General features: G+C 56.6%; 4 protein-coding genes and 1 pseudogene across 6 annotated transcripts in view; 1 reads left to right on the top strand and 4 right to left on the bottom strand.

Annotated features, from left to right (window-relative positions):
• Window positions 1-6,826: 6,826 nt before the first annotated feature.
• Window positions 6,827-15,728, bottom strand: LOC141997110 (mast cell protease 3-like; annotated as a pseudogene).
• A 4,706-nt stretch (window positions 15,729-20,434) lies between these two features.
• On the top strand, window positions 20,435-43,094 carry ADCY4 (adenylate cyclase 4). 2 transcript variants are annotated; one of them, XM_074969918.1, is made up of 25 exons: window positions 20,435-20,613; window positions 21,512-21,709; window positions 22,299-22,460; window positions 22,885-23,034; window positions 24,257-24,399; window positions 24,613-24,724; window positions 26,351-26,478; window positions 26,615-26,773; window positions 27,302-27,434; window positions 27,757-27,939; window positions 28,545-28,588; window positions 32,046-32,132; window positions 32,510-32,579; window positions 32,819-32,916; window positions 33,315-33,399; window positions 33,580-33,714; window positions 33,942-34,046; window positions 34,176-34,360; window positions 35,179-35,263; window positions 35,814-35,972; window positions 38,499-38,645; window positions 38,847-38,954; window positions 39,218-39,332; window positions 39,879-40,003; window positions 42,326-43,094. In XM_074969918.1, exons 1-25 carry the CDS (start codon window positions 20,461-20,463, stop codon window positions 42,476-42,478), a joined length of 3,222 nt encoding a protein of 1,073 aa, XP_074826019.1. In that variant the 5' UTR covers window positions 20,435-20,460; the 3' UTR covers window positions 42,479-43,094. The 2 variants fall into 2 exon arrangements, with proteins under 2 accessions (XP_074826019.1, XP_074826018.1); XM_074969917.1 differs by having other exon boundaries at window positions 33,577-33,714; window positions 42,326-43,093.
• A 3,318-nt stretch (window positions 43,095-46,412) lies between these two features.
• On the bottom strand, window positions 46,413-49,103 carry LTB4R (leukotriene B4 receptor). Its single transcript, XM_074969919.1, has 2 exons — window positions 49,002-49,103; window positions 46,413-47,476 (listed from the first exon to the last, which is right to left on the bottom strand). The coding sequence occupies exon 2, from the start codon at window positions 47,457-47,459 to the stop codon at window positions 46,413-46,415; it is 1,047 nt and encodes a 348-aa protein (XP_074826020.1). The 5' UTR covers window positions 47,460-47,476; window positions 49,002-49,103.
• Window positions 49,104-52,199: 3,096 nt separating this feature from the next.
• Window positions 52,200-55,074, bottom strand: LOC141997540 (leukotriene B4 receptor 2-like). The gene is given in 2 exon segments (XM_074969920.1): window positions 52,200-53,512; window positions 54,962-55,074. Coding segments are annotated over 2 exon segments (1,263 nt in total). The 3' UTR covers window positions 52,200-52,362.
• Window positions 55,075-63,740: 8,666 nt separating this feature from the next.
• LOC141997541 (uncharacterized) overlaps window positions 63,741-68,518 on the bottom strand; it is a 7,551-nt gene continuing 2,773 nt past the window's right edge. The window contains exons 2-5 of one of the 2 annotated variants that reach the window (XM_074969922.1): window positions 68,284-68,322; window positions 67,382-67,695; window positions 65,022-65,123; window positions 63,741-64,231 (exon numbers count right to left, since the gene is read on the bottom strand). In XM_074969922.1, coding sequence (XP_074826023.1) covers window positions 64,065-64,231; window positions 65,022-65,123; window positions 67,382-67,695; window positions 68,284-68,322 — 622 coding nt within the window. In that variant the 3' untranslated portion in view covers window positions 63,741-64,064. The remainder of the gene's footprint in view (window positions 64,232-65,021; window positions 65,124-67,381; window positions 67,696-68,283; window positions 68,323-68,518) is intronic. The other variant, XM_074969921.1, reaches the window with a different exon arrangement.

Raw genomic sequence — 68,518 nt, forward strand, 5'->3', positions numbered from 1 at the left:
TTGTAGGCCCTGTTAGCGCAATACAACCCCTCTCTTTTATGAACCCGTTCCCCCTAGGATCGGACATTTGTTCATAAAACCACAATTACAAAAGCCAAAATCTGATTTCAGTTGAAGTATTTAGAGGAAGGTGAGAAAAATACTTGACTATATTTTAAGGGTGGCAAATTCCTTATCCTAAAATTGGGATTTACAAATCTTAACTTGATCCAACATTACAGAAAAATGACAGTTAAACCTTTCAAATGTGAACAAAGTTTACGAACTTACAACTCACTTCCCTTGTAGCTAAAATGAAATGGAAAACTGCAGCTTTTCTATAGTTGTAAGAGATTTAAGAACAAACCAGCTGTTATCCCTGCCTTGGCTGTATGCCCAGAATGGGCAAAGATGGAAAAACTCCCCCCGCCCCCCCTTTACCACTGACACAATTAAAGTGGGGCATTCACACAGAGGATGGAAGTTGAACCCATTAGTGGGTAAGCTTGCTGACTTGGAGAAAACTGTCTGCCCTGGGAGCATTCTTCCTCAAGCGTGTGGTCGCTGTTCAAAGAGAAGCAACAAGCCAGTGATCTTTTGAAATCGCTTTTGCTGGCGTGAACCAGTTGCAACACCCAAAGATGGTAAAACATCCCAGATGTTTTTAGTCTATGGTAGACCCTGCCCAGCTGTTTCACCACCACCATTTGTAAAGACAACTCGGCCACTGTGACAACTTGGCCCATCACGGGATCTCACCTGCGTCCCTAGCACTGTTAGACTTGCCGACTTTCTAATTGCACAAAACTGAACACCCTTGCCCCGCCCCTTCCCCAAGGCCCTGCCCCTTCCATGACCCTTCTCTGCGGCCCTGCCCCCCCCTCATTCCAGCCCCCGTGCCTCCATCGCTCACTCTCCCCCAACCTCACTTACTTTCACTGGGCTGGGGCAGGGGGTTGGGATGCGGAAGGGGGTGAGGGCTCCAGCTGGGGGTACGGGCTCTAGGGTGAGGCCAGAAATGGGGTTTCAGGGTACAGGAGGGGGCTCTGGGTTGGCATAGGGGGTTGGTATGTGGGGGTGGGTGCAAGCTCCAGGAGGGAGTTTGAGTGTGGGAGGGGTATCAGAGACGGAGCAGGGGGTTGGGGTGCAGGAGGGGGTGTGGATGCAGGCTCCAGGAGGGAGTCTGGGTGTGGGAGGGGGCTCAGGGATGGGGCAGGGGGTTGGGGTGCAGGAGGGGGTGCGAGCTCTGGGAGAGAGTTAAGGTGCAGAAGGGGGTTCTGACCTGGTGCAGGGGGTTCTGAGTGTGGGCTCCCGCCAGGTGGCACTTACCTCAGGCAGCTCCTGGGTGGCGGCACAGCAGGGCTAAGGCAGGCTCCCTGCCTGCCCTGGCTCCGTGCTCCTTCCAGAAGCGGCCAGCATGTCCGGCCAATGGGAGCTGCGGAGGTGGCGCTTGGGGCAGGGGCAGCACGCAGAGCTTCCCTTATCACACACGTGCCTAGGATCTGCAGGGACATGCCAGTAGCTTCCGGGAGATGCACGGAGCCAGGGCAGGCAGGGAGCCTGCCTGAGCCCCGCTGTGCCGCCAACTGGACTTTTAACGGCCCGGTCAGCGGTGCTGACCAGAGCCGCCAGGGTCCCTTTTCGACTGGGCATTCCGGTCAAAAACCAGACACTTGGCCACCCCAAGCACTGTGCCTTCCGACACGCAGAGAACAACTACAGAAACTATTGGATACTATCACAAAAAGCCAGGTGTTGCAACAGCCCTTGGTTCTGTTGATTTGAGATTCAGCCTGAATTCAGCTGATATTCTATTAACAAGAGGCGGTTACCGAAGAAGTCATTTCAGTGGAAGTCTGTTTCAGCCACTTAACCTTCAACAATTTAAAACACTTGGTTTTTACAAGTTTTTTTCCCTTAAAAATACCCTGTCATTGAACCGCCAATTCTATTACCAATCGCAGAAACCACCTGTTCTATGTTATTGTGACGTCTTACGAACTTCCACTGACTTTTCACAGCTAAGCTCACAATTGGGGTACATTTGTAGGCCCTGTTATCACAAAGCACCCTGTGAATAAGCCGAAGGGAGCTGTAAATTGCTGTCGCATGGTTCTTCCATCGTCCACCTCTGGTAGTCGTTCTGCAGAGCTGGCTCAATGTGCGAATGTAAGCCAGGCTCTCCAGCCTCCGGGATCTTCTAGCTATGGCCGAGCAAGTAGGAGGCACCTCATCCACAGCACGTTCTTGCTCAGAAGCCACCAAGTGACCAGAGGTGGATCCGGCGACCGGCTGTCCCAGGGCCACCAGCTTAGGCTGGAGACACATGGATCGCCCCTGGCAAAGGGATGCAAGGAGCGGCAGAACCTCTGCTGAACCTCCACCCCATGCTCCACCCTAACCCTTCAACCATTCCTGTACCAAACAGCTCCCGGCCTGCCATAAAACCTCCCCCGGTTTCCATTTTCTGTCCCCAGCCAGGCAGCCTCTCAATTTGTGGCACTTTTTGAGGCATGACCCATCAATAAGGCTTCAATTTTGTCATGGAGGTCACAGACTCCATGACTTCCAAAGATCTCCATGACTTCAGCCCCAGTGGCTGGGAGCTGCAGGGTCCCACCACCTCCTGCAGTGACAGGGGGCTATAAGGTACCCCCGCTGCCTGACGCAGCAGGCCCCCAAGCTCTCAGCCGCCATGGGCAGCAGGGGTACCCGTCAGCTCCCCGGTCACCCCCATGGGGTAGGGAGATCCTAGCAGCCCCTGGCCACCGTCGTGGGGCAGAGGGAACCCCACAGCTCCCTGGTCACCACAGCGGGGCAGGGGGAGCCCCGCAGCTCACTGCGGCCGCAGCCGGGCAGGGGAATGCCTGCAGCTCCACACCGCAGTGGCGGCAGGCAGATCCCTGCAGCTGCCCACTGCCACGGGGGAAGGGCAGGGTGATCCCCTCAGCTCCCCTCTGCTGTGGAGAAGCACAGAGACCCCCAGAGCCCTGGGCACCATGAGGGTTCAGGGGGACCCCCACAGCTCCCCAGTGCGGCGGCAGCAGAGGGCTCCCGCAACTCGCCACGGCTGGGGAGGGGTCAGGGGGATTCTTCAGCTCCCCTCCGCTGCGGGTGCCAGGAGGACCCTGGAGCTCTGAGCCCCCATGCATGGTGTGGGCCCCAGAGCTCCCAGCCACCCCGCAGCTGCCCAGTTCCTTCCCATTTGATCACGGATATTTTTAGTAAAAGTCACGGGCAATAAAGAAAAATTCACAGAGGTCCGTGACCTGTTCCTGCCTTTTACTAAAAATATCCATGACAAAATCTTAGCCTTACCCATCAATATAAATCTCTCTTCACAAAGTTTTTTTATCGGATCCACGTCGTGGCCTCGGTTTTCTCGGGTGCTACGCATGACTTCCTCTGTGCAGCTCTGGAGTCTGCAGATGTGGGGAGAGCCCGTGGCATTGTTTTAGCTTTTTGCCAGTCATGGTAGGAAAATAATCATATTTTGTATGTTTAAAAACATTTGCAATGTTGTATGGATGCAAAACCATTAACAGCCTTTCATTGATAACGGTTTTGCTTTGTTGCTTTTCAGAATACGATGCTTTTGGTGTTAATTTGGGCTGAAAGCCTTGCTCATGTAATGGATCGAGTACTTCTGGTGCTCGCTTCTGTTGAAAGGCTTGGTCATGTTCCCGCAACATCGCTGGCCGGCTCATGAATCTTAAAAGTTTCCTGGCATCCCTGCGCAGGGAGGGGGAGGATCTGGGGAAATAAGGGAGCACACTAAGAATGGGGTGACACCCCCCAGAGCCAGAATTTTGGGGAGGGATCTGAGAATGGAGGGAGAGGGTCTGAAATTGGGGTGACTCCTCCCAGAGTGGGGCTAGGGAACCTGGGGGTATAGCTGGGGAGCGAAGTAAGCATGGGATGATGACCCCTAGGGAGGAGTTGGGGGTGTCAAGGGAGAGGAGGATTTGGAGGACTCAGAAGGGAACCCTCCGAATTCAAGCTAAGAGAGCCAGGAGGCTCAGCATTGGGTGATCTTACCCCCAAAGATGGGCTGCGGGAGCCAGAGATGGGGGCCCCCAATGGTGTGACCCCTAAAACAAGAAGATCTCTGGAGGGGGGAGGCTTTCAGTGGGATGACCCCCAAAATGGAAGATCTCGGGGGGGGAGGCTCTCAATGGGGTGACCCCAGAACAGCAAGACCTCTGGGGTGCAGCCAGGGGTTCAAAGGGGTCCAGCCCCCCTGGCCCAGACCCTCAGGATGGGACATCCCTCAGGGACATGGGCAGGTTGGGGCAGCCGTTCTCCAGGGTTTGTTTTGGCGCAGCTGCTGGCCCTCTGGCAGCAGGACGACCCGCTCAGCCCCAAGGACACCCTGCACCGCCCAAACGTCAAAGGTGCTGGGTAAGGCAGCAGAGACCCCACTGAGCACCTCACAGATGCCCTCCTCACTTCCAGCCTTGGCCCCATGTCCCATTCTCCACCCCCCTGAGCCAGCCAGTCCCCTGCCCTGGGGCCAGCTGGGAGCCAGTGCCCCCTGGAGGGCCAAGGCCCCGGGCCCCATCATTTAAAATTCCCACATAGCCTGATTTGCACCAGCCTCATTGTTTCATGCTGGTTCCTCATGGAAATCTTGTTCCCATGGGCCACATACTGCTTGGAATGCAATAACACACCTGATGCAGCAGCCTCTGCTTGCTTGTGGGCGTAAGAAGTCTGGATTGGCCTGTGACCACCCTGCCTGGAGCTCTCTCCCCGTCTGCCCCCTCAGTGCTGGAAAGGGGAGGAGATACTGCCCCATCCCAGCCCCCATCCTATGGGTGCAGCAGGGATTGAGACCTTTCTGCTCTAACCCACTGGACCCTCCTCCCCTCCTAGAGCTGGCTTAGAACCAGGAGACCTGGCTGCCAGCCCTCCTGCTTTAAGCACTAGACCTCACTCCCCTCCTAGAGCTGGGGTAGAACCCAGGAGTCCTGGCTCCCAGCCCCCCTGCTCCAAGCACTAGCCCAGGGGTGGCCAACCTGTGGCTCCGGAGCCAGATGCGGCTCTTCAGAAGTTAATCTGCGGCTCCTTGTCTAGGCACCGACTCCGGGGCTGGAGCTACAGGAGCCAACTTCCCAGCTTGTCGGGGGGTGCTCACTGCTCAACCCCTGGCTCTGCCACAGGCCCCGCCCCCACTCCACCCCTTCCCGCCCCCTCCCCTGAGCCTGTCGTGCCCTTGCTCCTCCCCCTCGCCCCACAGCCTCCTGCACGCCAGGAAACAGCTGATCAGGAGGTGCGGGGAGGGAGGGGGAGGTGCTGATCGGCAGAGCTGCCGGCACCGGGGAGCTGATGGGGGGCTGCTGACGTATTACTGTGGCACTTTGGCAATGTACATTGGTAAATTCTGGCCCCTTCTTAGGCTCAGGTTGGCCACGCCGGCACTAGACCCTGCTCCCCTCCCAGATCTGGAATATAACCCAGGAGTCCTGGCTCCCAGCCCCCCTCCTCTAACCTACTAGACCGAATTCCCCTCCCAGATCTGGGATAGAACCCAGGAGTCCTGGCTCCCAGCCACCATTGTTTAGGGCACTCCAACTTGGCTGTGATACTTCTCAATCTCCTTTCACTCTCAGCTACACAGAGGAATCTCACAGAGTTCAGAGGGATCTTGGTTTGACCCAGCAGCGCAGACCAGCATCCTGGACATAAGGAAAAGCCATTGACAATCAAGAGAAAAATGTTGTCCCGTACTGAGAAGAAAACACAGGAATCCTGGCTCCCAGCCTCCCCTGCTCTAACCACTAGACCCCACTTCCCTCCCCAAGCTGGGATAGAACCCAGGAGCCCTGTACAGTTGATATTTTCAACGTTAATTTTCCTGTTTCATTTCGATCTCTGGTTCTGTCACTTCCAGGGCACCAGAGCCACCTAGTGGAGGTTATGGTTATTTTTATTAGCCATATTTTCAACACAGAGCACCTACAGGCCCTAACTAAGATTGGAGCTGGGCACTGCCCAGCCCCGACCGAGATCAGGGCCCCATTGTGCTGATGCGGCAGTCACTTTGTGAGAGCCAGTCCCTAGCCCCAAGAGCTCACACAATTCATAGCCGAGACAAACGCACAGTAGAGTCTTATCCCCATTGTACTGATGGGGAAACAAGCCCAGTGGAAGCTGGATTTTCACAGACACCCAAGGGATTTGGGCACTTCACTCAATCCAATGGGATTTAGGCATCTAACGCTTCAACCTCTTTGCAAAGCCCAGGCCAAGTGACAGAGCTGGGGCTGGAACACAGGGGTACTGTGCCCCATTGCCAGTGCCTTATGCACAAGCCCACCCATCCTCTCTCACTTGGTTCAGCCTGGTCGCCACAGCAACAGCTCCCAGTTTCAAGGCTTGGCAAGTTCATTCCATGCCTGGGAAGGTGACACATTAATTGTGTAACTTTCTGTGAGGTCATACAAAGCAGGGCATGGAATGAACCAGCAAACACGGCGGGGCAGACAGGTGATGGGACAAGGACAGTTTTGACCGGGGGGGCGGGAGATCTCACAGCAGGCTCAACTTGCTGTTTGTTCATTTCTCTGGAAAATCAGTAGCTCTCTGTCCGTCTTTCGTCTGCAATATCCAGCTGTCTGTCTTCTTATCTGCCACATCCATCCCTCCATCCACACTTCTTCAATGTCCATCCATCTCTCCGTCCACCCTTCTGCAATGTCCATCCCTCCACCCTTCTGCAATGTCCATCCTCCATCCCTCCACCCCTCCACCCTTCTGCAATGTCCACCCCTCCACCCTTCTGCAATGTCCACCCCTCCACCCCTCCACCCTTCTGCAATGTCCATCCCTCCATCCATCCATCCACAATACCAAAAGCCAGCCAGTCAGCCATCCCTCTGCAATACCCAATCACGCTAGAGGAGATGGATACTCCCCTCTAAGGCCTCAGCTTTTGCAGAGTTTTCTTGACCAAGCACACATATTTGGAGACTCTGGTGAACACCCTGGGTGCTGACCCATCAGCGCTGCCATGGGAGACAATGTCCTGGGCCTTCCCATCATGGACCAGGGGGGCTCTGGAGTAGCCCTGAGATGCAAACAGCAAGTGTGGGGTTACACATGTCCAAGCAAAGGGAAGGCTGCTTTCTGTATTCACGTTCCTGAAATACACCTCTGTACCCCACTTCCTGGGGACTCACGGTCAAGTCACACTCGGGATGTGCCCAGGGCTCCCACCCCACAGTCCAGGGACTCAGCTGGCCCCTATCCCTGATTTCTAGGATCTGGCCAGTTCCAGTCCCTCATTTCTAACCTTCATCCTTGGGTCCTAGGATCTAGTCAGTTCTGGTTCCTGGTTCCCAGGATCTGCCTGGCTTACCATGAATCCTTGCTCTCCCCATTCTGCCCAGCCCTGTCGGTCTCCTGTTCAAGCAGCACCTTGTCCCGGGCACCATATGCCCCTGTCCCACACTCACCCAGAATGATGCCTTCCTCTCCTGGGGGCCCCCATGCACAGCATCCTGGATGGGGCATAGGGCGGATACGACCGAGACAGACACACACCCTTCCCCATTACCTTCAGTTTCACCTCCTGCAGGGTGGTGGAGGTCCGGGCATTTGCCTCGGTACTAGTCAGCCCCAGCAGGCCATGCAGCACACAGCCCCCTCCTCGCCTTCGCTGGGGCAGGGGGATGGTGCCCACAACCTGTGTCAGCTCGGCCTTGTGCCTCAGCTTTGATAGGGGAGAGAGAGAAGGGAAATCAAACTCCTCTTGGGGGATGGATCTGCCCCAAGGGGATGGGGCCAGATGGGACTAGATGGGGCATCCCCATGACAACTGTGCAACACTGTGATGCCTCGTGCTCACTGGGATGGGGTGATGGGAGGGGGGAGGTACCTGCAGCAGTGTGAGGTCACAGGGGGCGGGGTGATGGGAGGGGGGCGGTACCTGCAGCAGTGTGAGGTCACAGGGGGCGGGGTGATGGGAGGGGGGAGGTACCTGCAGCAGTGTGAGGTCACAGGGGGCGGGGTGATGGGATGGGGGCGGTACCTGCAGCAGTGTGAGGTCATTTTGAAATGTCTCATCATTGTATTCTGGGTGGGGGACTCAGCGACATACCCAGATCTTCTGCCTCCCCAGTTCATCTATTGCAATGTTGTGGGGGCCCCGCAGCACGGTGATGGTGCTGTGAAACACAAGGGGGATGCAGGTGCTGCAGACTCGCCAATGGATTCAGTCATGAGTCGTGTCACGGACTCACGCTCCTCGGCTCCGCACGGTCCCTGGGAGGAAATCCCCTTTAGAGGGACAGCCTTCCATGAAGGTTTCACTCTCTCACAGGGGTTAGGCCTTTGTTCCTCCACAGGCTGGAACCGGCTGCTCAGGTCATTGGGGTCCTCTCTCTTCAGCCTTTTGTCCTTCCACTGGCCAGAACCGGCTGCCTTCCAAGCTGGGCTGGGCCTCCCGGTCACCAGTTGCTGAGGTACCCCATCTCCAGGCCATTGTCTGGGGTCTCGACTGCTAGGCAAGGTCACCCTTGGTGTGCCACAACAACGCCCCCCCTTCTCCCACCTCATTAAACACACAGAACACAGGGAAACTGAGGCACACACAGTGTTCATGCAAAACACTAAGAAAATTCCCCACTTCGTCACAGTCCCCCCTTCAAGTCTGAACTGAGCGGGGTCACTCCAGCCTGTGACCTGGGGAAATTCAGGTAACCCTCTCCAGTACAAGGCATTGCCTGTAACATTTGAACTCCCATCAACATGGAGCACTTCCATGTCATAACCCTGGAGGATCAGACTCCATCTCAGGGCTTGGAATTAGCCCCTTTCACTTGGTGCAGCCCTGCCCTGCATCTGAGGCCTCGCTGGATACCCTGAAGGCATGTCCAAGTCTGGGTTTACCTGCACCAGCCCAAGCATTAGTGCCTCCTTTACCACACAGAGCGCCCTCTGGCACTGCTTGGTCCAGACTTCCTTGTCTGGCTCGACCTCCTTACAGAGCTCTATGATGGGAGCTGAAGTGGGGCCCTGCCACCCCATCAGCGCCTGTTCCTTGTGTGAGGAATGGGCCACTCTCTTCTCACCTCCACCTTGGCCAGCTCTGGCTTTAGACGGCCACTTCCCACCTTGCGGCCCATGTACGGCACCTCTGCCATCACCACCTTACTATTTCCGGCTTCTATCATCCGTCCTGCATCCTGGAGGTGTCCCAGCCCCCTCCTCACCTGGTCACATGATCTTTTCAGGTCAGACTGAAGACACAGATATCATCAATATACGCTAGAGCAAAGTCCTCCATCCCCCTTAGTAATTGATCCACCAGGCGCTGGAAGGTGTCAGGTGCCCCACTGAGGCCGACAGGTAGGACCAGGAATCCAAAGAGCCTATAGGGGTGATGAGAGCAGATTCTAACCCGGCATCCAGGTCCAAAGGCACCTGCCAGTAGCCCTTGGTGAGATCCATGATAGCGAGGTCATGCCCCCCGCCCCAACTTGTCTAGGATCTCGTCAGTCCTAGGCATGGGGTAGGCATCAAACGTGGTGACGGCACTGAGCTTCCGATAGTCCACACAGAGTCAGATCGACCAGTCTTTCTGGGGGACCAGCACCAGGGGTGAGGCCCAGGGCTGGTGGATGGCTGGATTGCCCCTAAAGCCAGCATGTCTCTGACCTCTCTCTCTCTGGGTCCTGGGCTGTTTTCCCGGTGACTGTGAATGGGGAACATCTCCCCTCCCCCCATGGACAGCGCGATTAGTGAGCCCAGGCTGGCTGGCTGGCACCTGGCTGTGGGGACGAACACAGCCCCTCTGATCTCTGCCTGCGGACAGGGGTTAGCTGGTCAGAGAGGGGGGTTGATTCCAGCAGGAGGCCAGGTCCTGGCTTAGGGCAGAGGTTCACTTTCCCCTTCTCCTTCCCCTGCCCACGCACATGGCCGCACCAACGTCTCCCTGTCAAAGCATGACCTGGTGCACTCGCCCGATCGGGCGGCTCCAGCACACGACTCACCCCCTTGCGCTGGCTGATGATTTCACAGGGCCCCTCCCAGGCACCCTTGGCACTGAGCCAAGATCCCCTCTCCTGCTCCCCAGTGCCATAGGAGCCAGCAGGCTGTTGTACCAGCTCTTTGGCTTTTCCTGGGCCCTGGCTAGGTTCTTCCTGGCCAAACCCAGGAGTTCAGTGAGCTTTCCCCAGAACGTCCTCCACCACCGGTTTCCATTCATCTTCCCCTTCCATTCGTCTCTCGTCGAGTCCGGGGGTCATAGAACTGTAGGACTGGAAAGGACCTCGAGAGGTCATCTAGTCCAGTCCCCTGCACTCATGGCAGGACTGAGTATTATCTAGACCATCCCCGACAGGTATTTGTCTCACCTGCTCTTAAAAACCTCCAATGATGGAGATTCCACAACCTCCCTAAGCAATTTATTCCAGTGCTTAACCACCCTGACAGTTAGGAAGTTTTTACTAATGTCCAACCTAAACCTCCCTGGCTGAAATTTAAGCCCATTGCTTCTTGTCTTGTCCTCAAAGGTTAAGAAGAACAATTCTTCTCCCTCCTCCTTGTAACAGTCTTTGATGTACTTGAAAACTGTTATCATGGCCCCTCTCAGTCTTGTCTTCTCCAGACTAAACAAACCCAATTTTTTCAACCTTCCCTCATAGGCCATGTTTTCTAGACCTTTCATCATTTTTGTTGCTCTTCTCTGGACTTTCTCCAGTTTGTCCACATCTTTCCTGAAATAAGGTGCCCAGAACTGGACACAATACTCCAGCTGAAGCCATATCAGCGCGTAGTAGAGCAGAATTACTTCTCGTGTCTTGCTTACAACACTCATAGAATCATAGAATATCAGGCTTGGAAGGGACCTCAGGAGGTCATCTAGTCCAACCTCCTGCTCAAGGCAGGACTAATCCCCAATTTTTGCCCCAGATCCCAAATGGCCCCCTCCAGGGTTGAACTCACAACCCTGGGTTTAGCAGGCCAATGCTCAAACCACTGAGCTATCCCTCCCCCGCAAAACTTCTTCTGGCAGCAGTAGGATTCAAACCCATACCCCCAGAGAGACTGGAACCTAAATCCAGTGCCTTAGACCACTCAGCCATGCTACCACTGGCTACTCCTTCTAGTACATCCCAGAATGATGTTTGCCTTTTTAACAACAGTGTTACACTGTTGACTCATATTTAGCTTGTGGTCCACTATGATCCCCAGATCCCTTTCTGCAGTACTCCTTCCTCAGCAGTCCCCTCACCCTCCTTCCACACAACAACTCAAAAGGGTGGACCCCGGTGAATTCCTGGGACAGTAAAAGTTCTGCAGAAGACCTCGCCTGGTGTGCTTGACCCCTCTAGGGTGACCAGATAGCAAGTGTGAAAAATTGGGACAAGGGGTGAGGGGTACTAGGTGCCTATATAAGGAAAAGCCCCAAATATTGGGACTGTCCCTATAAAAGCAGGACATCTGGCCACCCTCGGGACTTCTGGGGAACCACCAGCTGCCCTCTAAAACCACAAGGTTCAATTTTCCCTCAGGGAGCCCTTTCCTGATACTGGGTCCCTTCTCTCACATGGATCTTTCCCTGCAATCCTTCCCCAGGATCTTGCAACACTGTGGCCCACAAGGGCCCTCAGCTTCTTCCAGGAGGGATCCTTCTGCTGCTCGGTCTGGAATTCAGCTGCTGGGTTCGGGGCTCAGCCCTCTTGGCTGTGCCTTAGTCTCCCCCCCTTGGGACAGGGCCTTGGTCTGAGCCCTGTTAAGCCCTGTCTCTGCTAACTCACTCCCCCCGTTGGAGGTGTTACATCCCCTGTAGGGTAGATCGCTGGTGCCACTGAGGGGATGCCGTCCGGTCCAGTTCTCCAACCCATCCCCCATCAGCACCTCCGCTGATCGGGCACCCAACCTCTTCGGGACCCCCATCTTAGCTGTATCCTCACTACAGGCACTTTAATCCGGGGTATCCGAGCACCCCCGTCAGGGTTAGGTTTGCACTGGGCACTCCCTGGTCCGGGCCCACCACTTCGGCCATGCCATCACCACCTCAGGGCCCATATCCCAGTGCCCCTGGACTTCCCTCCCATCTACTTCTGGGGGGGGATGAGGTGGCAATTGCCCCATCGGGCTCCTCCCTGCGCTCCTCCTGCCAGCGGAGACCTCCCCGATCCTGTCTGTGTCTGCACAGGGATCTGAGCCAAAGGCAGGGTGAATGGCTTTATATTTGGGAGTCTTCCCCCAAGTTACACGGCCCCTCAGCAGCCAGTGGGGTTGCCCCACACCAACAAGGGTCTCTTGCTCCCAGAATCTCTCCACCCCATGACTGTCTCCCCGTTGACTCCCACCTTCCGCTCCCACTGGGGATCAGAGGGGCCTGCACCCAGGAGAGCACAAGAAGACATATCTGCTGGGCTTGGGGTGGACGCCCATCTGGCATGCCTCCCCTCCCCGGCCAGCCTGCCACCAGGCCCTGCTTCTCCCAGGGGATAAACACACAGCTCCCTCTCTGGCCTGCCTTACAGGCTGTCTTCCCCTGGCCACGTTAACCCTTTGAGGGGTCTCCTGGGTGAAGATTCCCTGTGTCTTTGGGTATGGCACCGCAGTAATTACATCTCAGGCCCCATGGAGGTGGTCTGCCTGTTCTGGCATTCATGGGCACCCCCTGCATGGGGCTTGCTAGTCCCCCCTTGCAGAGATATTTCCCCCAGCCGGGTGGTGACCTCTTTGTACGTGATGCCTGGGGGCTTCTCGTACACCCCGGGATCTTTTCCTATCTGCCTCAGGAGTCCATTCAAACTTAAGCGGAAAAGCCTGTTTGAACATTCATAGTCCCCAGCCTCTGCACCGCCCATTTGGCTGAACTCCCCTCCATCATAGAATATCAGGGGTGGAAGAGACCTCAGGAGGTCATCTAGTCCAACCCCTGCTCAAAGCAGGACCAGTCCCCAACTAAATCATCCCAGACAGGGCTTTGTCAAGCCTGACCTTAAAAACCTTGAAGGAAGGAGATTCCACCACCTCCCTCAGTAACCCATCCCAGTGCTTCACTACCCTCCTAGTGAAATAGTGTTTCCTAATATCCCACCTAGACCTCCCCCCACTGCAACTTGAGACCATTACTCCTTGTTCGGTCATCAGCTACCACTGAGAACAGTCTAGATCCATCCTCTTTGTAACCCCCTTTCAGATAGTTGAAAGCAGCTATCAAATCCCCCCTCATTCTTCTCTTCCGCAGACTAAACAATCCCAGTTCCCTCAGCCTCTCCTCATAAGTCATGTGTTCCAGACCCCTAATCATTTTTGTTGCCCTCCGCTGGGCTCTCTCCAATTTGTACACATCCCTTCTGTAGTGGAGGGACCAAAACTGGACACAGTACTCCAGGTGTGGCCTCACCAGTGCTGAATAGAGGGGAATAATCACGTCCCTCGATTTGCTGGCAATGCCCCTACTAATGCAGCTCAATATGCCGTTGGCCTTCTTGGCATAAGGGCACGCTGCTGACTCATATCCAGCTTCTCGTCCACCGTAATCCCCAGGTCCTTTTCTGCAGAACTGCCGCTTAGCCATTCGGTCCCTAGTCTGTAGCGGTGCATGGGATTCTTCCGTCCTAAGTGCAGGACTCTGCACTTGTCCTTGTTGAACCTCATCAGATTTCTTTTGACCCAATCCTCCAATTTGTCTAGGTCGCTCTGGACCCTATCCCTACCCTCCAGCATATCTACCTCTCCCCCCAGCTTAGTGTCATCTGTGACGTTTAGTTGGCAGCTGGTATCAAGCAGGGTGCCCCAGGGCTGGGTCCTGTGCCCGGTTTTGTTCAACATCTTCATTAATGATCTGGAGGATGGGACGGATTGCACCTCTCCTCCAACTCCAGTTCGTGTTATCGCTGCTCCAGGCGGTCTGCTAGCCTCCATTGCTCCAGCTCCATCACTCTTAGCTCCAGTTCCCATCTCTTCACCTCCACCGGGGGGGCAGGCAGAGGGGACTCAGCTTGGGAAGTCGGCCTCCTGGCTGGGGAACCGGGTCCAGTGGCTCCCCTACTACTCCCAGTCTGTCCAGGTGCCCTGCTGGGATCTGGATCTTGCTCCTCGGACTGGTCACTCTCCAGCAGCCGGGTAATCAGCTGCCCCTGAGTGAGCCCCCCAATGCGGCTCAGCCTTCTCTCCCTGCACAGGGGTGCAAGGTGCCTGTTAGGGAACTGGTTATAGGCCATTTCCTTGCTGGTTCCTTTAATTCCCTTGTTTTATCGCTGGCAGCCACTCACTGCAAGCCCCTCCTCTCGCAGCCAACTGTCTACAAGGTGCATCCACCAACCATCTTCTGCTGCCAAGTTGTCCTAGACTCACAGGATTCATGCTTCCCAGCTCCGCACAGCTCCTGGGAGTAACCCTCCTTTGGCGTGACAGCCTTCCATGAAGGGTGCACTCTCTCTTGCTGGGGTTAGGCCCTTTGGCCCCACCGCCTCCTGGGGCCGGACCTCTGAGCCTTAGCACGCCTGTCTCTCGCCATGGGCCCCCTCAGAGAGTCCACACACCCTGGCCCCCGCAGGGACTCCACGCCCAGGGGGAATAATGCCACCCTGATCTCGAGACTGGAGTGACTCTCAGCCAGCAGAAAACAGGAGGTTTAGTGAAAGTCTGAACCCAGCACAGGAAACTCTCCGGGCCCTCAGGCCTAGCAACCCTCAGCCCAGTTCATCTAGCTCTCCCCCGCATCCAGATGGGCTCTGGCTGCTCTCTCTCTCCCCAGTCCAGCTGCCCCCTCCTTCCTGCCTATATTAGTGTTCTCAACTAGGGGTTCACATGCCGTTGGGGGTACGCAGAGCTCTTCCGGGGGGGACATCGGCTCATCTAGATATTTGCCTCGTTTTACAACAGGCTGCATATGAGGCATTAGCAAAGTCACTGGCTGGAACCGGCTACTCTGGTCACTGGGGTCCTCTCTCCTCCACCCACTGTCCTCCCACTGTCCAGGACCGGCTGACTTCCAAGCTGGGCTGGGCCTCCTGGTCACCAGTTGCTGGGGTACCTCATCTCCTGGCCGTTGTCCAGGGTCGACTGCTAGGTGAGGTCACCCCAGTCCTCTGCAACAACAAACCCCCCTCTCCAACCCCCTCGTTACACACGCAGCACATGGGGAAACTGAGGCACACACTGTGTTCCTGCAAAAGACTAAGAAAATCTCCCACTGCGTCACAGGTTGTTAAGCTCGCTCAAGTAGGTGGGTGTAGATGCTGCCTTGCACTCAGGCTCAGTACAGAAGCCAGTCCACCAGGGTCTTTCCCCTGCAGGGGGCGCCAGCCTTGGCCTGGCCCCAGGGTGGGGAACTGGCTGGCTCCGGGGCAGGGGCTCTTGCATTTCTTACTCCAGGTTGCAGTTACAATGAGCTGCCGTCACCAACACATCCTCCCAGATCAGGAACCCAATTTCGCCTTACCTCTATGCTCACGATGGCCATGTAGGGTCTGGTGTGAGGCCAGGTTTCCTGTCCCCCGATGATCTCCCCTGGCAGATCCCCCAAGAGAAGGAGTTAGTTCGGGCCCTTGATCCAGCCAGCTGGTGAAACCCACCCCTGACCAAGATCAGGGCCCCTGGGGTTGGGCACATTTGGAGCACTGATGCCCCCCCTACTCACCAGCCTGAGCCCCCGGAGCAGGAGTAGGAGCAGCACTGTCAGGGCCCAGCTGGGAGGGAGGGGGGCATCTGCCTGGAAGGTGGGTTCCAGGCCTGGCTGTGCAGCGGGGATGCAAGGCAGGAAACCTCAGGGCCATGCGCTCTAGGGCATGAGTGGGGGACCTGCCATCTTAGCACTTGGCCCGCTCACCACACCAGCTGGGTCCATCCTGGTGGGGCCATGGGCATCTCAGCGCTGCGCTCACCCTGGGCAGTGCCCTGCAGCCCTGCTGAGTGGGGAGAAGTGGCTCAGACGCTCAGAGGAGGGGCCCAGTTTGAGGCCCAGGCTGTGGTTAACTCGGTCTCAGTGTCTCTCTGCACCGGGAGGGCTCCTGTGTCCTGTTGGGACCTTCACAAGCCGCAGGCTCACAGACTCGCTGGCCTGCTGTCCGGCAAAGCAACACCACCCCCGCCCCCTCCCACTTCCCGGCCAGGTGAAAGAGCAGGAGGAAGGTTCCCCTGCAGCCAGGCACCCTCCGCAGCTGGGACTGGGGCACGTCTGGACACTGGCCCAGTCTGGAGCCGTGCACATCTGGGGTGGAGCTGAGCCCTGATGCACCTTGCACAGCCCCCCTCGCCCCCCTGCTCCATGCACTTGCCTGGTGGGGTGTGGGGCTAGGGCTGAATCAGTTGCCAGGATCGGAGCAGAGATGGGGGTGGGGGGATGTGATGTTTCCACCCGGCAGGTGGGATCTCGGCCGTCTCCATTTCTGGAAACCCCACCACACAGTCTCGGGGGCGGGCGGGGAAGATCAGGCCCAGCTGGGTCACGGCCCCCCCACGGCTCTGCCCAGATGGGGCTGCCCGCTCCGAGGCCAGGCACAGCTGGGGACAGACCTATCTGGGACCCCTCCGTGCCCCCGCAGCCATGCACCACTGGGTATCGTGCACCCCTGAAGCGGAGCTGGGGGAGGGGGCTCAGCACCTCTGCAAATCCCCTCTTGCCCCACCAGGCAGCATTACAGCCCGTCGATGGAGATGGGGGAGAACAGGAGCAAAGCCGAAGGAGGTTGGAGGGATTCTCCCCGGCCTGGGCCCGCCCTGCTCTGCGGGGCCCTGGGGTCAGGGAGCAGCCGGTGCAGGGCTCAGCAGCAGGAAGGAAATCTGGAGCCATGGGTCTGCACCAGCTCAGGGCGTGGGCGCTTATCGGCCAGCCAGGCCCTTCCTGTGACGTATGGGAAACTGGCAGGGGAATCAGGGACCGGGTGGGACCCTCACTCCCAACCCGCAGCCCCCTGCCAGCCCAGCCCTGCCTCCCCACCCCCAGCTTTGCCGGTGTCCCTCACTCCCAACCCTCAGCCCCCTGCCAGCCCAGCCCTGCCGGTGCCCCTCACTCCCAACCCACAGCCCCTGCCAGTGGGCACAGTGCCAGCCCCGGCGGCTTGGCAGACACTGGCTGCGATTCCCGGGGGGCAGGGGTGGAAGCAGTGAGAGAGTGGGAGTGGCAGGCGAGGGCCAGGAGGGGCCACGGGGGAGGGGGGTTCTGGGGACATGGCCTCCATGGGGGACCCCGATCCCACTGTAAGAGGGGATGCAGGGAAGAGTTAGGAGGGGAGGAACGGGGGGGAGGTGGGGCCCATGGGGTGAGAAGGGAGGGGGTTTGCTCCGGGCGCTGAGCTAAGGGGAACCAGACCAACCAGCTTTTCAGCTCTGAATCAGCTTCCTCTCAGTCCCCCCCCTCCCCCCCCCCAGGCCTTCCTCCAACTGCCCCGCTCTGACCACTAGGCCCCACTCCCCGCGCAGAGCCAGGGAGAGAACCCCGGAGGCCTGGCGCCCAGCCCCCCCACTCTAACCACTAGGCCCCACTCCCCGCCCAGAGCCAGGGAGAGAACCCTGGAGGCCTGGCGTCCAGCCCCCCCACTCTATCCACTAGACCCTACTCGCCCCCCAGAGCCAGGGAGAGAACCCCGGAGTCCTGGCACCCAGCGCCCCTGCTCTGAGCACTAGGCTCCACTCCCCTCCCAGAGCCAGGGAGAGAACCCCGGAGTCCTGGTGCCCAAACCCCCTGCTCTGAGCACTAGGCCCCACTCCTGGCCAGGTTACCCAGCCAGTTGGTCTACCCAGTACAATGGCCTTGTGGCCATGTAGGGGTCAGGGCCTGGGTGAACAAAGATGCCCCCTGGGGGTTAAATGGGGAAGAAGTGCTTTGCCGAGTCTGTGTCAGGAATTGGACTCCATTAGAGGATGCCTGGTGGGGCGGTGAATTTCCAGGAAACCATTATAGCCCAGTGGCTGCCTCCCCTAAGTGGATCGCGCTGATGGGCTAATCTACTCCTAGCCACAGAGAGACAAATGAGTCTGCTGGGCCTTGGCCAACCTGCTGGAGGATGGGAGAATCTGGCTGCGGGTCGGGAGTGAGGGGTGTCGGCAGGGCTGGGCTTGGAGCAGGGGGGGCTGCGGGTCGGGAGTGAGGGGCATTGGCAGAGCTGGGGGGAGCCCAGGGCTGGGCTAGCAGGGGGCTGATGTTCCCCCCGGGGGTTCAGGCTGTAGGTCATTAGCCCACACGACCCATCCCAGCACCTTCTCTTCCTACAGTGACTCTTCCCCTTGGCCAATCTCCCAGCCCCATTCGGGCTGGAGGGGTTGTGGGGCCCAAGGGGTTTAGGCACCCGGCTCCCATTTATTTTAATGAGATTTTGGTTTCTGGTTCCCCTGAGGCCTTTTATCCCCATCATCCATAAAGGGAAACAGAGGCACTTAAAGCAGTAGGGTCTGGCCCAGTGTGACAGTGCCCCCCCCCCCCGCACTAACCACTAAGACCCCACTCTCCTTCCAGGAGCTGGGTTAGAACCCAGGAGTCCTGGGTGCCAGCTCCCCTGCTCTAACCACAAGACCCCACTCTCCTTCCAGGAGCTGGGGCTAGAACCCAGGAGTCCTGGCTCCCAGCCCCCCCTGCTCTAAGCACTAGACCCCCACTCTCCAGTTAGGAAACCAGCTGCCAGGTATCCCCGGCTCTGGGAAGGGAGTTTCATTGGGTGAACACGAACCCAGCTTTGGTCTGTGAGTGTCATGGGCTGTTGGGGGGACGGGTGCGTCTCGGAGCTGTGTGGGGCAGGTGACCTGTGTGTGGGTCTAGCTGCGGGTGTGGGTGTTGTGTGTCCTTACCTGTGACTGGGGGGCAGGGGGTTCTCTCTCTGTGAGTGATTCTAGGCATATTCCCGGCAGGGCTGGGCTAGCAGAGGGCTGCGGGTCAGGAGTGAGGGGCACCCGCGAAGCTGGGGAGGTCGCTGGGACTAGCCCCCCTTACCTGACTCTTGGTCCTGCAGGGAACAGCCGGTTGGGGGGAGGGGCAGATAATTTCCGCCCCTCCCCCAGTCAGTTAACCCCACGGAGCCTGGGTCACAGCTCGCCGTCCCAAGCGAAGGTGGAGTGAGCACTGCCACCCCGGACTCCTGGGTCCAATTCCCCATCTTCGCTTCCCCTCCTTCTGAGAGCTGAGGGGTTTACGGAGGCTCCCTCCTGGACACCTGCGTCCAACTCCTGCTGGGAGCCGAGAGCGATGGGGCCCCTCCCGGACTCCTGGGTCCCCTTCCTCCTCTTGGTTTCTTCCCCAGAAAACCCGGACTCCTGGGTCCTCTTCCCGGTCTTCCTTTCTTCCCCGTGACATCTGAGGGAGTTCTGGGGGCTCCCTTCCGGACGCCTGGGTCCCCTTCCCCATGCCGGTCTCTTCCCCAGCTGACCCGGACGCCTGGGTTCCCTTCCCCATGCCGGTCTCTCCGCCCCGGCCGTGAAAGCGTTAAGGCGGAGGGATGAGGGATGAGGGGGAGGGGGGTGTGGGAGGGGATCCCAGCTGCTGCGGCCAGGGCGGGGAAGTGACAATCTCGGTCTTCCCCGAGCTGGAGCCGCCAGGTGAGGGGGCAGGAGGTCTGGGCCGGGGTGCCCCATAGGGGAGCAGGGGTGTAATCTATGGGGGAACGTCTCTTTAAATGGGGGGGCTGTCCCTATGCACCCCCCAAGCTTAACCCCCCCATCTGGGCAGCCTCTCGGAGAGACAGAGAAGGGTCCACGATCCCCATTGTGAAAGTGGGGAAACTGAGGGGGGGGGCGGAATCTGGGAACTGCTTTCTAACCACTGGCCATCCTTCCCCTTAGACAGACAGACAGACGGGTGCAGGGGGGTGGAAAGATAGAGCGTGTAGCCAAAATGGGGATATCTGTCTCCTAGGGCTTTAGAGAGACATTGTGGGGCAAAGGTGAGGGTGGGGGGGCAGCCCTGGGCTGGCAGGGGCTGCGGGTCGGGAGGGAGAGGCACCGGCGGGGCTGGGCTATCGGGGCTGCGGGTCGGGAGTGAGGGGCCCCGCAGGGCGGGGGGGTGCCAGGGCTGGGCTAGCAGGGGGCTGCGGGTCGGGAGTGAGGGGCACCGGCAGGGTGGGGGGGCAGGGGGCTGCGGGTCGGGAGTGAGGGGCCCCGGCAGGGCGGGGGGGGGTCCCAGGGCGGGGCGGGGCTGGACTATCGGGGCTGTGGGTCGGGAGTGAGGGGCACCGCAGGACGGGGGGAGCCCAGGGCTGGGATGGGTTGTGCGGGGTTTAGGCTGTGGGTCAGGCTTGACATTAACCCTTTCCTTTCCTTCCCCAGACTGGCGAAGAACCCCTCCCCCTCGCCGAGTGTCCTGAAGATCCCCCCCCCCTCGCTTCTGCAACCCCAAAATTCCCTAGGAGGGGCCCCTCCCCCTTTGCCTCATTGGCCCCCGGATCGAGGGAGGGGAGCCAGTTCACCCTTTCACGCAGGGGGCGGGGGAGGCCCCAGGGAGGACGGGGGCGATCCCTCGGGGGATGCGCAGGGGGGCCCCGAGCGGAGCGGCTGGGGAAGGGGGGGTCTCCCCGCGGCGGCATGGGCTGGCGGCGGCGCGCCCCGGCCCCGCGGGAGGAGCGATTCTACGAGACCTACTGCAGCCTGAGCCGGCTCTACCCGCTGCTGCTGCTGCTGCTGCTGCTGCTCGGCACCTGCCTGGCGCTGCTCGCCGCCCACCTGGCCAGCGGCAGGGTGAGGGGCCGGCCGGGAAGGGGTGGGGGCACTGCCCCCCCAGTGACCCACGGCGGAGTCTACTGCCGGGGCTCTTGTGTCCGCTACCGGGCCCCAGTCTCGCCCCCTCCCCTTTGCTGCCCCTCTGGGACATGCTGCTCCCCCCCCCCGCTTCATCCCCACTGCCCCCCCCAGCTTCCCCAATCCAGCCCACGCCGGCCCCTGCCCCCCTTTTCCCCACTGCCCCCACCATGTTCTCCTCGCCCCCCCCCCAGCCCCCTCCCACCAACCCTTTCTCCACTCAAAGCCCTGGTGGCCTCTGGATCCCAGAGCCCTCTTCCCCGTCCCCCCGCTGTCCCCGGCCCATGACCCGTCCCCCCGCTGCCCCCAGATCTCTGAGCCATCCTCCAGGATCCCCCTCCCTTCCACACCCCCTCTCCCCCCTCCCCTGGCCCCCAACCGCGCCTCCCGCCCCCTCTTCCCTCTCCCCCCCCTCCCCGGCCCCCAACCCCGCCCCCCCGGCCCCCAACCGCGCCTCCCGCCCCCCACTCCCCCCTCCCCTGGCCCCCAACCGCGCCTCCCGCCCCAGTCCATCCTCTGAGCTTGCAGGTGCCAGGGGAGGCAGAGGATGAGGGGGACTGGGGGAGAGGGAGCCAGGTGACCTGGTCAGGCTGGTTAAAAGCCGACCAAGTTGGGGGGCCAGGGGTTTGCCTTCCCCTAGGCTGCCAGCCCCCAGAAATCTTTAGCTGCTCCCCAAAGGTTAGGAGACCAACACCACCACCCAGTGGCCAAAGACTGCAGCTGCACACCCTGCGGCTCAGTGTCCCCTAGCGAGCCCCCAGCAGCACGGTGACCCCCCGTGCCCCAAAAGGGCGTTGTGGTGGCTGGAATTTCACTCTGCCGTGGGTCTGATCCCCAGGAATTCTCCTCCAACCTGAGCTTCCTCATCACCTTATTCGTGGCCCTGGCTGTTTTCTCCCTCATCCTCATCCTGGTCTGCATCGAGAGCATCTTCCAGGAATGCACACGGGTCTTCTCGGCCATCATCTGGGCTTGCCTCCTGGCCATGGGCTACATCTTTGTATTCACCAGCGGCGTGGTCAGTGCCTGGGACCAGGTGAGATCTAGGGGCGGCTCCACTGTATCATGGGCACTAGGGGGCAGCAGAGGGTGGGGGTGGGGGTGGGGAAGGCGCGGCTATACAGTATAATGGGCATCAGGGGGCAGCAGAGGGTGGGGATGGGGAAGGGGCGGCTATACTGTATAATGGGCACCGGGGGCAGCAGAGGGTGGGGGCGGGGAAGGGGTGGCTGTACTGTATAATGGGCACTAGGGGGCAGCAGAGGGTGGGGGCGGGGAAGGGGTGGCTGTACTGTATAATGGGCACCGGGGGCAGCAGAGGGTGGGGGCGGGGAAGGGGTGGCTGTACTGTATAATGGGCACCGGGGGCAGCAGAGGGCGGGGGCGGGGAAGGGGCGGCTATACTGTATAATGGGCACCAGGGAGCAGCAGAGGGTGGGGGTGGGCAAGGGGCGGCTGTACTGTGTAATGGGCACTAGGGGGCAGCAGAGGGTGGGGGTGGGGAAGGGGCGGCTATACTATATAATGGGCACCAGGGGGCAGCAGAGGGTGGGGGTGGGGAAGGGGCGGCTATATGGAAATAGGGCTCCATGCTGAGACCTGCCTGGCCTGACTCCCCCCTCTAGGTCTCATTCTTCCTCTTCATCATCTTTACCGTCTACACCATGCTGCCCGTGTGCATGCGGGATGCCGTGGTCGCTGGCCTCGCCTCCTCCCTCTCCCACATCATTGTTTTGGGTGTCTACCTGTCAGCTGGGCGGGGGTCGCGGGCTGAGCTGGCTGTGCAGGTGAGAGCCCCCTACCCGCTGCTCCCCTGCGGTCCTTTGTTCCCCCGCAGCAACACCTTCCCTCTCTGCCCTGCTGCCCCCTTGCCTTGATTCCCTTCACTGCCCCCTCCCGACCCTTAGCCCAGCTCCTACCCACCCCATGTCCTATTGGTGTCCTGCATTTCCCAGAACCCCCCTTGTCTCCTGACTCCCTCCTTCTAGCTTCCCTGTCTCCCCATATTGACCCCTTTCCTAGCTGCGTCCCATCCCCTATCTCCCACCAATTGTCCTGTAGAGGCTGCCCCCCCCACACCCTCATCCCCATCTCCATCGCCTCTCCCATCCATCCACCCCCAGTTGCCCCATAGATTCCCAAAGCCATCTCCCTTTTCATGCCCCCCTCTGAGCCCCATCTCATCCTCCTCTCTACCCCCACCCCCCACAGCTGCTGGCCAACGCTGTGATCTTCATCTGTGGCAACCTGGTGGGGGCCTATCACAAGCACCTGATGGAGGTGGCTTTGCAGGAGACCTTCCAGGAGACCTTCAAACTCATCCAGTCCCGAGTCAAGCTGGAGTCTGAGAAACGGCACCAGGTGAGGATGGGGGATACCTGCATATTTGTCCCTCTGTCTCACCTTCGCATACCCACTCTGTCCTTCCATCCATCTGATTTCCACATAACCCCTCCATCCATCCACTGATATACCAGACACAGCACTTCCATCTCTCCCCCTTCTTCATCCATCCCATCTCCAGATTCATACCTTGCAAGCCCAGAAGGGATCACTGTGACCATCTCGTTTGAACTTCTGTACTACACATGCCAGAGACCGACTCCAAAATAATTTCTAGAGCGGATCATCTAGAAGAAACATCCCATCTTGATTTTAAAATTGTCACTGATGGAGAGTCCACCATGCCCCTCGGTCAATTACTCTCACCTTTGAAAATCTGCACCTTATTTCCAGTCTGAATTTATCTAGCTTCAACATCCAGCCATTGGATCGTGGTAGACCTTTGCTAGTCTGAAGAGCCCATTATTAAGTGTTTGTTCCCCACGTAAGTACTGAAAGACTGTGACCATGTCGCCCCTGAACCTTCTCTTTGTTAAACTCAATAGATTCAGCTCCTTGAGTCTATCAATCAAAGGCAGGTTTTCCAACCTTTGAATCATTCTTGTGGCTCTTTCTCTGAGGCCTCTCCAACTTATCACCATCCTTCTTGAATGGTGGGCATCAGAAGTGGACACAGGATCCCAGTAACGGTCGCACCAGGGCCAAATCCCAAGGTAAAATTACCTCTCTGCTCCGACTCGAGATTCCCCTGTTGATGCCTCCCAGGGTCCCATTAGCTCTTTTGGCCGCAGGGTGTCAGCTGACTATCCACCACAACTCCTAAATCCTTCTCCGAGTCAAATCTGTGTATCCATGCGTCCAGCCTCCACGCACTGCCCTTCCTCCCTACCCCCATCCATGCACCCACCCACCCATAGCTTTCCTTCCGTCCATCCATCCCCATACTCATTGGTCTATCTAATCTCCATACATACCCCTCCCTCCCTCCGCCAGCCCATACACATCCATCACTCCCTCCCTCCCTCCCCATATCCACTCACCCACCTTCCCATCCATCCCTCCCCATCCCCATGCCCATCCATCCACCCACCCATATCTCTCCTTCCCTCCCTCACTCCATATACACACCCATCTATCCATCAAACCCCATCTTCATAAATATATATCCATCCATCCATCCATCCCCACCCACCCCTGATGCCTCTCACTCATTCTCAACACCTTCCCTCCCCCCACCCAGGAGCACCTCCTTCTCTCCATCCTACCCGCGTACATCGCCATGGAGATGAAGGCCGAGATCATCGAGCGGCTGCGGGACGGGGGGCGGCAGGAAAGCGCAAACAACTTCCACAACCTCTACGTCAAGCACCACAAGAACGTCAGGTACCAAACCCCCCCATCCCCACCCCACGCTGCGAGGGGGCAGCAGGGCGCAGGGGGGATGGGTGTTGTGAACCCTTGATCCCCTTTTTATAAGCACCCTATTTGCTGAGGGCTGCCAGGGCGGTGGAGCAGGGTTAGGGCATGTCTCCCCGACTCTCACCCCTGCACCTAGGACCCTGATGCTGTCTCCCCGCTTCCTAACTCCCCCCACAGCATCCTGTATGCCGACATCGTGGGGTTCACAAGACTGGCCAGCGAGTGCTCCCCAAAAGAGCTGGTCCTGATGCTCAATGAACTTTTCGGCAAGTTTGACCAAATCGCCAAGGTAAGACAGCCGGATCTCCCCCCAAAAAACCTCCAGCCTCCCAGAAGCTCCCTACACCTCTGCACCCCTCATCAGGAGACCCCTGCCCCAGGCACCTCCCTGGGACCTCTCCACCCCACTGGGGGGCCCCTCCTGCATCCTGTGGGACCCCCACCCCCAGCACCTCCAGAGACACCCCCCTGAACTCCTTATGGATCCACCTCCTACACCGTCCCAGAGATCAGGCCCCTTCTGTGCCATCCCTACCCTCCTTCACTCCACAGGGTGCCCTTGCACCCCCATGGAAACACCTCTACTCCCTCCCCCCAGGGGGAGATGGGGACCCCTGCCTCCCAGAGATCCACTGTCTCAGACTGAGACCCCTTAGGGACGCCACACCACCTCCAGCTCAAAGACCTCCTACTTTCTCCCAGGGGCCTCCAGGGGACCCCCTCTCCCCTGCACGAAACCCAGATCTCCAGGGATCAGCCAGGGGTCGCAGGAGGGAGGGATTTCACATCTCTGTCATAGACCTGAAGGCCAGAAGGGACTATTGTGATCTAGTCTGACCTCCTGCACACCTCTGTCGTGGCTCAGAGCCCTCCCCGTCGCCAGACATTGGAGATATTTGCTATTAGCCGACATGGATGAGGCCGTATGCCTTCGGACGCAACCTTGTCAGACCATCCCCTCCAAAAACTTATCCAGCTCAGTCTTGAAGCCAGTTAGGTCTTTTGCCCCTACTGCTCCCCTTGGGAGTCTGTTCCAGAACTTCACTCCTCCTGATGGTGAGAAACCTTCATCTAATTTCAAGCCTAACCTTGCTGGTGGCCAGTTTAGATCCATTTGTTCTTGTGCCAACTTTGCTCCTGAACGTCAGTAACACCTCTCCCTCACCTGGTGTGTTTCTCTCTCTCTCTCGTGAGCGCTGGCAGAGCAGACCAGCAGCTCGGCATGGATTCCCAGTGCAATGCTGGGGCAAACCAAGCGAACGCGATCCTTGGACGTATAGCAGAGGAGCGGCAAGTGGGGGAATGGAGATGATTTTTGCCTCACTGGGGAGACTGCCACGGGGACACCGCATCCAGTTCTGGTGCCCACCTCTTACAAAGGACATTGGGAGCTTGGATCGGGGGGTAGAGAAGAGCCACAAAATAATTTCGGGGGCTGGAGCAAATGCCAGAGACATAAAGAGCTCATTCTGTTGAGCTTGTCAACAAGAAGCCTGAGAGATGTGCAAGGACCTCCCTGGGGAGCAAATGTGAGGTACTAAACCCCTGTTTAATCTACCAGGGAAGGAACAAGAACCAACGGCTGGAAGCTAAAGATGGAGAAATTCAAACTGGAAATAAGGTCTGAATTTCTAAGAGTGGAGGTGATTAACCAATGGAACAAACTCCCAAGGGAGGTGGTGAGGGGCTTCCCCACCTCCTGAAGGTTTCCGATCCAGGCTGGAAGGAACTCTGTTTTGGCCAAACCCAAGTGACTGGGTCACTGCAGGGGGAACTGGGTGAAAGTCCCTGGGTATACAGGAGGTCAGACTGGGTTATCCTATGGTTGCTTCTCTCCTTGAACTCTGAATTTGGGAGGAGAGGACCAGAATGGCCTTGCTATGAAGGACAGACCCTCTCTTCCCCCTCTCTCTAGGACAATGAGTGCATGCGCATCAAGATCTTGGGTGACTGCTACTACTGCGTCTCGGGGCTGCCGGTCTCGCTCCCCAACCACGCACGCAACTGCGTCAAGATGGGATTGGATATGTGCCAGGCTATCAAGTGAGTACGGATGGCTGCCAAGAGAGATCCACACCTCTGAGAGTACGCTGTGCAGGTGGCCCAGCCCTGGGTTGCTGTGATGGGCTTCAGAGCCTGCTCCAATGGGCTGCAACCCTCATCTCTTGTCCTCCCCCAGGAAGCTACGGGATGCCACTGGTGTGGACATCAACATGCGGGTCGGGGTGCACTCGGGGAACGTGCTGTGCGGGGTCATAGGGCTCCAGAAGTGGCAGTATGATGTCTGGTCCCACGATGTGACACTGGCTAACCACATGGAGGCTGGAGGAGTGCCAGGGTGAGAGGGGGCATGGGGGTGCCCCCTAATGATGCATGGAGGAACGCGTGTGTTTGTGTGTGTTGGGCCGCCACTAGATGGTGCATGGAGGTACTCCATATAGCGTGTGTTTGTGTGTGTGTTTAATGCTGTCCCCGGTGGTGAATGGAGGAACTGCATATCGGTGTATGTTGTGTCCTGCTGCCCCCTTATGAGGAATGGAGAAAGTCCGTGTAGTGTGTTGTGTTGTGCTGACACCTAATGGAGCATGGAGGAACTGCATATCCATGTGGCACTGCCCCCAAGTGGCACGTGGAGGAACTATATGCCGCTGCGCTGCCGCCCTCTCTTGGTGATGGAAGGACTATCCTGCGTCTCTGCGGGGGGTGCTGCCCCCTGAAGGGGAAAGTGGGAATTATGCCTGGAATTTTCAAAGCCTCCCCAGGAGAAACGGGGCATCAGCTTGGAAAAATCGCAGCCTGCATAAGTGTGTGTGGCAGGCTGCCTCCTACTGGTGCACAGAGGAATTGCATGCCCTCTCTTCCACAGGAGGGTGCATATAACCGAGGCCACCTTGTCTCACCTGGGAGGGGTCTATGCTGTGGAGGAAACCTGTCGCTGGCAGCGTGACCCCTTCCTGAAGGAGAACAAAGTAAAGACTTTCCTGGTCATTGACCCTTGGGTGAGTCGATGGTGACGACAGGACACTTAACTGGTGCTGATGCAAAGATTAGCGCACAAAAGGTTAATGCGGGGGGGGGGGGGGGGGGGATGGGATAGGGAGCCTTTCCCCTCTAGGGGGCGCTGGTTCCCATCCAGCCCCTGGGATGGGGGATGGGTTGGTTCAGGGGGGCAGGGAATGGGACACAGAGCCTGTCCCCTCGAGAGGGTGCTGGTTCCCATCCGGGCCCAGGATGGGGGACTGGTTGGCTCATGGGGGGCAGGGAATGGGATGGGGGTGAGCGTCTCTCTCTCTGGCTGTTCTGTGTTCTCCATGGCACCAGGTGGGAGCGGAAAGCTGCAGCAACACCCTGTCCCCGGTGCCCGGGGAGGGCCAGAAGATGAGGGCGTCTGTCCGTATGACCCGCTACCTGGAGTCCTGGGGGGCTGCCAAGCCCTTTGCCAACCTCAAGCACCTCGATACCATCCCAGCCGATCAGCCAGGATTCACCAGGAACAACCATTCGGTGTGTCCAGCAGGGGGAGGTGTTTGATACGGAGTGAGCCGTGCTGAGCCTCCTCCACACCCCAGCCCTGCTCTCTGCGGCACGGCACCCCCCCAGCGACCCCCTCGGTGCCACTCCCTGCAGCCCGGCGCCCCCCTCCTGAGCCCCCCCCACCGCACTCCCTGCAGCCCGGCGCCCCCCTACCGAGCCCCCCCCCACCGCACTCCCTGCAGCCCGGCGCCCCCCTCCTGAGCCCCCCCCCACCGCACTCCCTGCAGAGCGGCGCCCCCCTGCCGAGCCTCACCACCACCGCACTCCCTGCAGCCTGGCGCCCCCCTCCCGAGACCCCCCCCCCCACCGCACTCCCTGCAGCATGGCAACCCGCCCCACTGCACGCCCTGCAGCACGGTGCCCCCCTCCCGAGCCCCCCCACACACCCTATTTAACCAACCAGTTCTCAGTTCCTTCACACACCACTAGGGGGCAGCAGCACAGACTGAGACATGCCATGCTTTAAAGGGGTAGCACCGCCACGCACAAGTGGGAGCTCTCTTACACTGAGTCCCCCAATAGGGGCAGCACAATACCCCATAAATCTGACCCCCCCTTCCCTTTTCTCTCCACAGGAGAGCTCTCTGGGGTCCCTGACCCAGTCGAAGACAGTGGAGCGGTAAGGTGTATCCCCTTCCTGTCCCTTAAAATTTCAGGGGGGCATGACTATCTTGGGGGAGGCAATGAGGGGTGGGCTCCTTGTTTGGCCCACAGACCCCTCCCCCTCTGAATCAGCGAACTGTGATGCTTATTCTTCTTCCCCCCTCCTTGACGGATTTGGGGGTCTTGGTTCCAACGAGTAGAGACGGGGGTGATTGTGGGGGGGTTGAGCCTGTCTGGGGTTCAGTGGGGATTGGAGGGTCAGTGCGGGGGTCACTTTAGGGGTCAGGCTGTGGGGAAATGAGGAATTGGGGGTCAGTGTAGAGGCTAAATTTGGGGGGGTCAGGCTGGGGAAAGCCGGCGAATTGGGGCAGCGTGGGGGAGATATTAAGGGGTTTAGACTTGGGGCACAGTGGGCATTTTTAGGGGGTCAGTGTTGGGGGTGATTTTGGAAGTAGTGGGCTGAGTTTGGGGGTTCCCTGGCACTGGTCCCGTATGGCGTATTGGGGCAACCCCCACTACTGCCTCCTGGGGTCACTGTCCCTTACAGCGGGGGTTCTCAATGTTCTGAGGCCCCCCACAACAGGGGGGGAGGGGGACTCTGGGTCAGGGGGTGAGGTAGAGGTCAGCGGGCTTGAGCCAGCTCCCCCTGGCAGGGTCCAGGGAGGGAGCACCACCTCCCCACCCTGACTCACCTCAGCAGGCCCGCAGCCTATCTGGGTTGGGGGGGGGGGGGGCTCAGCTCAACCAAAAATTATAACGGAAAGGTTGGGGGGCTCAGCTCAAAAAGGTTGAAAACAGCTCAGGGTGCAGGCGGGGGGTTGCTAGGGGCTGTGTGCGGGCCGGGGGATAGCTCAGGGTGCAGCCGGGGGGTAGCTGGGGGCTGTGTGTGGGCGGGGGGTAGCTCAGGGTGCAGGGAGGGGGTAGCTAGGGGCTGTGTGTGGGCAGGGGGTAGCTCAGGGTGCAGCCAGGGGGTAGCTCAGGGTGCAGGGAGGGGGTATCTGGGGGCTGTGTGTGGGCGGGGGGTAGCTCAGGGTGCAGGGAGGGGGTAGCTGGGGGCTGTGTGTGGGCGGGGGGTAGCTCAGGGTGCAGGGAGGGGGTAGCTGGGGGCTGTGTGTGGGCGGGGGGTAGCTCAGGGTGCAGGGAGGGGGTAGCTCAGAGTGCAGGCGGGGGGTAGCTCGGGGTGAAGACAGGGTGGGTAGCTCAGGGTGCAGGGAGGGGGTAGCTGGGGGCTGTGTGTGGGCCGGGGGGTAGCTCAGAGTGCAGGCGGGGGGTAGCTGGGGGCTGTGTGTGGGCGGGGGGGTAGCTCAGGGTGCAGGCGGGGGGTAGCTCGGGGCTGTGTGCGGGCGGGGGCTAGCTCAGGGTGAAGACAGGGTGGGTAGATCAGGGTGCAGGGAGGGGCGAGCTAGGGTGTAACTGTGCCTCTGTGGGTCACAACTAGGATGCCAAATCCAGGACGAACTGCTGAGAAATAGGGCAAATGCAACCCGAAACTGGTGGTTATTCTTTTATAAGATAGACCAGACCAGCCACACAAGTAAACTCCTCTTTCCCCACGCTGGCTAACAGGAGAACATAACGGCAGTTTCCTCAGGCATTCCAGCTCTTACATCCCCACCAAAAGCCCTGTATTCAGAGATGAGTGGTTCTTTGCCACGAGGCTCCTCAAATAATCGGTTCTCCAGATCCCAAAGGACCAGCCAGACACCCAGGCCAATCTATAACTTCGATCTTACCCAGAAATCACGCTCATGCCAGTCCTTTAGCATCTAACATTTTTAAAGGTTTATTCCTCAAAAAAACGAAAAGTGAGAGTTCAAGTTGGTTGAAGGGATCCATGACACCCAGTCCTGGCCAAGTTCCTGGTTCAGGCTTGTAGCAGTGATGGGCTAAACTGCTGGCCGAAGTCAAGTCTCCGTAGCGCGTCCACACCTGGGGTGGGTCATTCAGGCCTTTGTTCCGAGCTTCCGGCTGTAGCAAAGTCCCCCCAGCAGTTGAAGCAGGACTGAAGACAAAGTGGAGAAGATGCAGCTGCCCTGTATAGTCTCTTGCCGTGCGGCCTCTGCTTCCTTTGTTTCCAACACAAGCTGCCCCGCACCTGGCTGGGAAGCCTGAGCTCTCTCCATGGGCGGGCCCCTGCAGGCCTGGCTGAGTCCCCAGGCCTGTCTGCCTTCTCTCAATGGGTCAATTGTGGAGCTGATGGTCCTCAGTGGGCATCCGGCAGGCTAGGCAGAGCTGACGCCAACTTGTCTGGGGGTGTCACCCAGAAGCACAGCCCAAGTTTGAAACACAGACGTACCGCCATGTCTATAATGCCTAGGGCAAAGGTGGTACAAACATGTAAGCTAGAGTATCATATCTGGCAAATGAGAACCTTTTTGCAGATATCTTACATGGCCTATCGGGCTGTGACAGGTGTCCCAGTGGTGGATAGCTGTGGTCATTCAATTAGGGGGAACTGCAAAGAATGGGGCAGATAATCCCCATAAAGCTGGTGGGTATTCCAATGCTTAGAACGTCACATACAAAAATGATGCATGCATGCAGATGGCGTAGTCATAACCAGCGAATCAAACCCTGTTCACAGACACCTCTCTCGACAGCCTTTGTCCAGTATTTGCTGCAAATATAGAACTGTGGTTGCAACAATAATCTGTATGCTCATATTCTAATCGGATAACATCACCTGGGTAGCTCAGGGTGCAGGGAGGGGGTAGCTGGGGCTGTGTATGGATGGGGGGTAGCTCAGGGTGCAGGGAGGGGGTAGCTGGGGCTGTGTATGGATGGGGGGTAGCTCAGGGTGCAGGGAGGGGGTAGCTGGGGCTGTGTATGGATGGGGGGTAGCTCAGGGTTCAGGGAGGGGGTAGCTCAGGGCTGTGTATGGACGGGGCGGGGGGGGGAGGTGTAGCTCGGGGCTGTGTGCCAGGAGGGCTCCCCTGCAATCCCTCTTCCCCAAGGGCTCTGCCAGCCAGGGAGCTGGGTCCCCCACCGCAGTGGCTCTTATGGGCTGCGGGAGCAAAGGGGACTGGGAGCTGAGGAGCAGCCTCAAAGCCCACCAGCGGTAGCCGAGGGAACGCGCCTGCCTGCCCCATGGCACCAGCCAGAGCAGCAGCTGCCCCACACTGCCCAGCTGTGGCTTCCCGCCTCTGACCGGGCCAGGGAGCGGGGGAAGAAGGAGGTGGACCAGGGGCATGGAGCTGCCTTGCTCTTGCACGGTAGCCTGGTGGGGGGCATCGCCCCCCATGTCTCCCCAACTCTGCCCATGGACTCAGGGCTTCTGCCCTGTGGGGCTCGGGGCTCCAGAATTCAGCCCAGCTGCTCCCGCCTCCCACCCCACGGCTCCTGGCTTCAGCCCTGTGGGAAGTGCTGGGGCTCGGGCTCTGGGTTTTAGCCGCAGGGCCCCACGGGACCCCTGTTGAGAACTGCTGCCTTACAGGGTGCTCTCTCCCCTTCCCCACCCCCCCTTGTATTTTCAGGGTTCGTTCCCCCAAGGGGCCGGATGAGGAGCTCGATGGGGTAGATGAGAAATTTTTCCAGGTGTTGGAACAGCTCAACTCCCAGAAGTAGGGTCCTGGCGTGTGTGTGTGGGGGGCAGATGGGGAGGGGCAGGAGGGGGGATCTGGGGGTAGATGGGGAGAAAAGGGTGCGGAGGGGAGAGGGAGGAGGGTCTGGTGAACTGGGAAGCGGGGAGAAAGAGGGAGCAGATGGGACGTAAGAGAAGGTACCGTGGGGGGCAGGACACAGGGTGAGGAATCAGTGCAGGGGAAAGGCAGAGGGGGAAGGGTGCATGGGGGGGGGAGGGAAGAGAGGAGCAGCGAGGAAGAGGATGGGGGCAGAGGCTGGGATTGGGTGCTGGGGCTGGGGTATGTGTGTATCTGGGGGGCGGAGGTGGGGGGGAGTCCCAGACCCCGCCCACTCCCCTCTCTCCCCCCTGTTTCAGGCAGTGGAAGAAGTCGGAGGATTTTAACCGCATCACCCTGTACTTCAAGGAGAAACTCATGGAGAAGGAGGTGAGCTGGGCTCCCCGATGGGCAAGGGGGCACTGCCAGGGTGGAAGCTCACAGCCCCCAGGGCAAGCAGGGCACCAACCCCGTGTGATGGCTGACTTGGGATGCTCTGCCCCATGGGCCCCCTGGTGGCCAATGTCCCTCCTGCAGCTCCCCCCCCCCCCCCCGCAGAACCTACTCTCTGCCCCATGGGCCCCCTGGTGGCCACGTCCCTCACTGCAGCTCTCTTTCTCACCATGTAGTATCGACTCTCAGCTCTGCCTGCCTTCAAGTACTACACGGCCTGCACCTTCCTGGTCTTCCTCTCCAACTTCCTCATCCAGATGCTGGTGGCCCACAAGTGAGGATGAGAGAGGGGTTGGGATCCCCTCAATCCTGACCCGCAGCCCCCTGCAAGCCCAGCCCTGGGCTCCCCCACCATTGCACATGAATTGTCTGAGCCAACCAGAGTCATGTCCCAACCCTGAGCCAAGGAACCACAGAGTCATAAATCATCCAACTGGTGCTGATGGGGCAGAAATGCCTCCTGAACTTGTCATCACCCGGGCTTCCCTCTCTACCCCCCCTCCACAGCTCTGCCGGTGCCCCTCAATCCCGACCCAGAGCCCCCTGATAGCCCAACCCTGGGCTCTTCCCCACACAGCTCTGCCAATGCCCCTCACTCCTGACCCGCAGTCCCTGCTAGCCCAGCCCGGGGGGGTCCCTATTATTTCTAGTTTGTCTTCTGTTTTCCTCCAGGACCCCAGCTCTAGGAATCTCCTATGGCATCTCCTTCTTCCTCTTCATCCTCCTCCTCTTCACCTGCTTCGCTGGGAACCTGGCGGTAAGTGAGATGAGCAGGTCACTGCTGTGAAGAAGCTCACAGCTCCAGAGTTGCCCTTGTATTCTCCCCCCTCCCAACATGCCCCAGCTAGGGAAAGCCCTTGTCCCTGCAGCCCCTGGCTGGGGGCTATCTAACCCTCCCCTCTCCCCACACTCTCCCATCTGCCTGCTCTCCCAGAAGTGCTTCCAGAAAGGCCCCAAGATGCTGTACTGGGTGCCCTCCCTCTCCACGGCCGTCTGCACCCAGCCTTGGCTCCGGGTCACCCTGGGCGTCACCACCATCCTGGTCGTCCTCACCATGGCTATGTTCAACTTCGTGAGTAACCAAAGGAGGGGGCGTTCTCTCCCCAGCTCTGGGAGAGGAGTGGGGTCTAGTAGAGCAGAGGGTCTGGGCTCCAGGGCTCCTGGGTTCTATCCCTGGCTCTGGGAGGGGAGTAGGGTCTAGTGGTTAGATTGGGGTGGGGCTGGGAGCCAGGACTCCTGGGTTCTATCCCCAGCTGTATCCCTCTTGCTGCTTACGATTACCTCCTCCTCTTTGAGCAGTTCTTCATACCCACGCCCTGGTGTCCTCCACCATCCCACAATCCCGCGGTGCCGGTGAATGCCACACGGGAATCTCCCTCAACCGATTCCTTATTCAGCATTCCGGTAAGCTTCACGCCCCAGTGGGATGCTGTCGGTCTTGAAGGTGGACTTGGGAAGGTCTTTAACTCACCACCCCCTTTCTCCCTTGCCCTGCCCCCTTCCCCCCCATGCCCCTCCCCCTTGCCTCCACAGTACTACGTTTACTGTTGCATCCTGGGACTCCTCTCCTGCTCCCTCTTCCTCCACATGAATTTTGAACTCAAGCTCCTGATGCTGACGCTTTGCCTGGTGATCTACAACGTCCTCTTTCTCCACAGCCACGCCTGGCTCTCCGACTGCTACGTCGGGCACCTCTACCCCAACCAGACTGTGCTCCGGTAACTGCTGGGGCAGTGCCTGTGCAGCGCCCCCTAGGGAAAGCACTGACCGTTGCGGGAGAGCACCCCCAACTGCGCCCCCACCCTGCTCCCTGCAGCACAGCACCCCCTAGTGCCAGCACTGAGTGTGTGGAGGGAGCGCCCTCTACTGAGTCTCCACCCCTGGCTCCCTGAAGCGCAGCGCCCCCTAGTGTCTCACTGGGGCCAGCACTGATGGCCAGGGTAGAGCGCCCCCTACATAGCCCCTGCCCCAGCAGAACCTAGAAGTCTTCCACTCAAACACAACACAGTCCTGCTTAGCCGGTCCGAGCTGGGCCCAGGTCTGCTCTCCGCTTAGGGTTACCAGATGTCCAGTTTTCTACCTGAAAGATGTACTGACCGGACACTACAAGTCCAGTAACCCGTGGCGGGCGGCAAGGAGGGGAGGCACCAGGTCATCAACCCGCGCCAGCCCCTGCTCAGCCACGGCCACCTCCTATGGCTTGTGAGCAGGCAGGCAGGCTCTGCACCAGACTGCAGCTCCGGAGCAGAGGGAGCCCAGGGCGGGGAGGTGGCGGAGAGGATCCAGCTAGGAGGAAGTGGGAGGAGAGAGGGGAGCGAGCAGGGCCTTGGGGGAAGAGACAGAGAAGTGGGCAGGGCTTTGAGGGAAGAAGCTGTGCGGGGGGCATGGGTGGGGTCTCGAGGAAACACATGGAGCAGGGTCAGGGCCTTGAGGGAAGAGGCGGGGCATGGGGTACAGCATGGGGTACTGGTTGTCAGCAATTAGAAAGTTTGGCAATGCTCTCTCTGCTACCTGGTCTCTCTCCTTCTGCCCACAGGCCAGGGGTCCTGAAGGAACCCAAGCTGATGGGAGCCGTTTCCTTCTTTGTCTTCTTCTTCACCCTGCTGGCCCTGGCTAGACAAGTGAGTCACAGGGCCCCCTAGGGGTGGGGCACTGCCACCCCAGACACCTGGGTCCTATTCCCCTCCCAGTTTCTCCCCCTGTGGGGCTGAGAGCTGCAGGGCCCACTGGGGACTTCCCCTGGGTTCCCTTCTCTATCCTAGTCTGTCCTGCTGCAGTGTCCCTGGGGTGAGCACCTGATACTGCTATCCAGGACACCTGGGTCCAGTCTCCCATCCCAGTCTAACAGTGCAAGCCCCCTAGAAGAAAGTCTCCTGTACTGCTGTCCCGGACACCTGGGTCCCACTCTCTCCCTGGGTGCTGGGAGCTGCAGTGCCCCTACAGGTGAGTGCCCTGCACTTCCATCCCAGGGGCCTGGGTCCCATTCCTTGTCCCAGGCTCCCCCCCCCCCCCCCCAGGTGCTGGGAGTTGAATGCTATCCTGGATGCCTGGGACCCATCCCAGTCGCTCCTACTGGGTGCTGAGAAGTGCAGGGCCCATTAGGGTGAGAACCGCCCCTCTCCGGGACTGAGGGGTCCTGATGGGCCAGGCCCCTTTGTGTCTCTCTCGAAGAACGAGTATTATTGCCGTCTTGACTTCTTATGGAAGAAGAAGTTCAAGAAGGAGCGTGAGGAGATCGAGACCATGGAGAACCTGAACCGTGTCCTGCTGGAGAATGTGCTCCCGGCCGACGTGGCACAGCAATTCATCGGCCAGAACCGGCGTAACGAGGTCAGCCCGGCTGTGCGCGTCCCCTTTAACGGGGGAATTTCTGACTGCCACCATTCAATTCTCCAATGCTGCCACCCGGTGGCCAAGCTGGGGACTGCAGCCAGGAGGAAGTGGGCTAATGATTCATAGAATTTCCCCAAGTTTAAGGCCGTAAGGGACTGTTAGGTCAGCTAGTCTGACTTCCTGTGGAACACAAGTCACTGATCTTCACCCAGGTACCCCTGTACTGAGCCCAGCTTGGGTTAGACCAAAGTGTTTCAGTCCTTGGGAGGCTAAACTGTTGTGGCCACTGGCGAGATTGAGGTACTGCCAATGCCCGAGGACCCTGCAATGGCAGGAATTTGATTTGGTGACATGAGCCCAGGTGATGCCGGCAGCCATCCCACGTCCTATGCTTCAGAGGAAGGTGAAAACTCCCCCCAGATCCTTGCCAGTCTGACCTGGAGGGAGGTTCCTTCCCCACCACAAATCTGGTGACCCAGAGCATGTGCTCCAGACTGACCAGCCAGGCATCTAGACGCAGGGTTCTCTGAACCTCCTCAGAGCCCTGGTCCACCCCATCCAATGTCCCATCTGCAGCTGTGGCCAATCCCTGATACTTCAGAGGAAGGTGAAAAAATACCATGGAATGCATCTGGCTAATTATGCATTGAGGGGGAAAAGAATCTGACCTCTGCATTCCCCATCCTGGTCCCGTCTCCCTGGGGCTGAGAGCTGCGGGTCCCATAGGGATGTCACTGTGCATGTCTGGGTCCCATTCTCCATCACACTCCCCCTGTGGGGCTGAAAGCTGTGGGACCCATGAAGATGTTGTCCCAGATCTCTGGGTCCCATTCCCCATGCTACTCCCTCACCTGTGGTGCTGAGAACAGCAGGGCCCATAGGAGAACTCTCATGGATGCCTGGGTCTCATTCCTGAGATCCTGACATGGCGTGTGTCCATATAAGTTTGCCAACATATGGACACTCAGTTCCTATTGAAATTATTGGGATTTAGGACCGTAGGACTGGAAAAGGCCTCCTGGGTCACCAAATGCAGGTCCTGCTACCTCAGATAGCCCTGTCTTCCCTATTGAGCACCATCCTCACACTACTATAGGGTTTCCCCACCACCACCAGTCCTATTAGAGGCTGTTCCAGAATCTTCTTTGTCTGATGGTCAGAAACCTTCTCATCTTCTCCAGCCTCAGTTGCTCCCTCGTTAGTTTATCCCATTTGTTCTTGTGCCAGCATTGTCCTTTAGTTTCATTAGCTCTTCCCCGGCCCTGGTGTTTCCCCCGATGCATTTACAGAGAGCAATCAGCCTATGTTTCAAGCTAAATAAACCCAGCTCTTTTTCCTCTTGTCAGACTGGCTCTCCATTCCCCCGATCATCCTTGCCGCCCTTCTCTGCATCTGGTCTAACTTGAAAGAGTTTGAGCTAGCGAATCATGGTGGCTGGTTTGAGCATCTCAACAGCTGCTGTTGAATTGCTCTTGTGGGGTCTGTGTGTGGTGGTGTAGTGGAATCTTTTTGGTGTGATGTTGTTGAGTGGGGCAGTGGTTGGGTTGGGTGGGTCATAATATTGGTTGTGTTGGGTTTTGTTTCATGCAAGGTGATGGATAGGTTCAGGAGGCTATGGTGGTCTGGTGGGGTTTTGCTTTGGGTTGTGGTGTAGCTGGGGCTGGTTGGTTGGTGGCTGGGTTTAGCAATGGGTGGGTTGTCTGGGCTTGGTGGGTAGTGTTGGTTGGGGCTGGTTGGGTTTCACTGACTGTGTTGGTTTGCTGTGGTGCACTGTGTCAGTTGGTGGTGTTTGGGTTTGATTGGTTGTGATGGTAGGTGTGTTCGCTGGAGTGGGCTCTGCTGGCTGACTGGGATGGGCTGCGTTTGAGTTAGTTGGATGGGTTTGGTGGCTGCTGTGTGTGTTGAGTATGTTTGGGTTTGGTTGGCTTTGGTGCACTGCGTGTGTTGGGGGTGTTTGGGTTTGACTGGCTGTAGTGAGGGGTGTGTTGCTGGAGTTGGTTGACTGTGGTGGGTTGTGTTGACTGGGGTGGTTGGGTACGTGCTGGTGGCTGTGTCCGCTGGGGACGTTTGGTGATCAATACGTTGGTTGAGTTTGGATAGCTGTGTTGGTTGGGGGTGGGGTCTACAATGGACGGTGGGGGTGTGGTTTGATAGGCTGTATTGTTTGGGAGTGGTTGGGTTTGTATGGCTGCGCTGCTTGGAGCTGGCTGGTCGTGGTGGGCTCTGGCTGGCTCAGGTGGGCGGTATTGATCGTGGTGGTTGGGTCGGTTGGCTGGGTGTACTGCCAGGGGATGATGGTTGGGGTTGGTGGACTATATTGGCTGTACTGATTGTGGTGGTTGGATAGGTTAAGTGAGGTCTGTGTTGGTTGGGGGTGGTTGCGTTTGGTTGGTGGTAGGGTTGGCTGTGGTAGGTGGGTTTTGGCTGTGGTTTGATTTGCGTCTATCTGCCCTGTCCACACTCTGTGTGAAGTTATCAGAAAGTGAGGCACTGTCTCTCTCTCCCACCCACCCTCCCTTCCAGGACCTTTACCATCAATCCTATGACTGTGTCTGCGTCCTCTTCGCCTCCATCCCTGACTTCAAGGAGTTCTACTCTGAGTCCAACGTCAACCATGAAGGGCTGGAGTGCTTGCGGCTGCTCAACGAGATCATTGCAGACTTTGATGAGGTCCGAGGCGGTTCAGATGAGATCTGGGCACTGGAAAGTGGGCAGCATCTCAGCACATTGTTAATGGGTCATGGGGCCGATCTGGGGCAGAGGGCTTCTCTCTCGATAGAGCTGGTTGGGCTGAGGATCCAATCCAGGGGAAGTAGGGAGAGTGAGATGGGGCTGAATGGACCAATGACTTGGTTATTTCCAATCCTGCAGCTGCTCTCGAAGCCAAAATTTAGTGGCGTGGAGAAGATCAAGACCATTGGCAGCACCTACATGGCAGCTACGGGATTAAATGCCACTTCTGGCCAGGACAACCAGCAGGTACCTCCTTTTTCTCTCCTTTCCAGAGCTCCAGCCAAGTGTTCCCCAGTTTCCCAGAACCCCTTGGGGCTGGGTGACAGCTCCTGAGCTTCCTCTGTGTCCCGTCTCTCTCAGATGCTTGCTCATCTCCTGGACATATGCTCTGATGGTGGGTTGACTGTTTTCTCATTGGTTGTGGGTGGGGTTAGGCATTGGTTCCCTGATTGTGATTGGTGGATTTTCCTCCTCCTCCCACTGTGGCGGTGGTGGGGTTTACCCTTCAGGATGCTGAGAGGAGCTACACCCATCTGGGCATCATGGTGGAGTTCGCGGTGGCCCTGATAGCCAAGCTGGATATCATCAATAAACACTCCTTCAACACCTTCAAACTCCGCGTGGGTGAGTCCCCTCCAACCTAGATCAGGAACTCTCTCACCAGGCTCTGCAACCTTTGCTGTCCATTGGATGTGGCCAGCATTGGCATGGCCAACGTTGACCCTGCTGGTTGACCATGGCTGACGGCCAATGTTGGGCCTGTTGGTTGGCCTTGCAGGTTGGGCACACCAACTATGGCCAACGTTGACCTCGGTCAACTGGCCGTGCTTCCCCAATTTCAAGTGATGACCCAACCCACTTGACCACATGCGCAATGACCAGTGTTGACCCTGCTCAGATGGCTGATTTGGGGATATGTGATTGGGGAGGAACAATGTAGGGATTTGGGGAAATGTGTTTGGTATTTGGGTGTCAGGATTTCAACATTGGGTGCTGGAATGTTGATGTTCGGTGCTGGGATTTCAGAGGTGTTCCAACAGACTGTCATCCTAGATAATTTTTGAGGCTCTCATGAAATGTTCACGTGGTCTCACCCTGCACAAATCTTACTAGCTGTGTTCCCTATCCTCCTACATTTGTCTCTCTCCCACCTTCCCACATCCTTTCCAGGTATAAACCATGGCCCAGTGGTGGCTGGTGTGATTGGAGCCCAGAAACCCCAGTATGACATTTGGGGAAACACAGTGAATGTGGCGAGTCGCATGGAGAGCACCGGAGTGCTGGGGAAGATCCAGGTATGAGGAATGATGCAGTGTTGCGTACTTAGCAACTTAGTGACTTTTTAGTTTCCCTAGCGAGAAAATAAGTGTCAAAGTGACCAGTGACAAATCTAGTGACTTTCACTGCCCATTGCAGTGACATTCAGAGAAAGACATCACCAATGTGTGTAGTCACAAAATCATTCACAAGCAGCTCGATAGTGTTAATCAAATCCATTCCATGCTCTTCTTACTACATTCTATTGCACACCAAGTCAATGTCATCAGGTCTCAGCTGAGCATGTCCTCGGAAGGAATCACATTCCAGGGCTGTCAAGGTTCCTTCCCCACTCTGAACTCTAGGGTACAGATGTGGGGACCTGCATGAAAACCTCCTAAGCTTACTTTTACCAGCTTAAGTTAAAACTTCCCCAAGGTACAAACTATTTTACCTTTTGCCCTTGGACTTTCGCTGCCACCACCAAACGTCTAACCGGGTTTATTATTGGGAAAGAGTCCCAATAATAAGTCACAAACCTTAAGTTACAAAAAGACACAAAAACAGGAATATCCATTCCATTCAGCACAGCTTATTTTCTCAGCCATTTAAAGAAATCATAATCTAACGCATCTCTAGCTAGATTACTTACTAAGTTCTCAGACTCCATTCCTGTTCTGTCCCCGGCAAAAGCATCACCCAGACAGACCCAGACCCTTTGTTTCTCCCCCCTCCAGCTTTGAAAGTATCTTGTCTCCTCATTGGTCATTTTTCAGAGTAACAGCCGTGTTAGTTTGTATTCGCAAAAAGAAAAGGAGGACTTGTGGCACCTTAGAGACTAACCAATTTATTTGAGCATAAGCTTTCGTGAGCTACAGCTCACTGAATGCATCCGATGAAGTGAGCTGTAGCTCACGAAAGCTTATGCTCAAATAAATTGGTTAGTCTCTAAGGTGCCACAAGTCCTCCTTTTCTCATTGGTCATTGTGGTCAGGTGCCAGCGAGGTTATCCTAGCTTCTTAACCCTTTCCAGGTGAAAGGGTTTTTCCTCTGGCCAGGAGGGATTTTAAAGGTGTTTACCCTTCCCTTTATATTTATGACAAGGGTGTCTTGGGCTGAGATCACTATAATCTTCAGGCGAGGAACAGAAGTTCGGGGAGGCTAATTAAATACTTTGCTAAAGCCAGGGGCACTTTGGTGAGAGCAGCACATTAGCCAGGGCCTGTGTGTTCTTTCTCCCTGCTCCGCAGTAGATAGCCCAGCCTGTGATGCAGGGAAAGCCGGCTAATGAAGCGAGCAGGGCGGGTGAGGCAGGTTAGCCAGCGAGGAGAGCTGCACGGATGGAAGATGGGGTGGGATGAGATGGGGCCATGTGCCCCAATGGGGCAGGGGGCACCGTTGCCTTCAGGGATGAAGCCCTTACTACAGGGTCAAAGGTGGAGCTAGCTTGATTTTGGTTCCTCTTTACTCCTTCCCCTGGCATGGCCTGGGTTTAGTGGCCCAGCTGTTTTCAGAAACGAAACCCTGGCAGTGGGGGGAAGGGGTCCGGCTAGCAGACTTTTTTGTTTTTAAATCTACTTTCTTGGCTCCCTGCAGTGCTGAGCTCAGGTCAGGCGAATGCCCTCTTCCCCCTGGCTCTGGGCCCTCCCTTTCACTCACCTGCCGGCTCAAATCCAGGCTGGCTAGACGAGGCTCAGCTGAAATGAACCAACCCCAGCCGCCCTGGGCTGCAGTGTACAGAGAGCCCTTCCCAATGCACAGAGGGCTGCAATTTCCTTCCCAATGAGCAGAGGATGCCCTCCTGATGACGACTGTACTGGTGTAGTTGCTTCTGGTGTGCAACAGAATGTAGTAAGAAGAGCATGGAATGGATTTGATTAACACTATCGAGCTGGTTGTGAATGATTGTGTGACTATACTCACCTGTGTGTGTGTGTGTGTGTGTGTGATTCTCTGTTGAATTCTCTGGAAATTTGGTTCGGTGACATTTTTGACCCCTTTTGAGTGCTTCAACAGCTGCATCTAGCGACTTTTCAGGGTTTGTCTGGTGCCTTCCTGCTATATGGAGTTGGCAGCACTGTCGTGGGGGGCACTGCTGTGGGGTAGCTCACTGCACTAGGGTCCCTCTCTGGGCATGCAGTGGGGAAGCTCACACTGGAGGGAAGAAAGTGGGGGGAGCAGGGTGCAAGTGTGGTCCCCAACCTCACCTAGGCCCTACCTGTCATGACCTATTCAGGGACCATGGCATCGCTGTGGGGAAGCTTGCAGCACCAGAATCCCCCCAACCTGGGAGCTCGGAGAGATGCTGAAATTACAAGGCTAACTTTCTCTCTTCCCTCCTTTACTCCTCCTCCCCCCAGGTCACAGAAGAGACAGCCAGGGCCCTGGAGACCCTGGGTTACACCTGCTACCTCCGTGGAGTTATCAAGGTCAAGGGCAAAGGCCAGCTACGGACCTACTACGTCTGCACCGACCTGTCCCGCTCTGGCCTGCAGGCCCCCATGCTCAGCTGAGGGCTTCCCTCCCTCTCCCTCCCCCGGACAAATGGACACAGCCCAGCCTACAGAGGGCTGGTCTCCTTCTGTCCCACTGCAGTACTTCCTCTCCACCACTCGGGGGAGCTGGCACAGGAGCCTGATGGCTTTGCTTCATCCCACTCATGTCATGACTTGATGCCTGGACTCAGTCTTTCACAATGAGACAAGCGAAGGGCTGTGGGAGACTTTGGGGGGCAGCTCACAGGGCAATGAACCCCACCTGAAGGAGGCATGGAAGGGGGGCTGTTTTGAGGTGGATGGGGTTCAGAAGGGAATGACACCCCTGAAGAGCTGGGTGAGAGAACATGGGGGTACAGGGAGAGTTCGGAATAATACGATCCCCCTCAGTGAGGGGCTGGGGGGAGCCAGATGAGGAGAGTCCCCCCTCTTTCCCCTTTAATCCCTCTTCCTTGAAGCCGGCCCACCCCCACCCCCCAGGCCCAAATGTGCTGTGGTCTCAGCCTCATCTGTGTATGTGCTTCCTGTTACCCAAGATCAGTGGCAGGAAACCACGGCTTCCGGAGAGACCAGAACTGGCTTCCCCGGGAAGATCATCCTTCCCCAGGGTGTGCCAGGGCCTGCAGGACAGGGGAGGTTTAAGGGGGGATTGTGTGTGCAGAGTAGGGAGGGAGGGAGGGGGTGTGTGTGTGTGTGTGTGTGTGCGCGCATGCGTGAGTGTGAGTGTGTAGGGGGAATTTCTTATAGCTTTAGTATAGGCAGGGCCATTCGTCAGCCTGATTGCCTGGCAGCCTGCCAGTATAAGACCCCGGTTTCTGATGATCTTGCTGAACTCACGCTGAAATTTCCCACACCGGCCTGATTTTATTTTTTTTTTTTTTTCTGGAAAGTTTCAGCCGACTAAGTTCAGCCGTTTCGCAGAGCGAGGCGAGTGGGGAAAAATCCACTGGCTTGCCCATGTGAACTTCTGGCGAGCTTTTCTTTCAGCCACCCTAGTGCCCCCTTGCTTCGGAGCAGGAACTTGGAAATTTGGCAGCTAAGAGCCTCTGCCCATTCGGTCTGTACCTGAGGCTCAGCAGGGCTTTCCCGGCAGTTGCAGCTCTGGGCCAAGATGATGCTGAGGACAAGCACTGGGAGCAGGGCTCCTGTCTCACTTCTGCGCTCAACGCGCCCCTGCCGGGCCCAGGAGATGGAAGCTGACCGATTTGAATGAAGAGGGGAGAAAATTGGGTGACAGGAGTTAAGCAAGGGGAATGAGGAGCCAGGAGGGGAGGGAAGGGGGCACAGCTTGGAGGTGGGCAGGGTATGGCACTAGGCGCTTAGAAAGGGGACTGGGACTGGTTGAGCAAGGAGACTGGGACCAAGAGGGGAGACTGGGACTGGCTGGGCAATGAGACTGGAAGCTAAGAAGAGACAGTGGGACTGGGAGCTGCTGGGGTCGGGGATTTTTAGGTCAGAAGTGGGCAATAGATCATTTAGTCTGACTTCAGAGGACACTGGGGCTGTCTGGACAACGAGACTAGGGCTGTCTGGGTGGGGAGCCTGGGACTGGCTGGACAAGGAGACTGGGACTGGAAGCCAGGGAGACAAATGGAAAGTGGGAGATAGGGGTAAGGGGGCTGGGAGCCTGGAGGTGCTGGTGTGGGGAGACTGTGTGCAGACGAGGCACTGGTATGGGAGCAAACAGCTGTGCAACCAATGCTTGTTCCCCTCTAGTGCAGGCCCACATAGAGGATGACAGCCTACTACTGCTACCAGTTATTCTGCCGATCTCTGTGCATTGGATCCAATGATTCCAGCCCTGCTGATGAGCCATGTGGGTGTCAATATGATGCCACAGGAGGGGATTTCTGTGCGGGGTTTTTTTTTTGTTTGTTTGTTTTTTCAGTTTGCTTTTGTAAAAACCCAGGAAATCACCCACAAAAGCTACATTAAAAGAATATTATTAAGGTTACAAAGCTGAGCATGCCCAAGTAAGGAAATGCCCAAAGTCAGGGGCCCTGTGCAAAAGTGACTTCGGTAATGGTCTTTTAACTTAGTTTTTTGTGGATGTAATTATTATATTTAAGGTCACGTAGGAATACACAGCATTACTGATTTGTAAACGGTGTCTCTGTGGCTATCTGTTACTCGCCGCACACACATTAAGCAATTTTTTTCCCCTGAGCAGGGGGTGGCAGGGACACCCACACACACACCGCAGGTCTGATCCCCTGCAGCAGGGGGACACACACACATCACACAGCAGGGCTCATTTCCTCCAGCAGGGGGCAGCAGCAGGGGCTAGTGGGTCGAAGGGCTAACGACAACGGAACCAATCAGAATGCTAGCGCAGGTGTGAAGGATGCACGGCGTCCCAGGGCCAGCGGTGGTAACAGGCTACAAAGAAACTTTCCTTTAATTAAGCAAATTAGCACAGAGGGTGAATTCACACGCTGAGGGGCTGGGTTGGAGCCAGCGCCCCCTGGCAGGGATAGGCCGTGTGTCCCATTCCCCACCCGCTAAGCCAGCCAGTCGTCCCCCCGCCAAGTTGGGGCTGGATCTGAGCTGGCGCCCCCTAGGGGGGAGGAATTGCATACTTACTACCCTGGTTTTAAGCAGGTGCCAGAGCTTAAAATAGCTGCTTTTAGGCGTGTCTCTACGGAACAATGGCTTGCAGTACCCGAGCTGGCCACTGGGAGCAGCCAACCACACATCTCCGCTCAGATGGGAGATAGGAAAGCTCCTGGGGAAATCCCAGACTCCCTTTTTATCTGGCTGTGAAAATAGACTTAGGGGAAGGATGGTTTTGTGGTTCAGGCCCCTGGACTGGGTCCCCAGACACCTGCATTCTATTCCTTGTTCTGCCACAGACTCCCTATATCACCTTTGACAAGTCGCTGCACCTCCCGCATGCCTCAGTTTCCCCATTTGCAAAATAGGGACGATAATCCTGTCTTTGCCCATTTAGACTGCAATTCCTAGAAGCAGGGGCTGTTTCACTGTGGGTTTGTGCAGTGCCTGGCAAAATGGGGGCCCTGCTCTTGGATGGGGCCAGTGCAGCCTCAAGCGCCTCTTGTAACTTCCTGAAGACATGGACTCGCCCAGCCTCAGCTCTCAACGTTCCCTCCATCCCTCTTTCCCTCACCCTGTTTCTCTCCGTCTCTTCCCCCTCCACCTGCCTCTGTCCCTCAACCGTTCTCCTCTACCCCTCAACTTTCACTTCCCTGCCATTTGAACAGAGGGGGTGCTTACTTTCCACAGAACAATGGCAGCGCCTTCACTCCCTAAATCATATATCCCCATTCAGACTGGAGTCCCTTTTCCGTATTTACACAAAGTCTAATTATTCTCCTGGTGTAACTGGGCCAGTCCCTGTTGGTGTCAAGGTGGAGATATTGGAGTCTGGGTTTGTTCCCGCAAAGTCACAGCTGGTGAGAAATGGGGAAATGGATGTTGCGCGAAGGTTGTTCAGACCAGGTCGACCCCCAAATAAGAAGCAAACGAACACTCTCCCAGCAAATTCTTGACAGTTTCACCATCACTCCATGAAGGTGGGAAGGGATAGCTCAGTGGTTTGAGCACTGGCCTGCTAAACCCAGGGTTGTGAGTTCAATCCTTGAGGCGGCCATTTAGGGATGTGGGGCAAAAATTAGGGATTGGTCCTGCTTTGAGCAGGGGGGTTGGACTAGATGACCTCCTGAGGTCCCTTCCAACCCTGATATTCTATGAAAGAGCCAGTTGGAAGATTTTTTCCATTCTTGTTCCACACGGACACAGGACTAGCCCAAGGTGTTGATGGATGAGGTGGGATTGTTAGGAGTTCCCATCCCACATGCCCTAGCGCTAGTCCAGAGTGATGGTGGATGTGCTGGGATTAGTGGTGCTCCAGTCCCACATGGCCCCAGGTCTAGTCCAGGGTGTTGCTGGATGAGGTGGGATTGTCGAAGTGCCTGTCCCACATGGCCGAGGGCTACTCCAGGGGGTTGGTGGAAACGGTGATGCTCTCTGGGTTCCCATCCTGCAGCATCTCCAACTTGGCCTCCTCGCGCCGCTGGATGGTCCGCCCCGTCCCCTGCCGCGTGCTGGACATCTCTGAGGCCGTCCCCTCAAAGAGCTTGGCCATGAAGCCTATGCCGGCTGACTTAATCAAGGCACCGCCGGTGAAGGTATAGAGGATGGGGTTGACGCTGCTGCTGAAGAAAGCCAGGGCTGTCAGGGTGGGCCGGGCCAACTTCCCAGCCATGATGAGACCCTTGGAGTGGCTCAGAGCCCCAGCCACGTCTAGGATGTTCACCACGTGGAAGGGTAGCCAGAAGAGGGCGAAGGCAGCCACAATCAGCACAATGAGCCGGTTGGTGCGGCGCTTCCTCCGGAAGCGGGTCTCCTGCAGCCTGCGCCCAATGACGCAGTAGCTCCAGATGATGGCAGTGAAGGGCAGCACAAAGCCAGTCAGGGTCTCAAAAAGGTTGTGGAAGATAAGGTGGCCAGTGGCGGGATGGGACAGGTCGCAGAGCAGGTGCCTGCCCCTGTGCACCAGCTTGCGGTAGAAAATGACGGGCAAGGCAAGGAGGAAAGAGACCATCCAGATGGCCAGGACCAAGGACCTGACCACCAGGGCGGTCCGGATCTTCTGGGAGATGAAGGGCTTGGTGACAGCTAAGCAGCGGTCCAGACTCATGAGGGTGATGAGGAAGATGCTGGCGTACATGCTGACACCACAGACATAGTGGCACAGCTGGCAGACCACAGGGCCGAACTCCCACTTTCCGGCGCTCAGGAGCCGAAGGAAGAAAGGGGAAGTGAGCAGCACAGCGCAGTCAGCCAAGGCCAGGTGGAGGATGAGGAGGCAGGTGACTGTGCGCTTCTGGACACGCCAGAGAGCACTCCACACCACGAAGACGTTGCCCGGGAAGCCCAGGATGAAGGCCAAGGAGAGCACGGTCAGCCCCAGCTTGGCGCCGGGCAACGGGGGCAGCGCACCTGGCTGGGCAGTGGCGTTGAAGGTGGCGTTGGTCATCGGGGCGAGAAAAGGGTCTGGGGGATAGGAAGGTGAGTGAGAACTACAGTAAGGACTCTGTACTGCGTCTCCTGCCTCAGTTTCCATAATCCCAAATACAGCCTGCATCCCCCTCCACCGCTCCACCCGTCCCCATACGCACCCCTCCATCCCCTCTCATTCCCCCTCCATTCACCTATACACCCTTCCATCCCCCCCACATACACCGCCCTATCCTCCCACTCCTCTGTCTATACATCCCCATATGCACCCCTCCATCCACCTATACCCCCCTCCATTCCCCCACATGCACACATCCACCCACCCACTCCTCTGTCTATCCATCCCCATTCACAACCCTCCATCCCCCACCTATGCCCCTCCATTTCCCCACACTCCTGTCTATCCATCGCCATACACACCTCTCCATCCCCCATGCTGCTGTATCCAGCCCCATAAGCACCCCTGCCTATCCATCCCCATATGCACCCCCTCCAGCCCCCACATACACCACTCCATCCCCCATACTCTTCTGTCTATCCATCTCCATACGTACCTCTCTATACCCCCATACACACCCCTCCATCCCTCCACATGCCTCGTTCTATCCATCCCTCCCACACCCATCCATCTCCCCACTTCCCTCTGTCTATCCATCCCTATGCACATCCATCCAGCCGCCATCTACTCCATACATATCCATCCCCACATAACCCTGTCTATCTCCACATCCACTCCTCCATGCACCCCACCCCATTGTCTATCCATCCTCATGTACATCTCTCCACCTCCAGCCACACCCCTCCAGCCACCCCCACTCGTCTATTTATCCCCATAGACATCCACCCCCTCTGTCTATCTATCTACCCACCCCCCTACGTCCCCTGCATCCATCCCCCCATTCATCCCCATACACCCACCATCTCTCTGTCTATCTACCTGTCTTCAGCCCTCACTTTGCTCCGTGGCAGTGGTGGGGTAGGGGAGGGGGTGGACGGGTGGCTCTCAAGGCGGGAAGAGGTGTATGGTTTCCTGAGGACAATGTGGGTTGCTGGTGGGGCAACTTCCTCCCTGCGCTTACACGGTGCTAATTCCACCCGTCATTTCACAGCAAAAGGGGGGTAGATTGTGGGAAGGGGGAGAGGGAGACACCTCCCAGTGAAAGAACCGACCAGGGGACTGGAGGGCAATGGGGAGGGCAGGAGTTTGGCAGCACTCCAGGACCCAGGGACCTGACTGCCCTCCACCCTCACTGACTTAGATGATGTGGTTCCCCCACATACACCCCCCAGCTCTGCCACCGACCCGCAGCCCCCTGCTGGCCCAGCCCAGCCCCCACCCCCAGCTCTGCCAGTGCCCCTCGCACCCAAACCGCAGCCCCCTGCTAGCCCAGCCCTGGGCTCCACCCAGGTCTGCCAGTGCCCCTCACTCCCCACCTGCACCCCCCTGCTAGCCCAGCCCTGGGCTCCCCCCAGGTCTGCCGGTGCCCCTCACTCCCGATGCACAGACTCCTGCTAGCCCAGCCTGGTCATCCCCACAGCTCGGCATGAACTGAATGCTTACGGTTAATCCTTAGGACCTTCTTGCCCCAGTCAAAGCTTCCTCCAGCCGCATCAGCTGTGGGGCGTCTCTCAGAGCCACCCCAGCCCGTCTGGCTGCTCCGAGGTGGCTGAGTCAGCGGGTACGAGCATCCAGCGGAAGCTTCAGCAGCGTTGGGTAACCCACAGGCAGATCCGCCCCGCTGAGAGCTGGGTGTCTCAGGGGAGGTGACCTAAAAGCAAGTGGGGAAAATGGGGTCACTTTTTTTTCAGGGTTGGGAGGGGATAGTTGCATGTCAAAGACAAAGCTCCCTACTGTCAGGACATCGGGTCACCCTAGGTGGAGGGGAGAAGGGACCATGCTTCTTGGGACCCAGGCGTCCGGCTCTGCTTCCTCTCCCCCCTTCCCCAGAGTGGAGCCCAGTGGGAGGGAGGCGAAAGGGAAGCTGGAAACCTCTATCTCCCCTCCCCCCACCCACACCTCCCTGGAGCCCTGGACTGGATCGGTGAGTGAAGTGACTCCCGCCCTGATGCTGGAGAACAGGTTCCCACATGAGGATCACGCCTTGTGTCGAGTCACACACCCTGCAACGACTGTGGGGGGAGAGCGCCCCCGATGAGCCCCCTCCCCGCAGCACAGCGCCCCCTAGCACCACACAGGGCTCAGCACTGACTGTGGGGAGAGTGCCCCCTACTGAGCCCCCACTCCCTGCAGCACAGCGCCCCCTAGCGACGCACTGACTGTGGGGGGAGAGCACCCCACTGAGCCCCCGCCCCTCCTCACTCCCTGCAGCACAGCACCCCCTAGCGACACACTGACTGTGGGGGGAGAGCACCCCACTGAGCCCCCGCCCCTCCTCACTCCCTGCAGCACAGCACCCCCTAGCGACACACTGACTGTGGGGGGAGAGCACCCCACTGAGCCCCCGCCCCTCCTCACTCCCTGCAGCACAGCGCCCCCTAGTGACGCACTGGGGTTAGTGCTGACTGCGAGCTCTGAAGCAGCTCAATGAGTCTGGTGGCACCTTAAAGACTAACAGATTTTTGCGGGCATAAGCTTCTGTGGGTAAAAAACCCACTTCTTCCGATGCATCAGCCCTGTCACTTCCCGATCTACTTCATACTGTTTGCTCGTGTGGGCTGAGGAGAGCCCAGCCCTACACATTTAAAGAAGCATAGAAATGTGGGGCGGGGAGGGACCTTGAGAGGTCACCGAATCCAGCCTCTGCACTGAAGTTTGTGATGCCTCAAAAGCAGATTGGCACCGTGACTCCCAGCCTCCCCACCCCCCCCAACCACTCGACCCAACTCCCCAAGCGAGCCAGGATAGACCCCCGGAGCCCTGACTCTCAGCCTCCTTACCACCACCACTAGACCCAACTCCCAAAGTGAGCCAGGATAGAACCCAGGAGTCCTGGTTCCCAGCCCCCCTCCCTGCTCTAACCACTGGACCCCACTCGCTGAGCCACAATCGAACCCAGAAGTCCTGGTTCCCGGCCCCCCCCTCCCCTGTCTAACCACTAGACCCCACTCCCTGAGCCACAGTAGCACCCAGGAGTCCTGGTTCCTGGCCCCCCCTACCCGGTCTAACCATTAGACCCCACTCCCTGAGCCACAATAGAACCCAGGAGTCCTGGCTTCCAGCCCCCCCCACGCCCAACCCACTAGACCCCACTCCTCTCCCAGAGGCAGGGATCGACTCCACCTTTAATTGACCCAACCCCACTAATAAAAGTCCGAAAGCTTTTCATGACTTCCTGAAGTTGAACAGGAACTCTGGGTGTCAGATGAATTTTCAACACCTATGAAGTGGTTTATTACAATTAGTTCCATGTAACATAAACATGGGCTCTTAACACACCAATGATCGATTTATCTACAGATCTACTGACCAAAGAATGAGTTTGATGTATGTAACCCTCAACCCATCACCTCATGTGGGTGTTGTTTGAGCAAAGAACTTCTTGCCCTGTGGTTCAGAGACAAGATGGTATCGGTCTATGAATTCAAAGCATGATATTTTTAGTACTATTAGCACAAACCTGAGTCAGATCAGGCCTTCCTGTTGTGGCAGGTGCTGCAGAGATCCCCACCGAGATCAGAGCCCAGATTGTGCCAGGTGCTGCACAGACCCCCGACTGAGATCGGGGGGCCCTCCCTTGTGTCGGGTGTTGCACAGACTCAGAAGGACAGCCAACTCCTGCCTTATTTACAAACTAAATAGACAAGGGATGGGAGGAGAAACTGAGGCAGAGAGAGAGGACATTTCTTGCCTAAGGACTCATAGCAGATCAGTGGCAGAGCCAGGGATGGAACCCAGGAGTCCTGATGCCCAGCCCTCAATGTTCTAACCCACTACACCCCACTCCCCTCCCAGAGCTAGGGATAGAACCCAGGAGTCCTGGCTCTCAGCCACCACTGCTCTAACCACTAGACACCACTCCCCTCCCAGAGCGGGGGACAGACCCCAGGAACACTGACTGGGTAGCGCTACCCATATAACAACCTTTGTATTACATCAGGTGAGTAGCTGGCCTGGCCTGTCTTCTGCACGGCCTGTGGGATAAGAGGCAGTTATTGGGCAGAATGGGTGCTGCTCTGTATTCACGGCACCTACAGGTGGTAACCGCATGAGTCCATGGGGCAAGGGACAGCGGCCTGTGCCCTGGGCCGCACCCGGCAGGGTCATGGGGCCAGTCTGGGAGCAGGGCAGTTCCTATGTCTTTCTCCTCTATGACCTGGACTCGCAATGCCCACATTTCACCACAAGGAGGCAGCAGTTTGCTCCCATTAATACAACATGGGAATGGGAGTCCAGCACAAAGACATTCCCCTTTAAATGCCCCTTAAAGGGGAAGTGACCCTGAAATTTGGACTCTGGCAGTGAGAAACGGTGTCCTTAAAGGGGACATCTCCCTGAGGATCAGAGTCTGGCAATGAGACATTCCACTCTTAAAGGGAAAGTCTCCATGCTGGATGGCGTCTGGCAGGGATAAACTGTGCCTGTGAAGGGCGTATCCCATGACACAGGAAGGGCACAAGAATGTAAGGCAGCAGTGTTTGGCAGTAAGAAATTCCCCTTTAACAGCAAATTAAAGGGGAAGCATCTATGAGGGCCAGAATCTGGCAGTGAGAAATGTTTGGCACAACTTCCCTTTAAAAGCAAATTAAAGGGGAAGTGTCCATGAAGACCAGTATCCAGTAGTGAGAAATGTCTGGCAGCGAGAAACTCTCCTTTAAGAGCAAATTAAAGGGGAGGTGTCCTTGAGGACCTGCTCTTAAAGGGAAAGTGTCCATGAGAAATCATGTCCAGCAGAGAGAAACTTCACCCTTAAAGGGAAAGCACTCGCAAGGGCAGTGAACAAGTAGGACTGCATAAGGGAGGGCTAAGGGGCTGCAGCTTGGTGTGGATCCTGTCCAGGGGGTGTCAACTGCCCTATGGTCCCGTCCTGCTTGGCCCCCTCCCCCCATGCCTGCAGCTGCCCTATCTCCATGCCTTCCCCTGCCACTGTGTCCTTGTCTAGGTCCCTCTGGGAGGGCGACTTCTTGTGCACCTCCCCGGAGGCCCCCTCGAAGAATTGGGCAATGAACTTGGCCCCTGAGGTCTTGATCAGGTCCCCGGCGGCGAAGACGTAGAGGACGGGGTTAATGCTGCTGCTGAGGAAGGCCAGGGCGGTGGCCCCCGCCCGGCCAGCCTTCCACGCATGGCCCAGGCTCTCCGCCACCCTCCCTGAGGCCACGTTGGAGGCCACCTGCAGCACGTTGACCACGTGGTAGGGCACCCAGAGGGCAGCAAAGCAGAGCACCACGGCGGCTATGAGCTTCCCCGTCCGTGCTCCCCGGCGGTGCCACCGCCGCCCCCGCAGCCGCACCAAGATGGCGGAGTAGCAGCCCACAATGACTGCAAAGGGCACCACAAAGGCCACCACTGTCTCCATGGTGAAGTGGAAGACAGCCAGGCCCCGTGTGGCATGGCACGGCTCGCAGATCAGCCACCGCCCTGACAGGTCTGACACCAGCTGCCGGTACACGAAGGCCGGGACAGCCAACAAGACAGCCGCTGCCCAGAGGGCGGCCAAGATCTTGACCACCAGGTGTTTCTTGCGGATGGCTTGGGAGAGGTAGGGCCGGCTGACGGCCAAGCAGCGGTCCACGCTCATGAGTGTGATGATGAAGATGCTGGCGTACATGTTGACACAACAAAGGTAGTAGACGCCTTTGCAGACCGCAAGGCCGAAGAACCAGGTCTTGAAAGTGAGGAAGAGGATGAAGAAGGGCGTGAGCAGGAGGACGGCCCCGTCGGCCATGGCCAGGTTGAGGACCAGCAGGCAGGTGACTGAGCGGCAGCTGGGCTTCATCTTCCACAGGATGCTCCACACCACAAACAGGTTGCCCGGCAGCCCGATCAGAGCGGCCAGGAGGAGGAAAACGATTCCAGTCACGCTGGAGACCGAGGACGTCAGGAGGGTGACGTTGCTGGAGGTGTGCAGGCAGCTGTTCATGGTGGCATCGGGCACGGGGCCAGGACAGATTTCCCTGTGGGGGAGGGAGGAGATGAGGTTAGAAGGGTTGAGATACAACAGAGATGGAGGGGGTAGCATCTAGTGAGAGAGAGAGAGAGAGAGAGAGAGAGAGAGAGAGAGAGAGAGAGAGCGGGTGTATGGAGACAGATAGCTAAATTAGCTAGATAGAGGGTACGGGGATGGATGGATGGATGGATGGATGGATGGATGGATGACAAGAAAGTGATACAGGTGTTTACGGGGATAGACCAATGGATAGATGGAAGAACACAGGAGGTTCGTATGGGGAGATAGATTAGAAAAAGAAAGTGCATTTGAAAGAAAGGAAGAAAGAAAGAAAGAAAGAAAGAAAGAAAGAAAGAAAGAAAGAAACCCACACTCTGTCAGTACCCCTTAATCCTGACATGCAGCCCCCTTCTATCCCAGCCCTGTGCTCCCCCCAAACTCTGCCAGTGCCCCTCCCTCCCGGCCGGCAGCCTCCTGCTAGCCCAGCTCTGCCGGTGCCCCTCACTCCCAACCCGCAGCCCCCTGCTAGCCCAGCTCTGCCCCCCCCCCGTCAGTGTCCCTCACTCCCAACCCGCAGCCCCCTGCTAGCCCAGCTCTGCCCCCCCCCGCCAGTGCCCCTCACTCCCGACCTGCAGCCCCCTACTAGCCCAGCTCTGCCCCCCGCCCTGCCAGTGCCCCTCACTCCCGACCCGCAGCCCCCTACTAGCCCAGCTCTGCTGGTGCCCCTCACTCCCGACCCAACGTACCCCACTGAGAGGCCTCCAATCCAGGCGGGCGTGTCCTGTCCTCTCCTAGCCCAGTCCCTCCATGGCCGGGTGGGGGCTGGCTGGAAGCTCGGCACGTCTGGACTGGAGCCGCTGAGTAATGGGGCCCCAGAGCATGGGGCTGGGCCGAGGAGCAGCCAGGCGGGTTGGCAGGATCCCCCCAGCCACTCCTGTAGGCTCCCAGGGAGGGAAGGGTCGGGTGGGGGCACACCTCGGAGCGCCCAGGGCTGGAAGAAGTGGCTTCTGGAGACTCTGTCATTCCTCCTGTCCCCGCCCCGCTCCCGACACCCACAGGGAAAAGATGACAGCGCAGGATGGGTGCTGGGGGCTGATAAGGTTCCCGGAGCCCTCTGCGAGAGAAAACCTGGAGGGCTCTGAGAGCTTTCACACGCCTCTGCCCCTCACTCCCGACCCGCAGCCTCTGCTAGCCCAGCCCTGGGACCCCCCCTGCCCTGCCGGTGCCCCTCCCTCCCGACCAGCAGCCCACTGCCAGTCCAGCCCTGTCCCGCCCCCAGCTCATGGGAAATGATCCCATTAAAGTGGTTTCTCTCAGAGATCCCAGGCTCTCTGCCAACATGGTATTTCAAAAATAAGAGATTGTTTTCCAAGCACCCCCACCCCACCCCTCCTCCTGATATTAATATTATTATTGCCATTATTATTAGTAACACTAAGGAGCAGGACTCACCTGCATTCACCAGGGGTGTTTCCTGCTGCTGTTTGGAGCACTCGGCAACCCCTGATCTTGTTGCACAGAGATGAAAACAGAAGGGAGGCGTCTTGCAATAAGGACACCCTGTAACATTTGCATCCGTAACTATTCAGCTGAGACTCCTTTGGGGAACCGAGGAGCCCTGGCTAATGTGCTCCAGCGGGGCCGGCGGGAGATTCCCTGGCCTGCCCGTCGAATGTGGGGCCCACCGATGTTCCAGAATGAGACTCCACACCTGGCTACTCCACCTACGCACGCCTCCGTCCTCAGCCCGGGTTGGGCGCTTCAGGGAATGTCTGTTCCCTTGTCAACTCCCCTGCCAGGCGTGCTGAGACTGGAGCTGGAAGAAAACCCCGGATTCCTGCTGGCCTGATCTCATCCTTAAAATCTTCACCACGCCCTGAGTAGGGGAGAAAACCCAGGAGTCCTGGCTCCCAGCCCCCCTTGTTCTAACTCACTTAGACCCCACTCCCCTCCCAGAACCGGCAGTAGAACCCAGGTGTCCTGGACCCCAGCTCTAACCCACTACGCCCCTTTTCCTCCCCTCCCGGAGCTGGGGATACAACCCAGGAGTCCTGGCTTCCTGTTTTGTTGTGTGATTGCAGTACTGAGGCTGGAAAAGAGGCCCCCAGGGTGCTGAGTCACCTGTCTGCTCCCTGCACCACGGCATCCCCAGGTGCCGATGCTAATTGCGAGGGGAGAGCGCCCCCTACTGAGCCTCCCACCCAACTCCCAGCAGCACAGCACCCCCTAGTGCTGCCCCAGGGCCAGCACTGACTGCAAGCACTGACTCATCTCCGTCACTTCCCGTAGCATTCACTGACCTCCCTCACCCTGGTTTGCTGGGTAGGTTGAGGACAGTTCGGCCCCGCATGTAGGGCTGAGAGGGACCTTGAGAGATCACCAAGGTCAGCCCCTGCACTGAAGTGTGGGATGCCTCAGAATCAGATTGGAACCCAGGAGTCCTGGGTCTCAGCCCCTCTGCTCTAACCACTAGTCCCTACTCCCCTCCCAGAGCTAGAAGAAAACCCCGGCCTGCAAAATTTTAGCGATAGAGAGAGGGAGAATGGGTGCCCCGCTCGGTGTGTGTGTGTGTGTGTGTGTGTGCGCGTCTGTGTGTGTGTGCGTGTGTGTGTCTGTGCCTCCTGCTGCTGTAGTGACCACACGACAACGAGTGTCTAGCTGTGTTCTAACACGGCCATGACCCATCTGGACTTCCTTTTGCCCAATCCCCACAGCCTCCCCGCTTGGTCATTGCCCGCCCCCTCCCTGCTGCCAGAATCCATCCCAAATACCCATCCCCAGCCTGTACTCCCCCCAACAGCACCCACCTCACCTGCCACCAGGGTCCCACCCTGATCCCCTGCTCAGTCTGAGCTCTCCACTCCACCCTCCTTGCTCGTCACCGGGATCCCATCCTGATTCCCCCCATCCATGGCACTCCTGGTCTCATCAAGGTTTGCTGCTGGCCTAAGAGTGGCCAAACACCTGGGTTCTCTGCCCCTGACCCCCAATGTCTGTCCTGGGGAGGGGGTGAACACACCATCTCTCAGCTAGGAAGGTCAGAGAGGCTGGGGGGCTGGCAGGGGTGCTGCAATAGAGATACTGAGACATAGAGACATACTTTTCTGGAATATCATCTGATGGTACCCAAGTATATAACACAGGGAGCTGCTCCCCCAGAGTATAATCTGATAATACTCAAGGACAGCACGATGCACGGAGATGTGTCCCTGGAGCAGCTTCACCTCAGGATCTCATAGTGCTACTGAAGACGATAGTACTGTAGTATGGAAATAGTATTAAATGCAGAAAGATACTTCCCTGGAGTATCATCTGATAATACCTCATTATAGCACAGCACTACTGAAGAAACCTGTGCTAAGATCCAGGAATATTATTGAATGCGCTCAGATACCTCCCTGGAGCAACATCGACTCCGCGGTGTAATATTTGCGGTGCCGTTGCAGCTGTGTTGAATAGCAGAGCGACAAGGCAGGTGAGGCAATATCTCATATTGGACCAACTTCCGCTGGGGAATGAGACAAGCTTTCAAGCTTGCATGGAGCTGAAGGAGAGTTGGTCCAATAAAAGATATCACCTCACCTACCTTGACACTAATAAGAACATGAGAACGGCCAGACAGGGTCAGACCCAAGGTCCATCTAGCCCAGTGTCCTGTCTTCCGATGGTGGCCAATGCCAGGTGTCCCAGAAGGAATGAACAGAACAAGGAATCATCACGTGATCCATCCCCTGTCGCCCATTCCTAGCTTCTGGCAAACAGAGGCTAGCAACACCATCCCTGCCCATCCTAGCTGATAGCCATTGATGGGCTTATCCTCCATCCAGGCTGCTTTTGAAGACATCAAGAGATGGAGAATCTGTCACTTCCCCTAGGAGTTTGTCCCACTGGTTAATCACCCTCCCAGTTAGAAATTTGTGCCTTATTTCTAATTTGAATATGTCCAGCTTCAACTTCCAGCTATTAGTTCTCATGCTGCCTTTCTCCCCTCGATTAACGAGGACTTCAGTAGCCAGGACTTTCTCTTATACACCGTAATCAGCTCACCTCTTTGTTTGGATGGGCCCAGTTGACCATCAGTCTCCCTCCATAGAACTGCCCTAGCCTCATCCCCATTGTCCGGTCCTCTAATCTTTGTGTCCTCTGCACATTTCGTCAGCAGTGATTTCATAGTGACTTCCAGGCCATTGTTGATGTTAGGATATAGATATTCAGGCCTGTCTGCAAAGGCCTGTACTTTAAGAATTTAGGTGTATTCTTATCACTTGGCTAGCTCTAGAGGTATAAAAGAGAGAATCAAAATCACTGTCTGCTGGTGTAAGGGCCTTCTCTTACTGTGACAGTCTGAGGCCCTGTGCTTAGGCTAAGGCCTTTGGCTAAGCAGCAGAGGCAGCCATAAGCTGGGAAGCGACCGGTCACATCCTCACATTCCAAACTAGTCACATTGAAAGAAGGTGCTATTGGGCTGTTAGGAATACAATCCTGTCCTGATAATGCCTATCACCTCCAGAGAAAGGGAAGTGCCTAGAAAATGTAAAAGGAAACAGCATCCTGTCTGGCAAGAACTCACTTATCAATACTGGGATGTGAAATCCTCACTTCTGTATTGTTTTGTCATTATAGTTCCCACTTTGCTATTGTTTGTCTGTATAATCTCTGTCTGGTTCTGTGATTGTTCCTGTCTGCTGTATAATTAATTTTGCTGGGTGTAAACTAATTAAGGTGGTGGGATATAATTGGTTACATAATCATGTTACAATATGTTAGGATTGGTTAGTTAAATTTCAGGAAAATGGTTGGTTAAGGTATAGCTAAGCAGAACTCAAGTTTTACTATATAATCTGTAGTCAATGAGGAAGTGAGTGGGTGGGGGTGTGTGGGGGGGAGATGGGAACAGGGAATGGGGGTAAGGAAATTGGAATCATGTTTGGCTAAGGGCAGGAATGGGAACAGGGACACAGGTGTAAGGCTCTGTGCTGTCAGAGCTGGGAAGGAGGATACTAAGGAAGGAAACTGGAATCATGCTTGCTGGAAGTTCACCCCAATAAACATCGAATTGTTTGCACTTTTGGACTTCGGGTATTGTTGCTCTCTGTTCATGCGAGAAGGACCAGGGAAGTAAGTGGGTGAAGGAATAAGCCCCCTAACAGTTGACACCATTGAGTAGCGTCAGGGGACCTCACTGGAAACACCTCCTTTCACTGATGATGATTCCCCACTGAGGACTACGTGACAACAATCTATCAATCAGCTATTCCTTAGTCCACTACCGTGTGCTCCATTGGTATGATAAATTGTGCTGTGCTTGGTCAAATGCCTCACCAAAGCCTGTGTCTGTTACATCTACGTAGTAACCTTTACCAACCACACGTGTGATTTCACCAAACTTCTCATCAAGGAATTAAATCAGGTTTGTTTGACAAGAGCTACTTTCCATAACACCATGTTGACTGAGTTCTTGTGTGCTTGATGGGGGAACAACCCACCCACCTATCTCCACCCTTTAGCTCCTCTTTTATGCTATGCTCCTAGATGGGCAGCCTCCAAGTTGTATGAGGTCTTTAAGATGTAGGATGTAGAAGGCGGTGGCAGAACCTCATCTGGAAGGCCGAGTCCAGTTTTGGCTGGAGAAAGAGGAATTCCAGCTGGAGCAGGTGCAGAGAATGGCTCCTGGGACGATCCCGGGACTGGAGAGCCAGTCTCATGAGAGGAGAATTAAAGGGAGCCTAAAATGAAGGCCAAGAGGTGGTGTTATTTCTCTCTATGAATAGAGCCGCAGCGAAACACCAGGGAGGCCGAAGAGCTAGTGAAGGTAGCGGACAATGAAGGCTTGTGACCACCAGAGGAGGGAGGTTCTGGGACAGCCTCCAACAGTAGCACTGAGGGGGCAAATGACCTAACCAATGTGAAGATGGCACTTGATAGGTTTATGAATGGAATTATGAGATGGGGCTGCATCCAATAGCAAGGGAGTGGACTCCATGACCCAGGCAACCCTTTCCAGTTCTACGATCCTAAGCAAGGCACCTCCTTAAGGAGATGGGGAGGACACCTTAGACCCCTCCCAGGAGATCTGATTTCCAGGTCACCAAATCAAGGCCTTTAAAATCTAGACCATTTAACTCAAGATGGGATATTTTCCTAGCTCTACCAGGGACGTATTCAGATTTGATCCGGTGTCTCAGCTGTCAGCAGCTTGTCCTGACAGACTGAGGGAATGCCTCGGGGGTTCATCTGTACCCCAGCTATAGTCCCCAGAGTTCATTGCTTTCCCCCCCCCGGTGACTTTTGTTTTTTCCCTCCATCCTGTGTCATCCACAGATTTGCTCAGACCGCCAACGGCCATTCAGTGTGAACGATACAAGACTCCATGTATGCGTGATCAGCCAGAGTGAGATACGCATCTCCTTCCTCCCTGCTGCCACGGGTATGTGACTCAGAGAACATAATTTTCAGCATAGCTACATAACTCTCTCCATATTTTCCATACACACGTGTTGCAAAGATTACAATGACCAGCGCGACACGGGCATTCACTAGATACCTCATGTGAGGTTCTTGGGTGAACCCATGGGATCCCTCTGTCAGCTGGCATCACGAGGTCTTTGGGTCCCAGCATGGGCACCATGGGGGGAAGGTTTCATCAGCTCTGATGGAAAACAGGAGAGGGGAAATGAGTGAAACAGCTACGCCACCAAGCAGAGAGGAAGCCGTAGATAACATCAGTGCACTGGCAGCAAGATGGTGCCGATACCACTAGAATGATGAGCCAGTCGTGCCGAACAAGGGGTTTGCAGGATAATAAGAACAGTGTTTACCCTTCTCCAGACCTTGCCATTATGAGAGGGTGGCCGAGACTTTTGCCCATGTGAAATGACAACTCCACAAGCCGGCAGAGGGGAAACCGAGGCATAGCCATGGCCAGTGACCTGCCCAGCGAGGGAACTAGAAGCCAGGAGTCCTAACTTCCACCCTCCTCTGCTCTAACCCATTAGTCCGCACTTCCCTCCCAGATCTGGGGATGGAACCCAGGAGTCCTGGTGTCCGGCCCCCCAGCTCTAACCCCGTAGTCCCCACTCTGCTGCCAGCACAGGCGCCGACTCCGCGGGTGCTCTGGGGCTGGAGCACCCATGAGGGAAAAATGGTGGGTGCTGAGCACCCACCGTCAGCCCCCTTATCAGCTCCCCCCCCACCTCCCCAAGCGCCTCCCACCCGCCAGCAGGCCCCTGATCAGCACCTCCCCCTCCCTTCCTGTGCCTCCCAACTGCTGAGATCAGCTGTTTCGTAGCATGCAGGAGGCCTGATGGGTAAGGGAGAGGAGCAAGGAAGTGGCACGTCTGGTAGAGGGGGCGGAACTGGGTGGGAAGAGGTGGGGCGTGGGTGGAGCAACATGAGCCATTACCTGTAATCAGGGAGACTCTGCAGGGCGGCTGTAAGAGAGAAGGGAAGGGAGGGGATGAGAGTTCTGGGACTGGGAACGAAGGGAGGATGGGGCTAAAGAAAAGGAGAGCGAGAGAGAGGGGGGAAGAACGTCAGATAGAATCCAGGCTTCCTGCCTGCTCTAACCCACTGCACCCCACTCCCCTCACAGAGCCAGGGATAGAACCCAGGAGTCCTGAATCCCAGCCCCCCTGCGCTAACTCACAAGATCCCATAGCCAGGAATAGAACCCAGGAGTCCTGAATCCCAACCCCCCTCTGTTCTACTCAACAAGAGAGGCAGACAGAGGATGTCCAGGGGAGGTCACTCACCCAGAACAGTCAGAAGGAGAGTTAGCACCATGCTGAGCTCCTTCCCCTGGGCTTGGAGCAAGGCTCTCGTCTTAGCCACTGACCCCGTCTCTGCCCAGGAAGAGTGACCCAACCCTGCCCATCTGACCAGCCCATAAGAGCTCTGTGCACAGGAAATTCAGCCACGAGTCCTCATGGCCGTGATGAGCTACTTTCTGCAAAGTCTTCTGTAAGAAGCGGGAGCTGGCTGTAATATTTTTATGAAGCCGATGCGTGTCTCAGTTTCCCCCTGTGCTTTGCATTACTCCCCTTCGCAGCCACCTAGTGCTTTCCCCTGAAGAACTAGAATTTGGTCACCTCCACCCTCTCTGGCACTGAGCAAATCAGGGTCACATGCTCTCCGGGAAGGAACGTGGGGTGTGGGGGGCCCAGGGAAAGGCAAGAGGCCAGCAGGGGGTCTGGAATAGACAGGGGAGGGTGACGAGAGACGATCCACCAGCCCCCCACATTCTTGATCTCTATCCCCGAGCACCTTGGTCTTCCAACAGAGGGTCTTCTATGGACGAGGGAGTTTGATCCCTACAAGCGGGAATGATGGGAATTCCCGAAAGACACTGTTAGAATATAAATATTCAGGCCTGCCTGCAAAGGCCTGTACTTTGAGAACTTAGGTGTATTTTTATCACTTAGCTAGTTACAGGGGTATAAAAATAAAGAATGAAAATCACGGTCCACCTGTGTCTGGGACTTCTCTCACGAGGATATTCTGAGGCCCTGTTCTTAGGCTAAGGCCTTTGGCTAAGCAACAGAGGCAGCCATAAGCTGGGAAGCGAATGGTCACATCCTCACATCCCAAACCAGCCACACTGAAATAAGGTGCCATTGGGCTGTTCGGAAGAGGATCCTGTCCTGATAGTGCCCATCGCCTCCAGAGAAAGAAACAGATCTTAAGATGGTTAAAGAAACCTTAGTCTGATAGCATCCTTTCTGGCAACAACTCACTTATCAGTGGTTGTGGTTGTAAAACCGTCATTTCTGTATGTTTTATCTTTATGGCACCCACTTCTCTCTTCTTAATCTGTCTGCTTCTCTAATTGTTTCTGTCTGCTGTATAATTAATTTTGCTGGGTGTAAGTTAATTAGGGTAGGGGGATATAATTGGTTCGAGAATTATGTTACAATATGTTAGGATTGGTCCGTTAAATCTCAGTAAAATGATTGGTGAAGGTATAGCTGAGATTATTACACTATCAACTGGGGTCAAACAGGAAGTGGGGGGAAGGGAAATTGGAATCATGCTTGCTAAGGGGTGGGGAACAGGGACAAGGCTCTGGGGCGTCAGAGCTGGGAAGGGGACACTGGGGAAAAGGCTCTATCGGCGTACAGAGAGAAGCACGACTGGTGTGAAGGGCTTCGGAGTATGCTTGCTTGGAAACTAACCCCAAGAAACGTCACCTTGTCTGCACTTCGGACTTCTGGTCTTTTGCTGCTTGCTGTCTGAGTGACAAGAACCAGGGAAGTGGGAGGGTGAAGCGAAAGCTCTCGAACACACACCCCATTGCTGGACCTCCAAACCCCACTGCGGGAGCAGCAGAGCTCCCCCCCACAGCCAGCCTCACCCCAAATGGGGCATCAAAGAGAGGAGGGAAGTCAGCATTATGTGCAGGGGACACTGGCCTGGCGAGAATCTCCAGAGCGGCTGTAAGAGAGAAGGGAAGGGAGGGGATGAGATTTCCGGGGCTGGGAACGAAGGCAGGATGGGGCGGCTAAAGAAAAAGAGAGAGAGAGATGGGAGAACATCAAATAGAACCCAGGCATCCTGGCTCCCTGCCTGCCCCCCTCCTGCTCTAATCCACTACACCCCACTCCCCTCCCAGAACCAGGGATAGAACCCAGGAGTCCTGCCTCCCAGTCACGCTCCCAACTCACTAGACCCCATTCAGCTGGGGATAGAACCCAGGTGTCCTGGCTCTTGGCCCTTCCCCCTAACCACTAGACCCCACTCCCCTCCCCGAGCCAGGGATGCCAGACAGGCCATGATAGTGTCAGATCCCCATGTATGTCCCAGCCTGGCACATAGGGGAGACAGAGGAGAGGGGGGTGAATAAAGAGACAGGGGGGCGAAAGGGAGTTCAGTGTCAGGTTCGGTGGCAGGATTAGGGCCTTGAATATCATTGAGATGACGGGGACTGTAGCAGGCCTGCTGTAATGACAAGCCCCTTCCCCTCGTGGACTGCCTCTCTCTCTGACCCTCAAATTTCAGGGCTAGGTGGCTGTTTTCTGCTCCATTGGGTAGCTCAGCAAGTCATGGAAACCGCTGGCCTGAGCCCCACTCAACAGGGGAAGGAGTTGCAGTTTGTGGTCCAAAGGAGAATTACCATTCGGTGTTAGCAGTGCAGGGCCAATGACACACACCGTTTGGGGGACAAAATAACTGCAGTGAAAGAAACAAGGGTCAGAGGCCCAGAAGGGGCTAAAAAAATGGTTTAATTAAAAGCTGGAGGTGGGGGAATTTACAGGGATTCATACAGCTGTGAATATACAGAGAGAAGGAAGATCTGAGGAGAAATGAGAATATAAACTTTCTTTCTTTCTTTCTTTCTTTCTTAGTTACATTTTTTCCTCTTTCTTTCCAGTCACCTTTCTTTCTTCAAAACACACCCATCTGGTTTCTCCACATTTGTAGCAGAGAAAGCAACACACAGTAATATTTTGGTTTGCCTGTAATATTTGAGGAGCAAAACATTCTCCCCTGAAGCCAGTTGAGCTGCAGAACTGGCCAGCCATCCGCGGGCAGGGGAGGAATATTCGCAGTCAGTAGCTGAGCCTTCACACCTCTTCCTGGTACTCATTATTCCCACGGGACATGGGGCTGGGGATGTGGTTTGCCTTGGCGGTCACAGAATGACCAGACTGACGAATGACCGATCGAACAGGGACTGAGTAATAATCTGATTGAAATGGGTCTGAGACGCCTGTGTGCTTCTCCTTGGAACCTGAGAATGAGAAAAGCACATGAGAAAACTCAGATCAGAAAGAAAGAAAGAAAGAAAGAAAGAAAGAAAGAAAGAAAGAAGCTTGGGGCATGTTTTGAGGGGGTATCTTTTTGGAGCAAGCAAAGTGAGGAGGCCAGTAGGGGGTGAATGTGGGGTCTCAGTAGAGGGCGCTGTGCTGTAGGGCGCAGGGAAGGGTCTCAGTAGGGGGCACTCTGCCCTCGCAATTAGTGCTGACCCCAATGCCCCTGTGCAGCACGAGGGGCGCGGTGCTACTGGGAGCAGGGCAGGGGGCTCAGTAGGGGGTGCTGTTCCCGCAGTGATCATGCTGGAGCTGTGACTGAGGTGTGGAGCTGCTGCAGCTTGCCTAGGAGTCTGCATTCACATTCCTTTCTGGCCTGCAGTGCTGCATCATCTATGCCCAGCTGCTAAACAGCTGCCGTGGCCCGCCCCAGAGACGGCTGCATCTGGAGGAGCGATCCCTCTGTGGCATTACGCTGCGGCTCCCCGCCGGCTGCCACGCCCCACCCCAGAAGCAGCTGCCTTTCAGCCTTGGGGACTCCTAGGCAGTGTTACTGGGTGGCAGTTACCCAGCATTTCAACAGGTGGAGCCGAGGGGTCAGAAGACGAGATATAACGGTGTGGCGGGTGGACAGATACTAGGCTCAGTGTTGTCTACAGCAGCAGCCGCTTTGCCAGGTGAGACTCAGGAGGAGAAATTTCAGGGTTCGTTTGTTTAAGCTTCTCCAAGCTCCTGTGAAAGCAGGGACGGGGGAGGGAAATGTGCGATTACCTTTGCCCTTCATGCAGAGGTGGGAGATGAGGAAGATGAGGCCATTAATGGTGAAGAAGGACCCACCCACAGCCAGCTCCCGGACCCAGAAATGTCTGCGCACTGCAAAAAAGGAGGAAATTGCCAAGAAATAATACACTGGCACGAGTGTGTCCCCCTGCTGCAAGTGTGTGTGTGTGTGTGTGTGTGTGTGCATGCTTGTGTGTGCATCACTGCTGCCCCCTCCTGGAGGGGATGTGCACAATGTCTGTGATTGAGTGTGTCCCTGCTGCTCTCTGCTGGAAGGGATGAGCCCTACTCAGTGTGTGTGTGTGTGTGTGTGTGTGTGTGTGTACATTCATGACTTCTGCGCTTTTCAGGAAGCATTAGGTATATCTTAGACTGGTGAGTCTGGGGCAACTTCACCTATCATGGTAACATTCACAGCCAAGCTCCTTAGGGACAGAATCCACCTCCCGCTCATGTTCTCCTTGTACGCACAGGTGAATTCCCCAGCGCTGTTGGGACCAGCTCATGGGATGCTGAACATCATAGAGCTGGTCCTGGTCTTTGTTGTGCTGACCACAGACCGCTCGTCCCTGGGGACGAGCTCAGCTCCATCCTTGTAGAAGTGAAACCTCCGCTCACCAGCATTGCTGGGGGCGGTGCAGGTGATGAGCAGGGGGACCCCTTAGCTCACCGCTCCGGACGGAGGATCCACACTCAGCTTTGGCCAGGGAGGGAAGTCTGAGGTTAGGAGAGGCAACAAGAATGAATCGGGGATGGGGTGGGGGGTTGACATGGGGGAAAAGCAGAGATGTTGCCCCAAACTCAACACTGGTAAGATTCAAACTGATACCTCGTGCCTCCCTAAATGAGGACCTTTGTGTAGCTGCAAGTGATAGCCTAGGCTTTATTCCTTCCTCCAGATTCTACAAGGTGAGTGTTGTTAGCCATTAGTTTGTCATGTTGGAGAACAGGTTCTGGGAACTTAAATATCATAGACATATAGGACTGGATGGGACCTCGAGAGGACATCTTGTCCAGTCCCCTGCACTCATGGCAGGATGAAGTATTATCTAGACCATCCCTGACAGCTGTTTGTCTAACCTGCTCTTAAAAATCTCCAGTGACGGAGATTCCACAATCTCCCTCGGCAATTTATTCCAGCGCTTAACCACCCTGACAGTTAGGAAGTTTTTCCTAATGTCCACCCTAAACCTCCCTTGCAGCAATTGAAGCCCATTGCTTCTTGTCCTGTCCTCAGAGGTTAAGAAGAACAATTCTTCTCCCTCCTCCTTGCAACAACCTTTTATTCGCTTTATGTATCAGGTTGTCCTGAGTGTGGGGCATATGCTAGATCTCCATGCTGTTGACAGTCAAGTAGTCATGTTGGGTGCCATGTTGTTGGCTGTTGGGTAGGCATGATGCATTGCTATATCGCTAGCTGTTGGAGAGTCATGATGAGTCTCATGTTGCTGGCCATTGGGTAGCCATGTTGAGTGGCCATGTGGGGCGGCCATGTTGTCAGCTTTTTGTCAGCCATGTTCAGTGATCCTGTTGTTAGTTGGGAAGGCATTTCAGATGCCATGTTGTCGACTGTGTCTGTTAGATTGCCATAGTGTGTGGCCATGTTGTTTGTAGTTGGATACCCATATTGGGTTGCCATTTTGTTGATAGTTTGGTAGCCATTTTGGTTACCCTTATATGGGAAGTGAAGGGCATGTTTGGTGAGTATTGTTGGCAGCCTGATTTCCATAATTTGGCACAGTATTTGTACAATGGCTGAGGGTGTTGCTAGCTTTTGGGTAAGCATGCTAATAAGTTACGTTTCTGGAAGCCTGGAGATTGTGTTGTCAATTGGTCCGACATGTTGGGAGACTATATTTTTGGCAGTCATGGCAGGGGGTGGCCCTGTAGTCAGTAGTTCGGAAGCCATATTTCTGAAAGCTGAGATGTTTGATATCAGTTTTGCAGCTGTGTAGGTTGTTGTCAGCAGTTGGGTAGCAATTATTATTTATTTGTATTATTATAGTGCCTAGGAGCTCTTGTCCAGGCCCAGAATTCCAGTGTGGTGGGCGACCAATATTGGATGGCCATGTTATCAGTAGCAGGGAAACCATGTTGGAGGGCCATATAGTTGGTAGCTGGGCAGCCATGCTGGGTGTCCATGTTGTTGGCCGTTGGTCACCCATACTGTGTAGCTGTATTCACTGAGGGATTAGCCACGTTGGGCAGCCATAGTTGGGAAGCGAATGGCATGTTGGGGGACTGTGTCATTGGCTGGTTCCTTGCTATACTTTTGTCTGCTTATGTCTTTATGCATCTTGGAAGTGTTCACCTCTGACCCAAAGAAATGTTACAGACTGTGCAGAGCTCACCTTTCACTCTAATGAGGACGGCATCACTGTCACTGGACCTGTTCCAAGAATGGCCTTGGCCTATCCAGTATGTGCAATGGTATGACCCCCCGTCCTCAGGCCCTGTGAGGCTCATCTTGAAGATATGGCTTGTCCTGGATGAAGCTAGGACTGTGATGGCCTTTCCAATATCACTGAGGTACTGGAATCCTCCAACGCTATCCACCGAAGGAGGAGCAGAGCACTTGATCTCAACAGTGTCTCCGGGAAGGTACTCCTGCTTCTGGGGGTGCAGGGACAGGGATGGGGCTGCAGGGACACCTGGGAAAGAAAAGCTTCCATTGGCATTAGTTGGGAACAAGGGCAGAAGCAGCAGCCAAGAGAGAAGCCCACAGATGTCCCACATCCAACCCTCAGACACGAGCTACCGCCAGGCCAGGCCAAAGAGTTAGGACCCACCTCCCTGGAGCATACAGGCACAGAGCTGTGGGAGCGGGGGCAGGAGAAGAGGGGGATGAGGGTGGGGCAGGAGGAGAATGTTCTGCAATGATGAGGCTTGCTCCTAAACTGGCCTTTCAAGACCTCAGGGGACGATGCCCCCCAAAAAGCACACTGCCACTGCTGATGTACCCCACCCTCCCCACTAGGGGGCATCAGGGTACCCATCCAGCCTCTGGACTCCCTGGGCTGAGACCCCATCAACTTGTCTCACCTATGGGATCTCTGGGTGGGGCTGGCATTGGTGCTGGGCTGGACAAAGCGGGAGCTTGGTGTGTCCAAGGGGGGGGGGGCTAACAGAGGATCCCCACAGACCCACCCCCTTGGGATTCCAAACCCCAAAGCATAAGCACAGGCGAATTCTCCTCTAGAGACAACTCCACCCCAAAATGAGTCATCTCAGTGAGCACAAGAATCGGCATTACCTGCAAGGAACACTGGCCTGGGGAGAATCTTGAGAGTGGCTGAAAGATAGAAGAGAAGAGAGGATGAGTCAGAGATCTAGGGAGGGAGGAGTGTGATGGGAGTCAGGAATGCTAGGAAAAAGGCAGGGGGGTAGAGGGAGAATGGGGAGTGGGATATGTGATGGGTTCCCCCGCGGGGGCCACTTGGAACTGGGGTACCACTGATCCCACCTGACCCACCAGGATGGGTTGCTTT

This window comes from Natator depressus, chromosome 13 (assembly GCF_965152275.1).
Source record: "Natator depressus isolate rNatDep1 chromosome 13, rNatDep2.hap1, whole genome shotgun sequence".
NCBI lineage: Eukaryota > Metazoa > Chordata > Testudines > Cheloniidae > Natator > Natator depressus.

Coding starts and splice junctions, on each gene's coding strand:
- ADCY4 (XM_074969917.1), top strand. CDS start 20,461: ATGGGCTGGCGGCGGCGCGCCCCGGCCCCGCGGGAGGAGCGATTCTAC. Junction 23,035..24,256: donor AGTCTGAGAAACGGCACCAG/GTGAGGATGGGG, acceptor CCCCCCACCCAG/GAGCACCTCCTTCTCTCCAT. Junction 40,004..42,325: donor GAGTGCTGGGGAAGATCCAG/GTATGAGGAATG, acceptor TCCTCCCCCCAG/GTCACAGAAGAGACAGCCAG.
- LTB4R (XM_074969919.1), bottom strand. CDS start 47,459: ATGACCAACGCCACCTTCAACGCCACTGCCCAGCCAGGTGCGCTGCCC.